The sequence below is a fragment of the Cygnus atratus genome, chromosome 2 (assembly GCF_013377495.2).
Source record: "Cygnus atratus isolate AKBS03 ecotype Queensland, Australia chromosome 2, CAtr_DNAZoo_HiC_assembly, whole genome shotgun sequence".
NCBI classification, from domain to species: domain Eukaryota; kingdom Metazoa; phylum Chordata; class Aves; order Anseriformes; family Anatidae; genus Cygnus; species Cygnus atratus.
Genome location: NC_066363.1, coordinates 67978230 through 68050318, shown reverse-complemented (window position 1 = coordinate 68050318; position 72089 = coordinate 67978230). Strand labels below are relative to the sequence as shown.

General features: G+C 40.6%; 1 protein-coding gene across 2 annotated transcripts; it reads left to right on the top strand.

Annotated features, from left to right (window-relative positions):
- Nucleotides 1–29541: 29541 nt before the first annotated feature.
- PDCD6IP (programmed cell death 6 interacting protein) lies at nucleotides 29542–59051 on the top strand. 2 transcript variants are annotated; one of them, XM_035560255.2, is made up of 18 exons: nucleotides 29542–29905; nucleotides 35805–35859; nucleotides 37619–37688; nucleotides 39255–39382; nucleotides 39930–40083; nucleotides 42820–42920; nucleotides 45398–45514; nucleotides 47471–47693; nucleotides 48460–48583; nucleotides 49286–49463; nucleotides 49930–50041; nucleotides 50825–50994; nucleotides 51805–52053; nucleotides 53403–53537; nucleotides 54423–54517; nucleotides 56897–57029; nucleotides 57381–57574; nucleotides 58350–59051. In XM_035560255.2, the coding sequence occupies exons 1-18, from the start codon at nucleotides 29700–29702 to the stop codon at nucleotides 58516–58518; spliced, it is 2613 nt and encodes an 870-aa protein (XP_035416148.1). In that variant the 5' UTR covers nucleotides 29542–29699; the 3' UTR covers nucleotides 58519–59051. The 2 variants fall into 2 exon arrangements, with proteins under 2 accessions (XP_035416148.1, XP_050564838.1); XM_050708881.1 differs by having other exon boundaries at nucleotides 29579–29905; nucleotides 45383–45514.
- Nucleotides 59052–72089: the final 13038 nt, after the last annotated feature.

The window sequence follows — 72089 nt, the reverse complement described above, 5'->3', positions numbered from 1 at the left end:
CCAAACTAAATTGGTGCTACAGTGGTCCCACTTGCTTGCTTCTCACAAATCCCATTTTCAGGAATTTTGCACATCTGCTCTGTCCCATGCGCTGACATCTGCATGACCTCACACAATAGAGATCTACATCCACGAGCACAGCAGAAGGCGAGACTACAAGCAGCCCTTTGCTGATTTTGGTGTGACCTAGCAAATTTGGGATCCCTTCCCTGATTGGTCCCTAGGCATTGAAATAATAAAGACGAAGGCATTGAAATAGTAGATACATTTAAAACAGAAATGTATGTGTTATACTTTGAGCCTATTATAGTTTCACCAAAAGATTATCAGTTCCTCAACTTGTTTTCACAGCTGGATTTCCCCCTGCACATATAAAGAACTATAATTTTGGATGCAGCTGAATAGTTCTTGTCTTACGTTTGCAATGCCATTTTCTAAGAAAGGCTGTGAAATTTTTGCATATATTTATGAATTCCTTTTATTGAAAATGTGACCCATGACACTGATAGAAATATAAAAACAAACAGCAAAAAATGTGTCTGTATTGTCATATTTCTTTCAGTGCATTAGAAATCTGATTCTGCGGTATTGTCAGTTTAAAGAGTAACTTTCTTGCTGTGAGTTTCAAAAGTAACTGCCGATCTAATAAGATTAGCTAAACAGAAAATAAGTGAATAGATTGTACTGGCCTCTTAGAATATCGAGAGCTGTAAACAGTTTCAGTCCACCAGATGAACTTTGCAGAAAAACAGGAAAAACAACAAAATGCCCCCCCCCCCCCAAAAAAAAAAAAAATTAAAAATCACCTTTCGTTGTAGTCCAAGTTAATGTCAGTCTCCTAAGATAGAAAATCCTGAGCAAAAAAAATAGTGGTGGAAAGCTCATGGCAGTAGCTTCTCTGAATTTCTCTTGATTCAAAGCAAATAAACTGATTATATAATCTAATAATCTGTGAATGGCACTAAAGCTGAGGGGAAGGGTTAAGTATAATAAGGTACACACTTGGGATGTTGAAACTATTTTGTCAGCCCAAAGATGACATTGCACAGCTATGTTAAGGGAAAAAAGCCATGTTGGGATATGCAGCTTTTGTTTTTTTTCCATTTCACGTCACAAGAACTTTTTCAGAAAACACAGGAGGAAATAATTTTTACAGCATTTCTGTAAAATCAGAAGATTAAACTACTGTATTTCATCCTGACAGCACTCATGCCTTTATATACTGGATGGACATTGGTATAACACTAGAAAAATGGTAGACGTTTTACTGCTGAGTTGTTCTGGTACAATCATGACATTTTCCTTTGAAACCCAACCACTGAACAGATTTTTTTAATTTTTTTTTGGTGGGTGGGGGGAACAAAAAACGTTGGTTCATTTCTTTCTCTGCAAACTGACAGTATTTTCATATTGCAAATAGAGCTTCTGGATATGCATTTTTTTTTTTTTGGCAAGGCACGAGTAGCACTCTAACTCTGCATCTAGAGCAGACCTCCAAGTTGGACAAAGGACACGGTTTTGTTGTTCAATGTTCTCACAAAGTCCTAGTGGGCTTTATACCCAGGGATGTGGCTAGGCTCCAAGAAGGCGGCATTTTTTTCATTCAAGCCAAAGATTTTTTAAAGCCTCTTATTTGCAGTTAAGGGGATTGCTTCCTTTGGAATGCAATCTTCTTTTTGATATGCAAGCATGTGAGGGTAAATCCACTGCTCTGGTGTGCTTGTAACAATGCGTAATATTTTGTAGAGCAATTAAGCCTCGTAATTGAATGCAGAATAAAAATTTCCTTCAGTCTTCTGAGTATGACTGGCTAGCAACATGAGCAATTACACCAGGAGCTGAGGTAAACGACACTAATTCACTGAGGTACATTTCCAACCTGAATTGCACACCAAACCTGTTTCTGTGTCCCCACTCCATATAAGCAAGCTGCACAATTATTGTATGTAACATCCTGTTCTGAAAAGGGCAAGAATTATTCAGAGAAATAGGCTGGGGAGGAAGAACACTGTGTTCTTCATTCCTATGGCTGATAAGAAAGTGTGTCTCATAGTCTGTTTCTGCCCTTTCTTTTCCCAGCAGTAGCTTCAACAGGCAGGGACCTCGTGCAAGCCAAGCTACTTCCACGCACTGACATCTTTTGAAAAATCATTCCTATACAGAAGATGTAGTCCCATCAGTGAAAGAACCATAAAAATCCATTGAAAATCCCTGTGATTTAAAGGTCTCTGTCAAAAATAGGAAGCACAGGCCGTAATAATAAAAATAGAGTAAATTTAAATATGAGTCATTCAGAAAGTTCCCATAAATTGCAGTTGACGTGGCCTCAGTTTGCACTGAAGAAGTGTATGAGAAAGTTGTCCTTACATTCCTGGCAGATTCCTCAGCAGCTGTGACAGAGCTTCTGCACCATGTTCCAGCCCCGGGGAGCTTGAGGTTGGCATTGAGATTGGGTCTTGGATGGACTCCTTCCATCGTATGCTCCCTTCTCTTAGTGGATATATTCCAGAGCAACCACATGTTTTTACCTGTGCATAGGTCCGAGATCATTTCATCAGGGTTTTTCTTAGTGCTCTCAGGAGGTAAAACAGTGCCATATTGTGCATTTTGAAGCATGAATATGTCATTTTTTTTCTGTCCATGATGTACAGGTATTTATTTCACACCTTTTCTTACATTAATTTTAAAATGATGATGTGTTACTTTTAAAGGTGAATTTATCACTGTTGATAACTTTTAAGAATCATTTGAATTCCCCCTCCAAGGTGAAGAATATCAGAATAATAAAGGAATAAATGTCTTCTGAATACCATTCAATTAATGCACTATGGAAAGTTCTTCTGGTGATGCCATATCTGTAGCAAGCTAGTTAAAGTATTAAAGCCCATTTTTGTCACAAGGCCTTAATGATGAAATCAGCTGTATCTGTGCTAAAACTGTATTCAGTGCCTTCTAACGTTTGCTACATTTTGGCCTGTGCCACAGATGTTTTTGAAATTACACATTTAGTATAGATCATTTTCATTTGCCTGTTTATGAAAGAGTCAGAAGTTGCAACTAGTAGTCTCGTATATTTCTTATATATCCTAAGTGAATTTGATTGCAGAAATAGGAGGTGAGGGCGTGCAGACTGATGCCTGATTACTGGATTACTCAAAGGCATTAATTTGTTCCTTATTGTCAAATATGTTTTAACATGTAGTTGCTGCAATTACATAATTCATCCTGATAAATCTTTTATGATTCATTTGCTAATTTTCTTGATATGTGTGATACAGAGAAGGAAGAATAAATTAAAAGATACAGGTAATGAAAAAAATAGTAACATAGATCAAGATAATAGTGTCAGAGTTAACTTGTAAGTGGCCATTTCTCTTTTATCACGTCAGTCTGTGATATCTTCTGTAATTACCCAAAGTACTGCTACATAACTCAGTGTCCTGTATGTCCTTTCTGTGCAGTGGCAGAGATATTCGTCTCTAGTGGTAGGGATACCTAGCTGTTGTTCGTCAAGAGTTGTTTGTCAACATGCCTGTGTTGTGTCTAATACATTTGTGTAATGTTGCTGTATAGTAGTTGCTGGAAAAAAATGTGATGCAATAGCTCATCACAGTAGTCCATCAATATAAAATTATCTATCTTGTTAAGCTAAAGAAATTAATTAAACTTTTAGTTAAAATACTTACAAGAGCTTTTCCAAATAGATGCAATTACCTTAATACTGAAATATTACTGTTTTGACAGCAATATGAAAGAACTGGAAAGGGATCCAAAGCACTTTATTTATCTGACCTGAAAAGTGAAAAGTAGCCAGCACACAGTGTACTGCACAGCAGTATCAAGGGACGTATGTAGTTAGGTATATTTTGGCCTTGGACTGGCAAAATCTCTATTCCTGCAAAACAAGTCGTGGCATTTTTATTATCTACATGAAACTTGCAAGACAGCAAATGTGCAAAACAATATGAAAAAAATAGTGTGTTGTCACTCATCCTGGTGACACCAACACGGCTACAGACTGTGCTCACATTTACACAAAGCAACCACTTCTCACTGCATGGGAATTAGAAGAGAAAGGGAAAAAAAAAAAAGTTGTCTGCTTTGGCTTTCTTCTCACCCTACTCCCCCCATTTTTTTTCCATCATGCAAGCCCTGCTATAAATAGAACCAGATTCAGCAATCATTTATTACCTGAGTAATTCCTACTTTACAAGGATTGATCAAGAGAGGTTTTGTTACATAAGTAGAGTCTGCAGCGTTCATCCTCAATAAGAGAAAGTTTTCCTTACATACAGATAGTTTAATGAATGCCTAAAGTTTCACGCATATAGCTTGTTTGTCTATTTGTTTGCCATAAGGAATTGTGTACATTTACATTTTGGAACGAATGTGAGATAGATGAATTTTTTGGCAGTTGCATAATTTTAATAGGCTCTTTCTTTAGTAGGTTGAAAAATCTTGTCTGGTTGCTGGAGAGCTCCCTCTAGTGGTGACTTTCCTAGGAGATCTTAGCAAGCATTCCTGGCCAGAGGCACGTAGTTGAAACTTTACCTACCCTATCTGTTACTGATAATGCTGTGCAGAAAAAGGAAGAAGCCACGATAGCAGTTGCTAGAAATATTTTTTGTTTGGCTGTTCACCCTTCTCACATAGAAACCTATTAGGTTTGCATGGATGCAAATATAAGTTGGTATTTTGGGGGGATATCTGTAAATGAGCCTGCATAAGAAAAATTTTAAGCACTCATCTGTGTTCTAGAAAAAAAATGTTCATTTGCTCTGACCAAATGCATGATATGAAGGATCTATGCAATAGAAGGGTGTGTTTTTACTAAATCACTTTACAGTTCAGAACTCAGGTTGTCTCCCACACTGCAGGGGTACAAATGGCTTGAAAAAAGAAGTCCAGAACATCCTCCCTTCCCCCAAGTCCCTACCTTTTGTTCCTCACCTGTGAAAAGATACGGTCCTGCAGCATCAGGGACTGAAGCAGCAGACACAAATCCTGCGAACCTCTTTTGCAATGTGGTGCAGTCACTGGAACAGTCTCTTTATGTCTCCTAGGAGAGAGGCTGAGTCACAGTTTTTGGTACCTCTGCATCAAGGGAGTGTGGAGGTTGCTTCTAAGCATACAGCCGGTGCACTGATTTCCTGTGGTTGAAGTTAAAAGGCTGAAGATAGCTTGTCCAGATCTTCCAAGCTAAAGTGAATCATACTGTTTTAGAATGAAAATTAAAATGAGGTAATAGCCATAAAGTGCAGCTATAAAATAACAGTGCCATGAATCAGGTAAAATAGTCGGAAAAGTAAGGTGGGTTACAGGGGAAAATAGTAAGGTTGGTTTTGTGTTTATATGTGTCTTGTGCGTTCTGAAATAGACTGTTTAAATATAGTTGGACTCATAGAGCTGCAATGATCAGATGAACAGATAGCTTGCTTCATCAATTAAATAAAGTATTTAGTCTTAATAAAGTATTTAGTCATATATCATCAGAAACAGGTAACAGAATACTTGAATCCAAGCAACTCAGGTTCAGGCAATTTGTGAAAACTAGGGTCGGATTCAGATCTTATGGTGCTGACCAATATCAGGATTTGGGCTTGTTATATTGCTGATCTTTTTTAGAAGAGGTTGAGGTACTGCTGTGGTATGTACTTATGTGACCTTTTAATGAAAATATGTGCAAATATTTATTAATTGAAATAACAAAAATGAGTAAGAGTAATATAATTGTCAGAACTTAAATGATACGTTTTTACGTATACATACAAATTACCTTAAAAACAACCTGTTTCAAACAACTGTTAAAAACAACTTCTGACTTTTCTTTGAAATTTTCTGAATCTATGTAGATCCTCAATTTGCTTTCCAGTAAATTCTACTGCCACTAATTTATTTCATGTTTGCAGATGCCTTTTGACACCTGTGTATAAGGAATTTGATATTCATTTACCTTAATCCATAAAGTTGCAGTTCTGAGATTCATAAAACAACATTTAGATGCCAATTTAGCTGTATTTTAATAATAAGTTTAGGTATTTTACCATTCCTATATTCTAGAAGGGAAATGATAAAAGAAGTGAAGATACAGATTTGATACATAGGCACTCTGAGCAAACAAGATTTCTTAAAGTCAGATTATGAATAAGATTTCTGTTCCTCTTTTAGAGCCTCTATCTTTCCAATGAGAAAACTCACTTGTCCTCATTCCAGGGCTGGGGAATTATTTCATTATAGACAAATCAAGAAAAATATATGATATTACTTTTTGTGTAAAATCCCAAGTAATATCATACAAAATTCATGGCAGCAGAAGTAGACTCTTTTTAATCTGCTTTAATTGAGTAACCATAATGTCTGTGATGCCTCAATGAAAAATTAATTTTTGTTCTCTTTTTAATATTTTATGATTCATAGTACAAACATTCTTGTATTCACTGCCAGTGTTTAAACACAATAACCGGATTATTTAGAAGTAAATTCCCATGGAAATAAAAATTTCTGTATACAAATATTTCTGCATGCCAATGTATCCTGTATGCTCTGGATTTTCCAGAACACGTGCCCATTGCATAAGTGAGCATGGGTGTATCAGTTGTCAGAATGTCATCAGATACACCTGTCTCCAGCACACTGCATGTCCACCTTTGCAGCAGACGCCTAAATCTTCCAGTCTATTCATTCTCACTGATGTCATGCCAAGCACTCGAAAAGAACTGAGGCTGTATGAAAATGGGAGTGATTAGCCAACCACCATCTACAACCAGACTTAACCCAGTTTAGATACCTGCTTGTTTTAAACACATTGGCTGATTTTAAACTAGTTTACATGGCAGACTACAGCCCAATCTTTCAGGAAGGAAAAGACTGCAGAGCCTAAGCTAAAACAATAGCAATTTGGAGACAGTGGCCAGTTTTGTGTAATAAACCATTTTTTAATTCTCCATTTTAATTTTAATTCTCCATTTTTAGGTCTCAATAACATACCAAGCATCCTCATACCAAGCAGATGTTCCTCTAGGTTCACCACTGGCAAAGCTACGCAGGTCCATGCGACGGAGCAGGGCAAGCAAATCAGATTCCGCAACAGCACCCAGGGAAAGCCACAGCCAGACAAGTCTGTAGTCACAAAGCAGGTCTGAGGTCAAGCCAGTTGGCTGGCGCAGGTACACAACTGGGGTGAGAGCACAGCTGGGGGTGAGAGCTGGAACTGAAATGCAACTTTCAAGAGAACGGGGGAAGAAGCCCTCAGCATGGCTCCTCACAGGTGTCTAACCCTAAGGTGACACAGCTACATCCCATCAGCATTGGCCTCCAGCACCAGCAGTCAGACCCCTGTGGATTTAGTGGCAAATTTGAAGTCTTTGGTTCTTTGGCCGTAATTAAAATAAGCTAATTTCTTTCCCCAATATATACTTTCTCTCTCTCTTTTTTTTTTCTTGAGTGTAAAAATACATGCTTCTTCATGTGTACAAGAATGGCAGTGTTGCTTTGTCTTAAATGCTTTAAGTTCCTGGTGTTGATACAAGTATGAGCACTTGTATCCCACTTCAGTCCCAGAGCTATGTGGTAGAGGAGGAGCAAGAGCAGTAGAACCAGTCCACCCGAACTACTGATTTAATTTTGAGATGGACCTGAATGACAACATCTAAAATTTCAACATAGAGTTTTCCACCCACAGTTCACTTTTGTTCATCTCTCTGGTTTTGTTTTGGACCATTTTCACAGAATCACAGAATCGTCTAGGTTGGAAGAGACCTCCAAGATCATCTAGTCCAACCTCTGTCCTAACACTAACAAGTCCTCCACTAAACCATATCACTAAGCTCTACATCTAAACTTCTTCTAAAGACCTCCAGGGATGGCGACTCAACCACTTCCCTTGGCAGCCCATTCCAATGCCTAACAACCCTTTCACTAAAGAAGTTCTTCCTAATATCCAACCTAAACCTCCCCTGGTGCAACTTTAGCCCATTCCCCCTCGTCCTGTCACCAGGCACGTGGGAGAATAGACCGGCCCCTATCTCCCCACAGCCTCCTTTAAGGTACCTATAGAGAGCGATAAGGTCACCCCTGAGCCTCCTCTTCTCCAGGCTGAACAACCCCAGCTCCCTCAGCCGCTCCTCATAAGACTTGTTCTCCAGACCCCTCACCAGCTTTGTTGCCCTTCTCTGGACTCTCTCGAGCACCTCCATGTCCTTCTTGTAGCAAGGGGCCCAAAGCTGAACACAGTACTCGAGGTGCGGCCTCACCAGAGCCGAGTACAGGGGGACCATCACCTCCCTAGACCTGCTGGCCACACTGCTTCTTATACAAGCCAGGATGCTCTTGGCCTTCTTGGCCACCTGAGCACACTGCTGGCTCATATTCAGCTGACTGTCAACCAGTACTCCCAGGTCCTTCTCAGCCAGGCAGCTTTCCAACCACTCATCTCCCAGCCTGTAGCTCTGCTTGGGGTTGTTGCACCCCAGGTGCAGGACCCGGCACTTGGCCTTGTTGAACTTCATACAGCTGGCCTCAGCCCATCGGTCCAGCCTATCCAATCCTCCTGCAGAGCCTTCCTACCCTCAAACAGATCGACACACGCACCTAACTTGGTGTCCTCTGCAAACTTACTGAGGGTGCACTCGATCCCCTCATCCAGATCATCAATAAAGATATTAAAGAGGACTGGCCCTAATACTGAGCCCTGGGGGACTCCACTAGTAACCGGCCTCCAACTGGATTTGACTCCATTCACCACAACTCTTTGGGCCCGGCTATCCAGCCAGTTTTTAACCCAACGAAGCATACACCAGTCCAAGCCATGAGCAGCCAGTTTCTTAAGGAGAATGTTGTGGGAAATGGTGTCAAAAGCCTTACTGAAGGCAAGGCAGACCACATCCACAGCCTTTCCCTCATCCACTAAGCACGTCACTTTGTCACAGAAGGAGATCAGGTTCATCAAGCAGGACCTGCCCTTCATAAACCCATGCTGACTGGGCCTGATCGCCTGGTTGCCCTGCAAGTGCCACGTGATGACACTCAAGATAATCTGCTCCATGAGCTTCCCTGGCACTGAGGTCAAACTAACAGGCCTATAGTTTCCCAGGTCTACCCTCCGGCCCTTCTTGTAGATGGGCGTCACATTTGCTAGCCGCCAGTCGACTGGGACCTCTCCCAATAGCCAGGACTGCTGATAAATGATGGAAAGCGTCTTGGCCAGCTCCTCTGCCAGTTCTCTCAGTACCCTCGGGTGGATCCCATCCGGCCCCATCGACTTGCGTACATCCAAGTGCTGTAGCAGGTTGCCAACCTCGTGGATAGTGAGGGCCACATTCTGCTCCCCATCCCTTTCCACCAGCTCAGGGTACCGGGTATCCAGAGAACAACTGGTTTTGCCACTAAAGACTGAGGCAAAGAAGGCATTAAGCACCTCAACCTTTTCCTCATCTTTTATAACTAAGTTTCCCCCCACATCCAGTAAAGGATGGAGATTCTCCTTAGTCCTCCTTTTTGTGTTGATGTATTTGTAAAAACATTTTTTGTTATCTTTAACGGCAGTAGCCAGATTGAGCTCCAGATGAGCTTTGGCCTTTCTAATTTTGTCCCTGCACAGCCTTAAAACATCCTTATACATCAAAAAACAACATTATACAACATCTTTATAGTCCTCCTGAGTGGCCCGCCCTCTTTTCCAAAGCTCACAACCCCTCTTTTTTTTCCTAAGCTCTAGCCACAGCTCCCTGTTCAGCCAGGCCGGTCTTCTTCCGCACCTGCTTGTCTTTGGGCACGTGGGGACAGACCGCTCCTGAGCCATTAAGATTTCCTTCTTGAAGACTGCCCAGCCTTCCCGGACTCCTCTGCCCTTCAGAACCCCCTCCCAAGGGACTCTGCCAACCAGTGTCCTGAACAGCTCAAAGTCTGCCCTCCAGAAGTCCAAGACAGTGGTTTTACTGGTCCCCTTCCTGACTTCGCCAAGAATAGAGAACTCTACCATTTCGTGGTCACTCTGCCCAAGACAGCTCCCGACCACCACATCTCCCACCAGTCCGTCACTGTTTGTGAACAGAAGGTCTAGCGGGGCACCTCCCCTGGTAGGCTCACTAACCAGCTGCATCAGGAAGCTATCTTCCACGCTCTCCAGAAACCTCCTAGACTGCTTTCTCTGGGCTGTGTTGTGCTTCCAGGATACGTCTGGGAAGTTGAAGTCCCCCATGAGAACAAGTGCTGGTGATTTCGCAACTTCTGCCAGCTGCCTGTAGAACTCCTCATCCGTCTCCTCATCCTGGTTCGGCAGTCTATAATAGACCCCCACCAGGATGCTTGCCTTGTTGGCCTTCCCGCTGATCCTAACCCACAGGGACTCAACCTTATCATTCCCAGCCTCAAGTTCCACAACATCAAAACACTCTATATTAGAGAGCCACACCACCACCCCTTCTGTGCTGCCTGTCCCTTCTGAAGAGCCTATAGCCAGTCATTGCAGCACTCCAGTCACGGGAGTGGTCCCACCACGTTTCCGTGATGGCAACCAAGCTTGCCTGCTGCACGATGGCTTCCAGCTCCTCTGGTTTGTTGCTCACGCTGTGTGCATTAGTGTAGATGCACTTCAGTTGGGCCATTGCCTTCTCCCCCGGCCCTGACACTGTTCCCCCTGGCACACCTCTAACGAGCCTTCTTTCATCCCTGTCCCCCTTCTTACCTAGTTTAGGGCCCTCTCAATGAGCCCTGCCAGCTCCTGGGCTAGGATCCGTTTTCCCCTTGGGGATAGGTGGGACCCATCTGCAGTTATCAGGCCAGGTGCCGAGTAAAGTGCCCCATGGTCAAAAAACAAGATGTCTGTGTTGGCATCAGCCTCTGAGCCACATGTTAATCAGGTGGGCTTTCCGTGTCCTCTCTGTACCCCTCCCTGCCACTGTAGGGATAGACAAAAACACCACCTGTACTCCCGCTCCATCCACTAACTGTCCCAGTCCCCTAAAGTCCCATTTGACAGCCTTCAGGCTTCTCTCTTCAATATTATCACTGCCAGCCTGGACTATCAACAGAGGATAGTAGTCAGAGGGGCAAACCAGGTTGGGAAGCTTTCTGGCTATGTCCCTGACCCTGGCCCCAGGGAGGCAGCAGACTTCCCTACGGGTAGGGTCAGGCCAACAAATAGGGCCCTCTGTTCCCCTGAGAAGGGAGTCGCCTACAACAATTACCCTTCTGTCTTTCTTGGTGGAGGCAGTCTTGAGCCATGGAGTCCACTTCCTCACCCTACGCATCCTCCTGGGTAGACTTTCTACCTCATCCTCACCCACCGGTCTCTCAAGCTCCAGGGCCTAAAATCTGTTGTGTAAACGCACCTGGGAAGTTGGGGCCGGTAGGGGGGGACGTCGTCTGCGAGGTCAAGCAGGGACCTTTCTCCATTCCTCCTCAATTCCTAGGTCCCCTCCCTCTGCCCAACAGCGATAGGGCAGGGGGTCCACCCCCATTTGGGGAGTCTTACCCCGGTACCTCTCCTTCAGGCCCTGGAGGGAGGTGCTCCACCAGTCTATCTCCCACTCACACTCCCTGATAGCCCTCAACCTATCCACCTCCTCCTTGAGTTCTGCCACCAGGCGGACCAGGTCATCCACCTGCTCGCACCTCACACACACAGTCTCTCTGCCTCCCTCAGATGGCAGCAACAGGCTCAGGCACTCCCCGCATCCAGAGACCTGAACTGCCGCATTTTTGAGCAGGCAGGCAGTCTGGGTGGTTTTTCCAGAGAGCACTCTGCCTAGTGTAGACCATTGCAGCCTAGCTAGCGGTCGACAGCTGTTAGAGAAGTTGTTCGTATGGGCGGGGGGTAACGCTCTCCCCTCCCTGCTCGCCCTGCCTGCGCGAACTGCCTCACCACCCCCTTCTGATGCGCCACGCTCCTGATCGCTCACGCTCCCTAGGGGCTGCTTTTGAACGGCCGGGGAGGGGGCGCTGCTGGCTCCGCCTACGCCTCGTCAGCCTCCCTCGCGAGGGCTGCCGGGTCCTGGAGGCTCCCTGGAGTGGCATCGGTGTCGCAAAAAAAGCCCTGCCTGTGCAGATTACCCGCTACGCATACGCGTCTGCTCCGGAGCCGATCGCCTCGGCAAGAAGTGTTTTAAGTGTAAGGAGCAGCTTCATGACTTGAGCTGTAGACTTGGGCTGAAATTCAGAGATCCAGAAAATCCTGCTGTGATGAGGCTTAGTGTCAGTCCTTACCTAAGCACAACTTCCCTTGATTGCAGCGAGTGTTACTTAAGAATGAATTTCAGAAGTATGCCCGAAAATAGGAATGAAGAACATCTTGGCAATAGCTACAGTTCCCCTTATTTATTTAAGCAATCCTAGGGTATGATGACATTTTCAGAACTAGCATCCAGTTATATGTATTTTTGGAAAAAAAATCAAGATATTCTTCAACAGAGGATAAGAATGTGTTACTCTCCCAGTCCGATTTGCCTAAAGTATGTATGATGAAAGGAAACCACTTCTGGATTATCCATTTTATTTCTTCAAGCAAACACTTCAGTCAATCAGATCTTTCTATCTGAGAAGGTTTTTACTGAAGCTGCAACATTCCTGGCATTTTGCAGCACTACCTGCTTTTCTCTGGGATCCTAGGAGTTTCACAAGGACCATGCTCTCTGGATTTCAATGGGTCAGACTACAAGGGTGACATTTTCCCTCTTTGGTACAATGTAATTGATATCTTGATGCTGCTTCCAGAAACGTTAACTTGAGCCTAGAGAATGAAACAGATATGTTGGCTATGCCTACACTGTGTTCGAGGTTATTCTGTCTATGTTCATGCTGCAGAGTGCTTCCAGACTATTATAGGGATGTCCACACATAAGGATATGCTATAGCTATGTCAAAAAAAGAAAACACGTCTTTGGGTTTTGAAAGCATTTCTGGAGTATTTATGCAACCTCATGCATTTAAAGATGTGAGAGCATGCAAAACAGAAGCTGCCTCCAAGGCACCATTTCTGGAAACATGGTATTTGTGTGGTTTCGTGACCATGTTCCTGGTCAGGCCCAAAAGCAAATATTTTTCAAGAAAAAAATACTTTTGCTGTCCTTACTAGCATAAGCTATACCCAAATAGAGGCTATCACAGTCAGCTCTAGAGAACAATGCTGCATTGATTTGGTCCCCTGTTCTTCTTCAGAAACCACCCAAAACCTAAATTATGCTTCCCACTGTCCGGTTTTAGAGTATCTTGCAGATACTTAGAAATCCGGCACCTATCAGCCAGCTGGCCACCCATGTGTGTATTAAACAAAGCACCCAGGCACACTGTGCTACTACTGCAGGCTCTGTGGCAGCATCTTGCTAGGCAGTGCTTGGCATCCCAGGGTTTGGTAGTCAGTCAGCTGGCATTGCTGGAGGAAGGTCTGCAGCCATGGGTGAAAGCCAAAGCGAGAGCACAGGTATAGCTGCTGTAGTTGTGCTTGTCTGCCACCAGCATGGCTTTTTGCTTGTTATCGTAGGCACAAGGCAGACTCTGCAGCCAGTGGTCACCAGGCACTTAGACATTCTGGAGCTGGCACGTGATATGAGGTCCTCTCTTGTGTCTCGTGGACAGTGTGGTCAGCACAGCAAATGAGGGGGAACACCCTATCTGTGTGGCAGAAAATGTTAAGAAGCACATCACGGGTGAAGGTATGTGCTGGTGGTGCAGGCTGTGGCATGGTCGTGTTGCCATACATTGTCCCAGCAGCAGTGCTCTCAAGACCAGATTGGCCCAGATCTCCTGGCTGTGCATACTGGTGGGTGCTGCCAGAAGGATGCTCTGCTGGCTTCACTGGGTTACTCTCTCAATGCCTCGGGGTGTGCAGAAACAGTGGACTGTGGGGAGTCAGGGCTTCTGGCAGTGCACAGTGTGATTACATGATGCAGCTGAGACCACAGAACCTGTACCACAAAATATAGCTGCAAGTAGACTCCACACCTTCCCTGCCAAGACATGTTCATTGCATTTAAATCCCAGAACAGAATTATTGCAGAAAGTTTTCCTGAGCTGTAATTTTTTCCAGAACTCCATGTAAACAAATATTTAATCCAAACAATATTTTTGCATGAAGAGGCACCCCCCATCAAAAGATAACACAGACAGTATCACACAGAACTATGCAGTGGCTATGTAATCCTTGCCTGAATACAGACTGTCTTTTTTGACTTCAAAACGTGTCTGTAATCTCTCTTTACCAGCATATGGATCTCAGTAGGTGTTTTGCCTAAAGAGTTGTACAACTGTGGGCCTTCTGAGAGTAATCAAATCAAAACTCATCATATGGTTTCAGCATAAAACTGTTACTGATAGTTTAAGTATCTTCTAGATTTAGTTAAGTTTAACTGCCATTACTCAGTCTTACTTAATGTACCACCATTGTAGTTTAATTGCAGATTGACTTTCTTTCCATAACCACTAACTAGCAGTTGGTTTTAAGAGTCCCGTTTTTCTCCCACACTGATAAAAGTCCATTATACAATAAAATCTGGCTTAATTTCAAATGACTTCTGGTCACTGCATTTTATTTCACGTCAGTCGTCATAAGTACAGAGTTGATCCTGCAACAAAGAGAAAATCAGATATTAAATTAATACACCATAGCTTTATACAGTGTAATCTCTTTACTCTGAGGTGAATTTTGTCACCATGGCATTTGCAGTTGGTAGTAGATTCATAATAGACACTACCACTCTCAGGAAATAAATCAAAAGCCTGGCATGAGTATTATTACTTTTATCTTTACCTTGTGGCTAGAAAAAATGAGCTTCTTGTCACTTTTATTAGTATGCCCTATTTATTTAGGCAGTGCTGAGGGTGGAAACAACATTTACATGGTAATGGTCTTTAAAAACTTTTTCATTCCCTCCTATCATTGATTTTTTAAGATAGAAGGGGAAAAGTGCGTTTTGTTCATGGATTGCACAATGTGGCATTAAAGCTACCTCTGTGCTGTAACCCTCCATATACTATGCTGAGATACAAAATAAGTTGGCTTGAGGCTGTGCTTGTACAGGTTTCTAGTTTGGGAACTAGTTCCGGTGGGGCTACGTCAGGAATCTGCACGGTGTGTTAGATAAGTAACCTTGGACCTTCTCTGCCTATCTTCATCTGCTGGCTCTTTGCCACTGTGTGTTGTTTCAGACATTTTTTGTTTGTTTGTTTGTTTGTTTTTTTCATGTACAGTACTTCAAGCAGCAGCCTTGTGTCCCATGACTGAGTCTTCTCTTCAGAACAGTAAGAGAAACACAGGAAAACTGAGACAATGTCAGGCAGGTTAGATCCTCTCAGGTATAAGAAATATGTAATTATCTCCATTCTGAAGTTGCCACAGGCCTGTTTGGTCCCTGGAAACATTCCAGCTACCCTGAGTTGCCCTAACTTGTACCATAATTGCTGTTTCCCATAGGCCTTTTCAGCACTATGCATGAGAAGTACTGAAGGACATCTTGGCCACACCTCAGACTGCTTTCATGCTGGCTTACTCACTGGAAGGTCCTTAGCAAATACTGCCAGCCTAGTCATTTCATTAGTTAGGAAAACCTCTTGTGGTACATGTGTTCTCAGGAATGTGAAGAGAAGTAAAAGGGGAGAGACAGTGACAGCCATAGTATATCAATGAAATCTACTCAAACAGAAGTCCCTGGTTCTTTTCCTGGGCCTGGAATGAGAGTTCTTCCAGCAAATCGCTTCTGTCCTATATTTAAGACAGGTCTATTAGTGTGTAATCGCTTCAATTATTGCCTAGTTTAACTAGCATTTACAAAGTGTTCCTAAATCTTTGCAGAGACCCCTGCAAATACCTATAGTAATATAATAGGTATTACAGAAATACAAGCACACCCTCAATGTCCCTCATTGAACAAGTAGAAGCTGTAGAAAAATTGAAGTTGACTTAATTGGGACACCTTGAATGTGATGCTTTTTCACAACCAGTATTCTGAGTCATTACCTCAGCTTGCAATAATTGCCCAACAGTCCTCCATTCTTTGCAGCATTCCCTTTGCCATTTCCTAAAGTGACAACATTCCTAATTCCTCTGTTTCTCTGCATGTAATCTGGCTAATGTGCTATTCTCAGACATGATTTATTATTATGTGTGAGTACATGAGGAAACAGGAGGGGAAGCAAGTTGGACCAAACTTTGTGTTTGCTGGTGATGAGATACAGTGTTGGCATGCTGCCCTAGCCCCAGAGTGTAAATTACTGGGTACAACTGCAGCACTTTTGAAAAGAAGCCTGAAGGCTTCCCCTTCAGTTTTTATTTTTCCTCTTAACAAACAGTACATCACAAGTAAAATTTCCCCTCTCTCTCACTGAGCTGCTTTTTTAGACACAATGTGTATGTATTTAGACCTTATGTGAGTTCTGTACAAACAGGCATGGTTACCATTGAATCGCTGTACACATTTCTGGGCAATAAAAGAGAATATTTACATAATTAGCATATAAGCACTAGGTGTGTTGAATGAAAATCATATTGAATCATCTACATAGTAAAGAAAAAAATTATTCAGCTGTTTCATCCCTGAAAATAGGTACCTCATTAATGACTGATAAATTACCATGCCAAACAGGTAATACTGGTGAGATTGAACTGGAAAAAAATGACAGTCATGAGATAAAGCAAAACATGCCATGGGAAGATGAACTGATCTGCTACGATGACTCACATTCAGCTAACCAATCTGAGTGTAGTCTTTGAACTCTGTTAAAAGTGGAAGACGCAGATGCTAGAAATAAATGCAGACATAGAGGTAGAGACAGAATATACAAAAACACAAGCCTGAAAGTAGACAGATGCATGCATATCTGGTGTTACCGGAGTTACAGAAATGTGAAGGATTCTGCTGGTAAATAAGCTGTTAGTCTGCACTTTTTACTTTAAGACACCGTGAAATTCACTTGCTGTCCCAGAGTGACTCCAAGGACAATTTTATGTCAGTTATGCCTAGTCATTGTCAAACGCCTAGTTAAGTAGCTTCTAGGTAGTGCCGGCTGATTGCAAAAGTGACTGCTGATAAACCTGTCATGCCTGCATGAAGAATGGATAGTAATTAAACATTCATTTAGACATAATATTTGAAGCAGGAATATACTATCTTGTATTTCTTGAAATATCTTATTTGTGCATGTCAACATCTCTGTATCTGGAAGTAGAGGAAACAGTGTTAAGCTGCCAGGCTTACTAGTTTGAAAGGAATGCTACATCATAGTTTATACCAATCAGCATGAATGAAAGAAATGTTGCATACACAAATCAAATGAATATCTGTCTGATTTCACAGAGAAAAATATTACAGTTAAGAAAATTGATTTTTTTTTTCCTCTAAAAGCGACTCATTACACACATTTCAGTTTGCCCACATGCCATTAAGAACTTCCAGGAACATCAGAGAGAATGCCAGACGAACCTGGGAATTCAAGAGGTGAGCACTAGGGATAATCTCCTGAGCTTTGCAGAGCATAATTTGCATGCTGAATTCCTTGCAGTAACATTTTACCTGCTGGTATTAATCAAGGTATGTCCAGATACATCATGCCAGGATGAATCATATATGTGACAACCAGTGGACTAGAATCTGCCCTAATGTATGTAACTTCTGCAAAAGTGTTGTTGGCTGAAGTGCAGTCCCCTAACACAAGCTGGCTCATCCAGTGTCTCAAACTCTCTCCTTTAATATCTGAGTCAGACTCCGTGATGTCCTGCGGTTGTCCTACCATGATTAAAAGCAACTCTAGTCACATTTATCTACTTTTATGAAAAAAAAATAGATTTAGAAAAAGACATGTACTATAAAAATGCCCTTGATCAAACCATCCTCCCCTTCCCTTTTTCCATGCAATTCAAGCACGCTGCTAATGCTGCATTTTGCTGCCTGCCTGCACCACAAACGTCCATGTACAGCCAGTAGAACAATCAAATAGATTAAACCACATTTTTTGCATCTTACTTTTTGAAGTCTGCGCCAGTCTGAGCTTGGATTTCCTTTCTCCTTTGAACATTGCAAAGCAAGCATTTTTAGGAGGAATACTCTGGCAGTGTTGTTGGCAAATCCTGTTGCCATTTCTTCATCCCCAGATTTTTGTGGCTGAACGAAACTTTGCAAAAGAGCTGTCTGTGCTGGCTTTTGTTACATTATGTAACAGAAACCTTGTTCTGATTCATTACCTTCGGAATGTGTAAGATAAGATGATATTATGGCAAGTTTAACAGCAGGATACAACGATCTTTGCTGCTTTCAGAAGTGGATTCCCTATATTGTTATTAGTGGTGGCTCTTTGTAAGACTGGCAGTGTGGGTGTTAATGAGATGTCTTTAACTGGGAAAAGGCACAAACCCCACCCTGGATGGGCCATGGAACAGCCATGCTCTCAGGGTCTTCTGTGTTTTGTTTGATCTTTCCCCTTTTTTCAAGGTCTGTTGTGGAGTTGTTTCCACCAAATTGGGCCCACATTCCTGTTCTTCCTCTACTGCGTTCCTCGTTCTTCGTCGTTCGTCGTTCGTTGTTTGTCGGGAGCAGTTCATTCAACTCACACACTAGATGGAGAAACCTTGATATTTGCAGCTTTAAAATCAGGTTCTTTCTTTTCTCTTTGCATCCTTACCACCCCCTTTGGACATAGAATTAGGCCTTGGTTCCTGCTGCTGTCTCTGAATACTGCCCCAGCAGTATGGCAAGCTCTATCCTCTGACTGTGAGCTCCTTTCTGCATAACAGATTTCATCCACACAGTGCCAATGGCAATGTGCATGGGCAGGGACACAGAGGACAGGTCCATAGGAGCATGCTCAAAAATAGGTCTGGTTTTGGATTTAACACCACACTTGTAAAACCGTGCAACTTTACTGAGCAGGCAGAGCACAGCCTCACGTTGCTTGTCCCAATGCGTAGGTGGCGAATAACGCAGAGACAGGGGAGGAGCTGCACTACACATTTGGCCTGTCATGGTGGCCGGTGCAGTAGCAGAGGCAGATGCACCCAGCTAGAGGACAGACGCTTCCTGCCTCACACATGAGTGACAGGCCTGTCTCCACTGGGGGAACAACGGTGATTATGGTCTTCTCAAAATAGAAGGCTGCCTTGTGCAGTGAGGGACTTGTCGATATTTGGACTGTGACTTACTACAGCCTCTTCCCTACTTGAAGTGCTGCAAATATAATCCTTCGCTGTCTGTACAGAGGGTTAGTGTACAGCTTAGCGGTGTGAACCTCCCACTTGCCATAAAAAGAGACCTTACAACCAAATTTCAGCAGTGCTTTTTGGGTGAACTTCAAGTGAAGGTATTTCTGTCAAGATCTTATTTACCATCTCGCTTGCTCCACGTAGCAAGATGTGATCTCTCTACGGTAGCACACATGATGCTGTATAATGACTGACTACCTAATTACCTATGTCCATTCCAGACCTATTTCAAGCTATGTGAAGTGATTTCTAATTGAATATTTTATAAGATGTTTCAGCATAAGAAATACTCCAAATAGAAAATACTATTAAAATAAATGCTAAGTGAAAGATGACTTATAAAGGATCTTCCTCAATTAAGCAGATGTAATTTCTTTCATATCTTCAATGTAATAAACGTCCTAGTCTTCAAATTAAGCACAAAGTTTTAAATTTTGTCTGAATACATACATTCTGATGTATTCAGAATTTTTTTTTTTATAAAATGTTAAATAAAATGCTTTAAATAAAGAAAGCAATATTTTACTGTGAATGAAACAAAGTTGTTGCTTTAGGTACACCCTGTATTGCAGTAATTAAGAGATTGAAGGTTACCCAGCTATCTGTCATCTATTTTCTTACTTCACATTATTGACTTAATTTTTAATTGAAAAATTAAAAAGATTTAAGTGAAAGCTTTCTGGCTTTCAGATCTTAAGCAGCAGCTTAATTGGCCAAGTTTGTAAGAACAATTTGTAAAATCAAAAACTCGTCTCTATTCTGGCATGAATTAAAAAAGCACATATTTAATTCTATTTTGTTTCTTATTTTAAAATTGGAAGCAGTAAAACCACAGCACAGTTAGGAATGTAACACATGTATTGGAAGACCTTCTGTTTTGAGGTCATTAATCCTTTATTCTTTTAACTTTTAATTAAAGATGTGATAACATAAGAATGCTATCCATCTCCTGTTGGGGCTTCTGAAATCCTATGACAGTTGAAGGAAATGTTCATAGCAAGAATAAGTGCAATGTAATGCAAAATTTAGCCCATTATCACAAAAAACAGACATTCGATTTTTCACCTGCTTCTAAAGCAATATGACATGCACCTTGTTTTACATTCCTAGGGGTAAAAATTATTTTAAAATATGTAATTTACATATGCAAATTAATTCAAATTTAACAGTTTACTGAGTAACATCAACACTTCAATGCTGAACAAAGATAGAACAAATATTTTTCCTTCTTTCAACAAACTTTCAGAGGAAGGCCGTGGACATTTTTCAAACCACACACCATGAACACCACACCAAAGTGTTGGCTATAGAGTTTTCAGGCCAAAGTCTAAGTCAAATATTCATTAATGTCTTCGGATTTTTCAGAAAATTATATGCAGGGTTGGACTCAGTAAATGGCTGTGCATATGTCCAGCATCAAATCACAATGATATTGCCTCTCCTTATGCATATGCCCCTCAAGGTAAGTATCTTCACAAACACAGATATACTGACTTGTATCAGTGCATCTATAGCAGTGTACATTTATGCTTTGCCTGGTATCGAGATAATTTCCTATGCAAACATTTCATCTTTTTAAGTAGAAAGTGTGTATCTGGAGGCAGAGTGTGACTTTACCTTAGTATAAAGTATATAGGACTATGGCGATATAAGTAAACAGCAGTTTTATTCAATGCATTGCAAGAAGCATTTTATGCTTATATCAGCATGTCTTGTGCTAATCCTGACCTTCAGCATGTGAGATGTTTTAATAGCCTCTCAAATATTTAGTAATGAATGTTGCTGCTGTCTTCTACAAGCTGTTCTGCTTTGTAAATCTTCTAAAACCACAGTGATATGAATAGTGTAAGCAGGAAAAAATAATCATGTTTTAAAAATCTTATAGGATTATAAATCTTTTGAGTGGAACATAATTTTACCACAAATTTTTAATAGGATATAAAACTTAGCAATGATTTTGGTGCTTATTATGAGGACCCAATACCACATAACATGATGTAGGACAGTTAAAAACTATTTCTTCTTGTTAATGTGGTGTATTTGACTAACAAACACAAGTGCAATTGTTATGTGATCGGTAATATGGCATATTTCTGAAGCCTGCTAAGACTTAAGGAAAATTCTATGTAAGCTGCACTCTAATTGGCCTAGTAGCTAATATTTTTGTAACCGCTTATGGAAAACACTGTATTAATGCTGGTTGGATTCCCTGCTTGCTCCACTCTAGACCATCTACAATGTATCATGTAAAATCATTTACCTAGGTCAGCAATTTCCAGGCCTTGCATAACCTCTCTGTCTTTCATATCTGATCTAAGTTAATATTACTTCACCTCTATCTTCAGCCTTCTCTGATGCCCACTTTTGCTCCTTCTTGCCATTTATTTCATCCACTAGCTTCTTTTCCTTGCCACCAGCTACACATTTGATGCTCTTCTTATTCTGTCTCATTGTGCCAGCACTCTCTCTTCAAGTAAAAGACATACTTATTATCTTTATTTAGTTTGTGCTTGAAATGCAACTTTGTTGAAATCACCATGATACAACACTGTTTAGCCTAAGTGAGAGCACTGACAGTACTGATTTAGACCTGTTTTCCCTGTCCTCCATTCTCTCACTTCTTCCTGACCTGTATCACACTTGGAATTTAGACTGAAGATGTGTTTTTCTTATTCAGTGCTGGAACAGCAGGAGGGCGGTATTTAGAGTGTTCTTGTGAACGTGGCTCTGCAAGCACAACGACGAGCATGGACTCTGCCTGACAGTTTCTATCAGTTTATCTTCTGTTTCAGGTCTCTCCTCACCTCTGAGAAATATAAAACCCTAATAAATCAAAATTCAGGAAAAATGGGACTGATCCTCTACATTTTGACATGAAAGGTAAAGGAGTGTGGAATTTGAAGGAAAGGGTAGGAATGTTTCCATGTCCTTCTGATTATGGAGAAATTTCACTGACAGATCTTGAGTGTGGTGGAAAAATTATTAAGATTTGAGAGGTCTGACTAAGAAATTTATCCTTTCAAAAGGAACATTCCCTTCAACCAAAAGCTAGCAGTCTGTGTCTGTCTCCCAGTTCTGAGCTCAGACATCAGCGGGTGCAACCTGCGCAGGCCCCAACACAGTGTTAGCACTGTGGCAGTTAGTAAGGCACTTGAGGAGCCCATGCCTCCCAGGAGAGGGTACATGGTTAGGTGTGCTTTGATAACATATGAATGATTGTCCGAAGCCCATTTTTCTCCAGAACACACAACTGGATTTATTAACAGCAGCCTGGTTTTCCTCACCTCTTCCCCATCTTCCAAGCAGTGTGTAAGTCTGGTCTCTGCAGCCACCATGCAGAGAGCAGGGGCAGAGGACGATGCTGCCCAGATGCACTCTCCCCGCAGTCATGGTTAATAAAGCTGGTGCCTGACCTCTCTTACATTGCACTTGTGTCAGGAGAATTTTACATTTGCTTTTAAACAGGCAGCAGGACTAGATGGGTTATTTGGATCCAGTCAGAGCCTTTTCTGCAACTTCTTTTCTTCTTCTGAACTTCTTTCATACAACATCTTTTCTGCATTCCCCCATTTTGGCAAGATCATCACTCTTGAAACTCATAGTCCAAAGATAATGATGATAAAATTTCAGGATTACCTTTTGTCACCAGAAGATTATGAATATCAAAATGGGGAGGAACCTGAATGATAAAGTGGCATGATCAGAATCTACAGAATAAAATCCTGCCTCAGTGAAATACCTGTACACAGAATTTGTTAACAGAAAGCAAGCATATAATAGTGAAGGGATTAACAACACGGACTCCCGATGGCTCTTGAACAGGAGACCTTTATTGCAACTTTTCTCCACTACATACACTTTCCTCATAGCCCCATACGCTGTTCATGCACCCGTATCTGTTATACAATTGGTCAGAGAGCCTTAGGCATGCACCTCAAGACAGCCAGCAATTGGCCACTGTGCAAAGCTCATCTTTAACACTGCAGCCAAGTTGTTTATCTCGACCTTGCTCAAGTTCTTGTTTCTACCACTTACTTCCTCATTATCTCTAGTTCAGGGACATGTCAAACAACGCGAGGCTACCTGTGAATTCCTTCCCCTCAATTCCCCTTTTTTATTTTCAACCACCCGAACGCTTTTTATAGATTTTCCTATCAAGCTGTTGTGGTTTAGCCCGGCTGGCAGCCAAACACCACACAGCCGTTCGCTCACCCTCCCCCCTCCCTCTCTGGGATGGGGGAGAGAAACGGGAAAGTGAAGCCTGTGAGTTGAGATAAAGACAGTTTATTAAGACAGGAAAAATAATAACAATAATAATAATAATAATAATAGTATTAATAGTAATAATGTGTACGAAATAAGTGATGCACAATGCAATTGCTCACCACCCGTTGACCGATGCCCAGCCTATCCCCGAGCAGCCGGCCCCCCACCCCGGCTAGCCACCCCTATATATTGTTCAGCATGAGGTCAGATGGTATGGAATACCCCTTTGGCCAGTTTGGGTCAGCTGTCCTGGGTCTGTCCCCTCCCAGCTCCTGCTGCACCCCCAGCCTGCTCGCTAGCAGGACAGAGCGAGAAGCTGAAAAGTCCTTGGCTTGGTGTAAGCACTGCTCTGCAACAATTAAAACATCAGCATGTTATCAGCGCTCTTCTCATTCTAATCCAAAACATAGCACCCTGCCAGCTACTAGGAGGAAAATTAACTCTGTCCTACCTGAAACCAGGACACAAGCACAGCAGACATTGCAATAAGCAAGGTACAATAAACAACAGAGTGAAAATCACAAGCAGAATTACAATTGCCATCTTGACTAATTCCCTTAACCAACCAGTGATAACCTAGGTCGCTTAACCACATATCAAGTCCTAACGAGCTTGTTTTTAACTTCCCTGTGGTAGTATGGTCCAATGATATCGGTCCACAGGCTCCTCCCTATCTTCGGCACCAAAAAGGCAAAATGAGGAGCATCGTCAAGATGCAAAGGAATTGTGAAAAAACAATCTTTCAAGTCCATAACAATGATGTCCCAATTACAGGGTATTATTGTAGGTGAGGGTAATCCTGGCTGCAAGGACCCCATGTCCTCGATCACTGCATTGATTTGTTGCAAATCACGTAGTAGTCTCCATTTCTCACTCTTCTTCTTGATGACAAACACTGGTGAATTCCATGGGCTGTTTGTCGGAACAATATGTCCTTGTTGGAGTTGTTCTTGAAGCAACTCCTGCAGCACCGTGACCTTATCTCTTGTGAGTGGCCATTGATCCACCCATACTGGTGATTCCCTTTTCCATGTGAGACAGAGTGTCGGTTGCTCATCAATGGCCGCTACCGAAAATTTTCAGGGGAGGAGATGGTGAATTTACATTGTCCCATCACATCTCGCCCCATCAGGCTGATGAGGATATTAGTAATGTAAGGGCGTACTGTGCACGTAGTACCTTCTTGTTTTTTTATAGTAAGCATCGTGGCACTCTGAAAGGTGCTTGACATTCCTCCCACTCCAACCAATCCGCCTGTGGGAGTTGTCATGGGCCAAGCAGAGGGCCAATCTTTAATGGCAATGACGGTAACGTCCGCTCCAGTGTCTACTAGCACCTTGCATTGACTGGAGTGTGGGTGCTCAGAGTTATTCCAAAGGGTAACAGTAAGTGCTGGCCGATGTTGGGCTATGTCACGGCCCAAAATACCTTGGAGAATCCAGTTGATCTGAATCCTGCTGCTCCCTTGATAGCATCCACAGTCTTTGGTACTACTGCTCAGAAAATAATCAGTTGAGCAATTCTAGTTCCCTTTGGTATTGACAATGGTGGAGATGGTGTCCAAGCCATAGCTTGGATTTGTCCATTATGGTCGGCATCAATTATCCCCGGCAAAACAAACAATCCGGTCAAAGTTGTACTTGATCGTCCTAGCAGCAATGCACTACAGCCATTCCCAATTGGTCCTCTGATGTTCGATGGAATTTTATGAACGTGAGCACCCCACAAGGTGGGGAGGTTACTGCGGAGACATCCACTCCGGCACTCCCTCTGGTTTTGGCAGAGAGGGTGTCCACGGTGGTGGCGGTGTCGGCGGGGGTGCAGATAGCGCTGGACCCTCCGTTAGCATTACGTTTGGAGCCCTCCCTTGTGGGAGGCTCCTCCTTTGACCGGGAGGCAGGTGTGCTGGTATCATCGTGCAGCCCCGCCCCGCGCTCCTCTTCCTGTTTCCCTGCCGCGGCGGCAGAGGCTGTCCTTCCGCGTTGTATTTAGAGCGGCATTGGCTCGCCCAATGGCGTCCTTTCCCACATCTGGGACATAAAGTGGGCGGAACTGCTGGCGAGCCGCCCCCTCGCCCACGCTGGGGGCATGCGGAGATTAGGTGGCTCGGGTTTCCACACAGATAGCGTTATTTTCTGACCCTTGGGGTCCTGACCGATGGTTAGTGCCGCTGCAAAAGCAGACGCCAGCGATTCGGTATGGTGTTCGATAGAGCCCACTCGGTTACACGCCTCTATCATCTGAACTATTGTTGTATTCACAGGCAGAGCCTGTAGCACCTTTTTACAGTCGGTATTTGCGTTTTCTACCGCTAGCTTTTGTAGCAAGGCCTCTTTTGCTTCCCGATTGTCAATCTGCTTATCTAGTGCATTGCAAAGCCGGTCTATAAACTGCATGTATGGCTCAGACACCCCTTGCTGGACCTTTGTAAAGGGCTGTGTGGGCTTTCTGGTCTCTGGGATTCTTAATATTGCCTGGAGGACTACAGTTGCAGTTAGCAAAGAGGATGTTTGGATCTAGATGCGCCTGAACATGTGGATCCCCTATCGGGTCTGCTTCTGTTCCCAAGTCTCTCAGGTTTGCTTTCTCTGGTGGTATGCAGTCACTGCTTTTTATTTCACCCGCCTGCGTAGTGTGAGCGGCTGCTGTCTGTACCCTTTTTTCCGCTTGCCATCATCTCAGTGTCTCAGTCACTAAGCACCAGGTTGTCATCACCTCAGCAGCTGTTGTAACTCCCCACAAGGCAGCGTCCCATATAGTTGTTCCCACGTTTTCCCAAGTGTTTACATCAAACACCACTGAAACTGTTGACAGAGCCCCATTCTTTTGTAAGAACTTCAGCAATAGTTTCACTTTATATGGGTCATATTTCACTCTTTTTTTCCAGGAGTTGAGTCAATAACTTAACTATCGCCTCCTCCTTGGCCGATAGATTAGCTCCCATAGTTAATGCCGCAGCTGCTCACCTGCTTCTTGATGTGAAGTCCTGGGATTAAAGCTGCGGTCCTGCCACCAGCTTGAGTCGTTCGGCTGGGGTCCCTCCTGACGCTTCTCTCAGTGTCGCTCTCTCCCGATGACGTTGGGGTCACCATTTGGAGGGATTAATGGCACGGACTCCTGATGGCTCTTGAACAGGAGACCTTTATTGCAACTTTTCTCCACTACATACACTTTCCTCATAGCCCCATACGCTGTTCATGCACCCGTATCTGTTATACAATTGGTCAGAGAGCCTTAGGCATGCACCTCAAGACAGCCAGCAATTGGCCACTGTGCAAAGCTCATCTTTAACACTGCAGCCAAGTTGTTTATCTCGACCTTGCTCAAGTTCTTGTTTCTACCACTTACTTCCTCATTATCTCTAGTTCAGGGACATGTCAAACAACACAAGGCTACTTGCAAATTCCTTCCCCTCATAATAGGATACCAGAATTCAGTGAAAACTTTTCTGTCCAAAAATCCTAGACCAAATATATGAAGCATGCAGAAAAGCCAGTTGCGTAATGAAAGCAAATTTGGCTTTTAGAAATACTTTTTGCAAAACTGCAGTGCCTACGTATACACAGTGGTTGTTCAGGAAAAAAAGAGGAAAACTGGGGACACCTAATCATCTGTCTACACCAAAATTAAATATATCAGTGACCTTGGTAGTGCTTAAATATGGCTAACTTGTTTATGCTGCATTATTTCAAACATTTTAGGGGAAAGCCGTTTTAAACTGGTTCCTTTAGACACTAGCATAAATCTGTTGAAGAAGAAAGTATGGTCTGTTGTTTAAAGCACAGGACTCTGAGTCAGAAGATGTAGATTATGCACCCTGCACTGCTAAATACCAAAAATGTGGCTTCTTCACACTAAATTGGGAAATAGTACTTAACTGGCCAGAGGTAACAAGGAGACAAGTCATTAAAGCTTATAATGATTGTAATAATCAGAACAAGAGCATTAGGGGACTACTGACAAGAAATCCATGGGAAAGAAGCAAATTACCTGTATGTTTGGAATTCTGGTAACTTACTCAGAAACAAAGTGAAATTTCTGTGCTGTGTTGGTGGATGGTTTAGGAATGCAAAATATCAGTGGTTGAATGTGTTAAGCAACATCATCTAAAGGTCACCGGGGCTCCAAAGTAAAACTATGATCTCATGGCTGCAATTTTTGCCCTTCCCTGTTCACACCCTTCCCGTGTTTCTGACTGTTTATACTGGGAAGTATTAATGGCCTCTGTCTCCCATGTATAGGCAGCTGTGCATCATGTAATGCTGTGTAGGTTAACTATATCCCATAAGGTGTTGATAAGGTGTTGATGCTGGAAACAGGGAGGCAACAGCCCGTCTGACTCTATCTTGAGGCTGATCAGGATCTGAGCTTGTGAGGGTGGAGGTGTTCTCTGGGACTGGAAAATGCTGCCAGGGCAAGTCTGACACAGGCTCAGAGATTAAATGCTTAGAAGTGCATGCAGGGCAATAAAACCTGGGGGAAAAAAAGCAGTGAGGAAGTCACATACCAAGATATGACTAAGGTGGGACAGTTTACTTTCTGTATTCATTGTATGATAACATTCCTTTTTTTTTTTTTTTTTAATGTAAAATCAAGTTTACTACTATGTGTTTTGGATTCAGCTATGAGAAATTGATTGAGGCGTTTACTCTGTGTGGGGCACCAACACATATATATATAAATATACACCACATATAACATATGTTAACATACATACTGATTTTTTTTTTGGTGAATGCAGTAAAGGTTTGCAGCAGAAGCAAGGTGGCAAGGTTGTAAATACCTGGCTCACCACTTGGGCCCATGCAAGCAGCAGCAGGAAGATAACTCCATCTCCTCCTTCCCTGTGTCAGTGACCTGCAGCTCTGGATTGCGTACAGCAGCTGCTAATGCTGGAGGAGCTGCCCGTCCCAGTGGCAACAGCAGCAGCTAGGGCATACTTCCCAGGCTCTACCCTCTTCCTCTGACATTCATCAGATAACAAAGGAGGTTGCCTTCCTTTGCCTAGTTCATCTCCAAATAGGAAACAATCACTGACTTTATAGCAGAACTCGTGATCAGTTTGTAGTAAAATGTGAGATGCAGAGCAAAACCTTTAACCCCATTTAAAAAATACTTTTATCACTCCCTTTTATGGTATCATCACTCATGGCTTAAGCAGTAAGAAAATAGCAGACTCACAACGTTAGCTGTCTGAAACAAGAAATGGGGAACAAGAAAAAAGATCAAACATTCCTTTTCAGCCGTCATTCGAGCAAGCCTCATGGTCTGCCTGCTTTGCGTATTTGAGCCACACAGGGCTGATTCAGCAGAAAGCGAGCACAATGTGCATGACATATCCTCAGCCACGGAGACATGTGAAAATGCCCTTTAGCACCAGGAGAGAGATTTCACGGAACTGCTGACAGTTTGAGGTGGGAAGGGGCTTCTGGAGGCCACCCGGTCCAAGCTCCCTGCTCAAGCAGGAACACCTGGAGCTGCTTGCCCAGGACCATGTCCAAGAGGCTTTTGAAGATCTTCAAGGAAGAGGCTCCATAACCTCTCTGGGCAGCCTGTGCCAATGCTCTGTCACCTGCACAGTGAAGAAGTGTTTCCTGATGTTCAGAGGAACCTCCTTTGTTCCAGTTTGTGCCCATTGCCTCTTCTCCTGGCACTGGGCACCACTGACAAGAGCCTGGCTCCATCCTCTTTGCACCCTCCTTTCAAGTATTTACAGATATTGATGAGATCCCCTTGGAGGTATTTATAGACATGTATGAGAGCCCCCTGAGCCTTCTTTCCCCCAGACAGAGCAGCCCCTTCTCTCAGCCTCCCCTCACAGCAGAGGTGCTCCCGTCCCTTCCCCACCTCCACCACCCTTTTGACAAGTGCTTCCAGCGCCCTTTGATGAATTATTTTTTTTTTAATGAGTGATCTCACGACCCTTTTGGAGCGATTCCAGCACTCCCTACAGAGAACTAATGTGCTAATTTATTTAAAAAGACAGTTTTCAGCGCGAGTTGTACGCAGAACCCTATCCCTCCCCTCATCGCGGCGGCGGCTGATACCGCGGGGGTGGGGAAGATACGCGGGGGAAGGGGGGGAGGGAAAAGGGCTGCGTACGTGCGTGCGTGCCCACGCTGCGTCGGGAGCGCGCGCGGCGGCCCCGGAAGTGCGGGACGGCGCAGCAGCAGCAGCAGGAGCCGCCTTGGGCCGCGCTCCGCTCCCCTCCCCTCAGCTTCCCCCCCCCGCCTCCCCGAGCCACCCGGCCATGACGAACTTCATCTCGGTGCAGCTGAAGAAGGCCTCGGAGGTGGACTTGGCCAAGCCGCTGTGCAAGTTCATCCAGCAGAGCTACCCGGGCGGCGACGCCCAGGCCGAGCACTGCCGTGCCGCCGAGGAGCTCAGTAAGCTCCGCAAGAGCGCGCTGGGCCGCCCGCTCGACAAGCACGATGCCTGCCTCGACACCCTCCTCAGGTACGGCACGGCACGACCCGCCTCGGCGAGGCCGCCCGCGGGCCTCGGGGCCCGACTGGGAGAGTGGGAGGGGTGGGGGGGGAGGAGGAGGAGGAAGAGAAGGCTGCCACACCGACTTCCCCTTTCGAGTGCTTCCAGCGTACCGGTGACCCTTGGTTCTATGTAGAAGTCAAGGGGCTGGCCGCTCTTCTTTCAGCCTCCCCTGCCGTCACGCCTTCTTTGCACCGTGACACTGTGCACCGGCAGTGTGATGTTTTTGCATGGTCACGTTGGTATTTTCCGCTAAACTTTGCGTGGTGAAGGGAGGCTGGGTGGTGCCTCCCTCCTGCAGGGACTGCCAGAGGTTAGGTGAGCAGAAGGTGAGGCTGAGCCTTCTGCTTGTTGAACTGTGCCAAGGCTGCTGCTGTGGGACTAACTGCCCCGTTATCTACAAAACTATTCCTTCTTTCCCGTCTCTGGAACATTAACGATTTGTAGTCTTGATTTACTGTGTTAATCCTGTTCTTTTTCTCTGTGCGGGAAACATTTCAAGCCCGTCATAGCTCAAATCACTGTGATTAACCTAGTGAATGAACCACCAGTACAGACTTCACTTTGCAAAGTTGGAATCAAAGATTTGCAGTACCAAAATAAGAGTTTTTACATGGTGGCATTAAGGTTTTTTTTTTTTTCAGAAAAATAAAAGTAGATGGGTTTCTTAGGGTGGAGAGAAATGCCAACCATAAACTTGACACACTTCTGTAACATTATCACGAACAAGTACAAACACGTTTGATGTTTGCCACTAGAATTTGATTAATAATTATTTTAAAGTTAGGAGGAATGGAAAAGAAATCAGTGACGCTGAAGAAAAGACTTGTAATACACATTACTCCTTTTTATTTTTTTGAGGGCTTATCAAGCCCTCACTGGGTGTTTGGACTATAAAAGCTGTGACCGTGCTGATCATGTTTTACAGTATCTCTGTAGTTTCCTGTTCTATTCCAGTTTATTACTGTGCGTGCTTTTGAAGGTATTACTGTGTATGCCTTTTGAAGGTCAGGGAAATAATGAGAATCTATGAGCTGAAAGATTGATTCAGCCAGCCAAGTTGGAACGCTTAATTTTATCTTCTCTTGAATGCTGGAATTGAGCTCCCTTTCCTGATGATGCCAGTCAGGTTTATGATTAGCTTCTAGCAGAAATCCTTGTTTGGCCCACCTAATTCATATGATCTCACAATAACAACTTTATACAGCTGAAAGGAGAAAGTTCTGCCCAATCTCTTCAGTTCTGGTCCTCTTAGTCCATTTCTGGAAACCAAAAGATGTATGTGGCTTTCTAATGTCAGTGAGTTCAGTGTGAGGTCAGATCAACATCAGAGCAGGAGGAAAAGAGGGTCGAAGGAGTGTGGCTGAAAGTCACAGGGCTGAGTGGGACCTCCCTCTTTTGGTGTCAGTAGGTCATTAAATTAATTCAGGTCATAGTATGCAACTTCACTGTAGGTTTTCTCTCTAAATAATGAAGGGAAACTGCTTGCAATGGTGTAAGTAACCACTTTTCAAGTCAGTTCCATATGCAGAGACCTGTACTCTCTGCAGGTGGCTTCGACTTGCCCAGGTGCTGTTGGCAGTAGTCAGAAGTTGAATGTGGCCTCTCGCTGGTGCCACAGGTGGGAAAGGCCATGGCTGCTGCTTCACACGGAAAGCATAAAACACCTGCATTTAAAGTGATGTGGTTTGAGATTGTTCCCTCTACAGTGGAAGTGAGATACAGTGGTCTGAACTTAGTCATTAATTCTCATTTTACAGTTAAACATATTTTTTTACTTCAGTCTCATTCATGGGAACAATAGAATAGGCATAAAATGTACTTAAGTGAGGGAGAAAACTATCAGATAGGTTTTCATTTCTCTCTAATGAAAAGTTATGGTTTGTCCCTGTCCGACTGTTTATATTAATTACAGTTGTTGGAAAATAAATTCTTATTCTGTAAAAATACTCTGATTACGTTTTCTGTTCATGTTCTGTAAAGTGAGGGCACCTGCTGACAAGTTTGAATAGAAGCATCCAGCTGAGCTTGTGACTGCAGTAGCACAAGCTTCAGATTGCCTTGTGGTTCCTCTGAAAATTCATTTCCCTTTCCAACTTTCAGTATTTTCCTATTGCTATTTGGGTTGTACTAAGTCTTGTGTTTCGCTAACAACTTTAGCAAGATTTGCGTTTAAGTTGGATTTTTACACTTGGTATATTTAAATCTGGTTTGTTAGTGAAGTAAGGTTGGAAGAGTTGATTTAAAATGTGAATACTCTTTGCGTACATTTACTACTTTGTGGCTTTTTATAGACCATAATACCTAGTGGAGCACAGTAGACAACTGTTAAGAAAAGAGGGCTTAATCTTCTGCTAATTAGTCTAGGGATGCCCACTGTTTTGCAGTCTTTCAGAAGTCTTGCTTTGATGAGTAGTTACTGCAGAACTTTTAGGGAAGAAAAGTACTCAGTTGCAGCTCCACTATCTGGGCAAACACCGAGCAGTAAAACTTCGAATGTGTGAGACAGGCTGTTGTTTGGCTGATCAGTGCAAATGCTTCTTGGAGAAGTACTTGAGATACCCTGACAGAAGGGGGAAAATGTAATTCGGGAAAAAAACCCTGCTCGCTTCCAAGCTTTCTTTGTTTTGTGAGAATTTGGCTGCTCTGAAGGTGACTAGGTAAGCTTGGTACGCGTTTCTCCTTAAATTCTGTCATACTAAATTTGATTTAGTGTTTTTTTTTTTCCTTAGCCTAATTATAGCTTCAAGGGATTTCTTGCTTCCTCCCCCAATACTGAAAATAACCAGGACTCCATTTCCCTCTTCTGGAGTGGTGCTGTGGTGGTATGAGTTTAATTGGTCTAATAAGAAGTGTGTGGCTTTATTTTGAGTGGTCAAATTCTCTGGGGACTGAAATTCGCAGCTCTGGTTCCCAGCTACAAGTTCAGGACTTCAGTTCTTATCTAGGAGAGTGAAGACAGATCTTGGTCTCTTTTATCTTCTTTTGAAGGTTTTTTTTTTTTGTGATTCTTCAAAGGAGGAAGAGGATTTCAGGCTCTTAATGCATGAAGCATATACTTCAACGAAATTCTAGTTTAGATCTTGACTTCCAACTCATTTGGCTGCTGTAACTCATTTTTGTCAGCATTTGGGAGCATGTAATGCCTGTTTTAGTGAAAGAGTTCTTAGTTAAAGAACCAGATCTGTGTTGCTGACATCTGTTCTCCTTTTTGTTGCTGTAGTTGGAACTCAGGCAGTTGATATGTTTGTGTGACTTTCTGTAGTTCACCACGTTAGCAGAGCCAAACACACAATGCTTGTTGTATTGTGCAGCAACTTCTGTTCTTTGTGTCTTGATACTTCGAAATTACTGTAAATTTTAAGTAACACCTTTGTTACTGACTCATGCAGCAGATGTGGCCTTTCCTTTAATATTTTTGTCTTTGCTAGCTTTGTTTTTATCGTTAATATCTGAGTTTACCATTATATTAACATTTACTTACTGCTAAAGGACAGTGAATGACTTTAATTGATTTTTTTGGTCTGAAGAATTTTAAAGAAATCTTAGTCTTGAATGGAATTTCAGGTTCTTTAGTATAAAGAAACAACATTGTATACTTGAAATAATAAAATTGTAATTTAGGAAGTTCTGTGTTCTTTGTAAACAAAAATCTCCATGTTGTTGGCATTCATAGGTAGTAAATGGGGCAGTGTGCATTGGTAGGAACATATACCTGTTTATTTTCTTTGGGGTCCTGCCGCCATACAAAGCATAGTCTGTTGGCAACATGCTAACTTCCCAAGGCCATTTAGCAAGCTTTGCGTCTTGATGTTGCCCTAATGGCAGTTGGGGACAGAGTAATTGTGGAATGTGGAAGGACAGCTTGGCTTTGTTGGTGTCTTCTGGTTGGCAAATTAAATTGGGTAACAGGAGGAGATTAAATAGGAAGTCCCATTTTCTGTGTAATACTAAATGGAAAAGCCTGTCTAGACAGCAGACAATGAAGAAGGTGTTCAAGTACATCAGTTGAAGTGGTATTCTGTGCTGGTATTTATTGAAGTGATTGTTTGTACTGTTTGTGTTAGTTTGTATCAGTGAAATTTATTAGGAACTGTGTGTGTGTGGAGGGGTTGTGTGACAAATCAGACCAAACTTAAACTGATGAGAGCGTAACAATGCAAAATTGAACTTGACCTACAAAAGGGAGGCAGTTTTGTATGACTTTTGTATATCAGGCCTGGGGTGTAAGGTCACTTAAAGAAAATTGTACTTGTTAGTATTCAAAATGAAGCAGTAGTTAAATGTGCTTTCAAAGTATGACCATCTAATGAAAGATGAAGAAAACAGACAAAAATAAAAATCTTTTTATGAAAATAAGCAGATGTTTTTGAAAACAGTACCTTTCATGTGCTAACTTCATAAGTAATTACCTTAGTTCTTACCTTTAACTTGGTCACATAGTATAAATTTATCAGACTTCCTGCTACTATTTTAGTTCTTTTGGGAAAACAACTTTGATTTATAGAGTAGGAGTACGTGTCTCAGTGAGGCATATTTGAAGTCTTACTTCATAATGGCTGCCCTTGTAGTAGCAATCTCATTGCTGCAGTGTGGTAAGGTAGAATACAGTTTTATAGATTTGTGTAGACAATAGAAAAATTGCCACAAGCTTTAAAATCCATGTTAAGTGTCTTTAAAAAGCCTTAAATTGCAGTGCCTCATCTGAAGCCATAAACATGTACATCTTCAGATGTAATTTACTGAAGAAAATGCTAACACTATTTTTATTGTGTATTAAAAATGCTTCCTGAATTTTTAAACGAATGTTCCTTGCATGTGGGACATAGACCTTGTACATCTGCTTCATGTTTGTCAACAGTGGCTAATATTTAATAAAGTAATCTGAGGAAACAGGAACAATGTTAACTGTTTCACAGGTTGTGAAACTTGCTGCTACTAGGTGTCTTGGATATTGGGAATATAAAATCTTTTTTAAAGAAACAGAACTTGACCAATGGGCATACAGCCGACATTATGTATGGCAGTTGTTGCAGGAGGCATATAGGAAACAGGCTTCATATGTTAAGTGTTTTCATTTGGCAGTTTAGTGGGTGTCTGTTCTGCATGTAGCCTATCATGTTTAATAAGTGGTGTAGGTCTAGTGCATAATGTGGGAGAACTTTGAACTGCTAATTATTGCTTGGATAGATTGTGTGGGGGACTGTGCTGTACTTGCTCTCTTTTTCTGACACTTACCTAAACATCTTTCACCCAGTAGACAAAATACTGATGCAGGGAAACTTCTGGTTTTAATTCAGTGACTGCTATAATATGCTGTAATGCAAACTAAACTTGGAACTCGAAAAATTTTATCAAGGATTAAGCTCTTCAATTGATATGTTGCAAGGCAAATATCATCTATTTCAAATACATTGAACTTTAAACAGGTGTCAAATTGTAGGAGACTAGATTATAATATTCAGATCAAGGGACCATAGAGTAGCCTGTTAAATGTACTTTAGACATTAAGTCATGCTCCAAAGATGATGTACTCCTCTATGTTTAGGTATGCAGGGACTCCTTTCCATAACATTTTTCTTATCTATTGTTTGTTAGAAGGTGACAGCTTATTCCGTTATACTCTTCTTCTACTTTGGATTGTGACAGGGTTCCCACATTGTCATTCCCTTTGAACTTTTTCATCCGCTGAAAAGATCCCTCTAGACAGGATTTCTGTCTGTCCTGCAGATCCTTCATAGCTATGAGTGAACCCCATAATTAATTGGGTGGTGGTGGGGAGGTTGTTGTACCCTCTTCTTTACTTGCCAGTGTAAGAAACAAAACTCTTAATTTGATTTAGCTCATGGATCTCTTCCTTTTTTTGTAGATATTATGATCAGCTGTGTTCAATTGAACCAAAGTTTCCATTCTCTGAAAATCAGGTAAGATGATGTGTCAAACCATTAAACTGAATTGTGATCATGGCAACTAGGATATGACTGCCAAGCCTGTACCTAATCCACAAAACAGTACTTCTCTCAGGCAAGACATTTAAACTATGAGCCTTGTTTTCCCAACCTCTGTTGATTTTCAGTCTGTACTCACAAATAGTCTACACTGAAATTTCACCTCTAGTGGTCAGGATTGCCTTCATATTAAAGATTCAGAAAAGTTCTGCTGTTGGCTGGTGGTTATCGTGGTCTAAATTAGATAGTGTGCTTTGCCAAAATATTCCTCTTCCAACTCCTTTCCTTTTCCCAAGAAGTCTATTTCAGACTATGTTATAAATGCTTTTTTAAAAACATAATTTATATGGGAAAAGCTTTAGTTAGTAAGGGATGGAATATGATGTTTGTTTTTTGAGGTAGAACAGATGTTTCATTCATAGCAATAACAGTAAACCCACTGGTTTACTACTATTTTTCTGCCTCTGCATCTATAAATTACGTAGTTTCTCTATAGATGTGTTAATTGTTTTTTCTTCCCCTAACACATTCTTTAGAATTCTATGGTTTTGAGGATGAATTCAGCTTAAGAAAATTTCTTTCCTCAAGTGGAGACTGAAATAAATCTTCAGGCTCCTATATTTTTTTGGGGGGCGGGGGGGGGATGTAGATTTTCTTTGGAGGCATTTACAAGTAGGACAGAATTTCAATTTCTTTGGCAGATGATATTTGAATGGCAAGGTTATAATTTAAACATTTCTTTCAGACTTAGGGGATTACAAGGGAGTGGTTTTGATGCAATTCAAACTGATTTGAGTTTTCTGTGTAGCTGCCTTCACTTGTTTGTGAAGTAAAGCCCACCTACACTTTGGTTTTAATGTGCAAATGTTTTGATGTGGTGCTCTGCTAACTCTGAGATGTGGAGAACTGGGAAACTTTAGGAACAAGATTTGCAGATCTGTAAACTGTTCTATCAAATTGAAGTAGTCAGTGGAAGCAGGAATGAACAGTTGGGACTAGAAATTCCTGAACAGGCATTTCTTCTGGAGGAAAATATTACTGAACAGTACTGTGTGCTCTCAAGTTATTCTCCGAGGGCATTTTAAAATGAGGGATTTTGTTATCTTTCCTGGGCTGATACCTGTGGCCTACAACCAGTTTTATCAGCTGAATCAAATTGCGGAACTTCAAAGCAGGTTCTGTGAAGTATTTGCATTGTCTGTGGAATGTATGCTAGAAGTGTAATATAAAACACTTTTTACCTGCTTTCTCTTCCCTGAGTGCATTTCCTGGCAATGCTGCTATTGAATTCACTCTTAATATCATGTTATAAATATTGTATTAAAAAGAAGTTCCAAGTATGCTAGTAGTTTGGTACAGTGGAAACTGCCTGGTTGGGTAGTTTCCTTTAACTGTGACCACCATACCTGTCTGTCAGACTTCATGTGAGAAGAATATCTTAGTTTGGAAATAAATTTGTCCCTCACTCAGAGGAGGAATGGAGCTGAAGGTCTATTTTGAGAATTTATCTTGCTTGCTTTAAAAAAAGATTTGAAAAGAATTAACAGGAAGGAAAAAAATATAATTTTTTAAGTAACTCTTGATGATTTTCTGACACTTCAATGTTGGTAATGTCACAGGTGAATTAAATGTTTTATATTGTTAGAATTAAAAAGGATTAGTATGTAAATTTGGGATGTTTTCTGAAGACTCCATTGTTTATTTTAGAAATAAAGATGTTTTTCACGACTTTCAGGTCTGTGTAACGTTTACGTGGAAAGATGCTTTTGATAAAGGATCGCTTTTTGGAGGCTCTGTCAAACTGGGTATGTAATCACACTGAGAATGCAAGAGTTAATGATAAAATTTGAGAGTATTTTTTTATAGCTGAAAGGTTAATAGTCTTTCTAGTATTATCAGTATAACTTTCCACGAGTCCAGCTACGTTACTAAGAGATAAATCACTTCTGTTCCTTGGACACCCCCAGCTGACTTTAGTGAAACCGATTCAAGATGACATTGTTTCAAAGGTAGGCTTTTGGTAAGCCATCTCTTAATTGCTTTATATGAGTCAGATCCTCTTGAAAAGTGCAATGTTTAAGTGAAGCAAGTCCCCTCCAGAAGAAGAGCGTTTATCTGGCTTCAGTAACATAATTGGATGTCACATGATCTTCAAGAGACTAGAAGGACCTGCCAGCCAATGCACTGAAATGATTCTTCTATTAATTTATAAAATGTTTTCAAACAGATTTGAACACTTAAAAAAATAAATTATATTTGTTTTCTGCAAATGTAAGGAGTTAGAGTCTGTTTCATTTTACTTGCATAGGGACAATTCTGCACTGCAATTTTTGGGTCATAAAATGGATTTGGAACACTTGCCAATGCAGAAACTAAGACTAAATGCTTTTGAATTAAGTGTAAAGCTGTCCAGTTATCATCATTCTCTAATGTTTCTATTTATACCTAAGTGTTCATCATGGCTGATGTTGCAAGATGACCACTGCAATTTTGAAGCTGTAGACAAAGCCTGAAAAATCTGTTGCAATACTTTTTTTTAAAAAAAAAAGTTTTTTGTATCCTGCATATAGTTTTCTGTTAGCAACTACTGAAAATCTATGCAACTTCCATGTTCTGAATACAGGTGCTACAGCCATGCTTGGGTGAACTATATGCAGAACAATATACCACATCCCTATATGTAAGCAAATGCTGCACATATTTCCTTGCTCTATTTTCTTAACTCTTCTAGAAAGTTCTTCTGGATAATCATAAAATGGTTTGGGTTGGAAGGGACCTTAAAGCCCATCCAGCCCATCACAGATGCTGTGACTGCTTGAAAAGTGACCCAGTTCACATCATGGCATGTAATCTGAAATACGTTGGCTTAAGTTAATAGGTAGAACTATAAACAGATGAGTCTGAGGAAAAGCAATATTGCTAAACAGCTGTTCTCACTGTAGTAAATCACACTTGAAAAGCAGTCCAAAGTATAAAATAATTCTAGATATAAAGTATTTTTGCACTTCAGAAACTTTGAAATCATATTTCTTTGTTTTAGTCTTTTGAATGATGTGTAACCTCTACAAGATGTTTTTTTTTTTTTTTTCAGAAAAAAATTGGAAAAGACACTTCAAAAGAGATTTTCAGATTATTTCGTGTACTGTGTAGATCTTTATACTATGGTCTTTATAGTTCCTCACTTAGAAACATTTAGTGGAAGTATTAAACAAGGCTCTGTTCAGCCTTCAGACTAAAGAGGACTTCAACTTTAAAACTTCATTATGATTTGCTTTATTTTTTGGTTTGAAACTGTGGTTTCCTCTGCAGGATGCTAAAGTACTGAGGATTATTTTCTTAACAGTGTGGGTAACTGTCTCTCTTGATTGCAGCTCTGGCGAGTTTGGGGTATGAGAAGACTTGTGTTTTGTTCAACTGTGGAGCATTGGCAAGCCAGATTGCAGCAGAACAGAATCTAGATAATGATGAGGGACTGAAAGCTGCAGCCAAACACTATCAGGTACAGAGGCCCCCTGCTTATGCTTTTGAATTCTATTATTCATCTTAGAACATCAATTTTATAGCTGCATGTGTTGTTTTTCCCTTAATTACAAAGGTAGGTTGACGAATTGCCTGGTGTTGGCTTGTGCATATTTGCTAGTTTTGAAGGATTTAATTGCATAACAGCTCCCCTCTGCCCCTTCCCCCCAGGAGCGTTGGTAACTAACAACATTCAGCTTAAGATTTAGTGACTTTGGCTATAATATTCTTAACAAGTTTTACAGCAATAATCTCTTGTATTCTTCGTGGTAAAATGCAATACATTTTTCCCATTCTTACACGATTAGCCATAGCCAGAATGCTTTTACTTGTAGTCTGCCTTGATAAATGTGTCAGTGCAAGTTAACTTCAAGAACAAGAAATTGCAAGGAATTTTTTTGGTAGCTAAACAGTAAATGGGATACTGAACAAGTTCTATTTTTTGAAATTATTTTATGTATTATATTTGCAAAGGTAAAAATCCGTTTGAGAATGTGAAGGATAATATATTGTTTTCTTTTGTTTAGTTTGCAAGTGGTGCTTTCCAACACATTAAAGACACTGTTCTGTCAGCATTGAATCGAGAACCTACAGTGGACATCTCTCCAGACACAGTTGGAACTCTCAGTCTTATTATGTTGGCTCAAGCCCAAGAAGTGTTTTTTTTGAAAGCAACAAGAGGTATACTTTAATGGTTGGGTTAAATATTTAAGTGCTCATTGCAACTTCCATAAAAATTTAAAAGCATATTATGTTACTAAGAGCTGGTAAATGGCATTTCAAATGTTTTTATTTTTCCCATTACGGATTTCCACACCATGCCCACCTGCAAATGCAGGTCATTAAACACAAACTACAGATGTCATTTTAGAATTTGTCTAAGGTTCATTTGACAGTGCATTTGTTCCATTTGTTTTTCCTTTCTTCTTGTGTTCAAAACAATTAGCCTTGCTTTACAAAGGATTTTGTTGGTTTACATATTTTTCCTTGTTGAAAACTGAAATCATCATCTAAAAGAACCAAGAGCACTAGAAATAGTGCACAGGAGCTTTACCACTACTCCCCTCGTATACATGGGGAATGATTTCATGAGAATTTAGAGAAATGACTGTACGGGGAAGCAAAGGACATTTCCTAGGAGCTTAGTGGAATTAAATTGTTCCATTGCCCCTCATATTTAAGAGGGGAACTCTTTGACCTTGTTTAACTTTGAGAATGCCCAGTTTGTCTCTGAAAGTGAAATTCTGCAGGTAGAACAAAAATTGGGTCCCTAACCGTTAAAGGCTGATTATGAAATACTCATTCAGCAGCAGCGTATTTTCATGCAGTTATTGAAGAACATATGCTTCCAGGAACTTTCCTGTGGAACAGGACCATCTTCAGTACTAGATTTTCTTGCTTTTCTGCACCCCTCTCTTGCAACAAGCTGTACATCTAGAACTTAAAGGTGTCCAAAAGTAAAACTAAGGACCTAAAGGTCAGATGTGATGCTCACACCTCCTACCCCTGCTCTCCACCCTATTGTTTGCAGTACAGTGGAGGAAGGCAATGTTTATCTTACCTTGTATGCTTCTTCACAGGGAAGATTTCTCAAAAGCCTCATAGCCGTACTGTCTTAATCTTAAAAGAATCTTAACCAGAAATTAATGTCCTTCAGCTAAATGATAAACCATGATTATGTTCTTTATTAGGCTGTTTAGCAGTATTTTGGTCTCTGGATATTTGAACATTGCTTTTACATAAGTCCACGACTTGGTCTCAAAACTCAAATTCAGTTTCTTGCTGCACTGACGATTTGCATTACATGCAATTTTTCTGTTTTTTTTGTCTAGCATGAGACAGTCTGTTTAGCAGCCTTACCCAGCTGATCTTGTTGGTTCTGGTGGAACTGAGTTTATTCACAAATTGAAAGCAAAATTGTTTGACTAAAAACAAATTGGTCTGCAAAGTCAAACTTCATTGCAGAACTACAGATTAGTTCCAGAGTTTCTGAAGAACTTAACGTTTTAAGTGTCTTGAAGTCCGAATGTTTGCTCTTCCATCTCTAGGCTTGCATAGTAGCTTTGATATTTTAAGGATATGTGAGTGAAAACAAAAGCCTCTAATGGTGAAGGATCTATTCCAAACTGTTTACATGGACAAATGAATCTCTAATGTTTCTGTTGTTAATGTGGCTAATGTACTAATATTTTTTTTCCTGTTTAAGCTGAGGCTCTGTGAAAGAATATGTAACTAGCACACACTCACACACTAGATGGGGCTACAAGGATGTTCTATTTAGGTGTTTTGTTTTTATTAAATATTTAGTGTACTGGAGAGAAACACTTTAACAAAAAAGTTAGTTGCCAATTCCTTTCTCTCCATATGTCTGAATCGTGTTCCACGGTGAAAAGATCTGTTTGGCATATCTTAAGTACATTTCTATCATAGAACATAGATACATCATAGCTCATATCTGCAGTGTTGTAGATGTGTGTGGGGGCTGGAATGAGCAGCCCACTTGGGATTTGATTTTACTGAGTAAGTATGCCCTGCAGGCTTCTTAATCCCCCCTTCCATACATCCTACTAATGCCTATCAGTCTGGCAGTATATAAAAATCACCTGAATCAGGGAATGCTCGTTTGTAAGAGCAGCTATTTAGATGGCCAACACTTGCATTGATTGCCTGCCTTGTCTGTGGAGGCTGAATTGCTGGGGTAGGCCAGAGGCCATTATGAATGGAGATGAAAATAGATAATATGTTCCCATTTTAACAGTTCTAGCTTTAGGAACAGGGTGAGAACAAGAGGCAGGGAATGCTGCTGAGGATGTGGCTCTGCTGTGAAGTAGTGGGTGCCAGTTGGAGGAACTGTGGTTACTGATGTTTAAGAATGCTTTCTATATTTGCTGTAAGTTGACTTCAGTATGGGCTGCTATGGAAAGGACCGGTCTCTTTTCTCTTCTGCTGCACTTCAAGTTTTTGAGTCTTGACATTGAGTTTGATTAGGGAACAGATCCTGCTGAAAATTGAATATATTTTTTCTGGCTATATTTTGGCTAAATTCTTTGTGAGTGACTGCACAAATGCATGTGCTGGCACAAGGAAAGGTCTGAGAAGGAGCTGCCAAAGCTAGAGTGGAACTGTGTCTGTTACTGGCAGCCTGTCCTTGGTACGAGGTGAGGCATCACTCTTAATCCTGCATAAATGCTAGCAGCTTCTGAAAGATTTCTCTTAGGACTGACTGAACTTGCAGCTTCCTGACTGAAGTGAAAAAATCGGGAAGCTGCAGCTGGATATCGAGAGAAGAACGGGATCCCACCCTTGTAAAATTATACCCTTGCAATACAGTTGCTGCTTAAAAATAAACAGGTAAATTATGTCATCTTCAAAAACTGATGATGATCATAATCGTTGTTTTTTCTTCTCCAACCCCAGATAAAATGAAAGACGGTATCATAGCTAAACTAGCTAATCAAGCTGCAGATTATTATGGCGATGCTTACAAACAATGTCAATATAAAGATACTCTGCCCAAGGTTAGTAACCCTCATAGAAATAACATGGGATCTGCTGTTGTTCACAACATGCTTGATGACGAACATGTAAAATGTTATCCTCAAGAAAAGTTGACTGTCGTTGCTACATTTATGTTGTATTTGAACCTGTACCTTAAAAAACAGTGAAGAATCTAGGAGGAAAAATACTGTTTTTTAAGCAATTAAAAAAAAAAGTGATGTGTTTACTTGTGACACGTTTGCTTAAAGGGATCTTGGGATAGTTGATGTGTTTAGGGATGCCTTCTTAATACACTAAATACACTTCTTAATACACTAAATCTGTTTTTCAAACTAACACTTCCTAATGGGGCTTAATCAGCTTCTAGTGTCCAAGTTTTCATTTGAAATTTGTTGTCTTTGGTGACAGGATGAATATGGTATCATTGATCACCTATCTGTTAATGTAAAATATGGCTGAAAGTGTCTCCTCTGTCTGCTTCCCTACCATCTCCTCTTCTTCCACCCCAAAACAATTTTGATATTTGTAAGTTATCTCTGTTTAGGCTTGACTGTGTGAGTGGCTTTGATTTTTGGCAGATACAGGAAGATTTTTTTCCATACTTTGAATATATACTAAATAACCGGTACTTTAAGAATGAGCAAGTGAAGAAGGCTTTACGCATGATATTCATCATAAGACAGTAGAAATCATAAGACAGTGGAAATTCTTTTGTGCAGTGTGAGTTACTTTAAATTTGGATAAAATGTACTTATTTTTTGATATTGACTCTTGACAGTTATATCAAGCAAAGTAGGAGATTGGTTTACACAGTGCTTTTTGGCTGAATATCTGTGGGAAGCATCCCACACTGCTGATGTTCAATTATTTCTTGTTCATTGATAGTTTCAGAACTCTAAAATAACCATTCCAGCTTTTAGTGGTTGGTCTTGTTACAAATGTGAAATATACTAGATTTACTAAAACAAAGCAAAAAAATAATGCCTTCCCTACTAGAAAACTTAGTGGAAATATTTTGACTAGGGATAAATGAAAAAGGTCAAGGTCTGGTCCTTCAAGTTGATGTATGTTCTTAGCCGGATAAGTCTCTTTAGTAAATACTTTGGCAATTATTTTCTCTGGAAAAAAATCAGGTCATTTTTTTCTTTTGTTGTACTGTAAAATAGAATCTTGATAGCCACACAAACTGTAAGTGCTACTGTACTAAAGTAAAAGTAGTACGTATTTTTATTTTTAAGCAATAAATCCCACAGAAATGCCTTTGCTGTAGGCCAGACAGTGATTTTTTTAACATATATTTTGGGAAAAAATAAAGCCTAATTTAACTTTAAATAGATATTTTACCTGGCTGCAACTTTGGGTTCTTTTGTGTGTGCATGTATTTCCTCTTGTACGTTCACTGGCATTTTACAGATTGGGCCAATTTCTTGCTTAGGTACTGTGGTTGTAATTGAATTCTGAGGGGTGATGAGATTGAATGAAGTTATTGCTTTGTCTTTTGTGCTCGTGAATCTCTCTAAACAATAGATCTGCTGCCTGTTCCAGTTGTACAGTAATTTGTGAATTGATTATTTGAAATAACATAATAAGGTTTGCTGTTTCTGTGAGTTAACATCAGCTCTGAGAGCCCTTACCTGTTTAGTTAGGAGTGTGAAATAGAAGGTGACTTGATGTGTCAGTCTCCAGTTGCAACCAGCCTCCCTGGCTGCTTCTCTTTAAAATTAGTCCTCTTTTCATTTCTGGTGGAGGCAGTGAGGTTGCACAAATGTGAAGAAGCAGTTATGTACTGAGTTCTTTAAAACATCACTCTGCTTTTCCAGTGCTCCTTGATTTAAGAAATAAAACAGTAAGGCCAAATCCTTGATCAAAGACCATGTCTAATGCTGTGGGGAGCAGTATAATGTTTTCTTCATGTCTTGGTTGGTACTTCTGTGAAGATAAGTGCATTTATATAAAAGTCTAAAAGTGACTTTTTAATGGCTTACATCTCAATATTTTTGGTCCTTTTATTTGTTATTTGTTTTCATGATTCTGGAGTTATTTTCTTGATAGCCTTCTGCTGTTACAAGTGTAATTGCTTCGTTAAATAAAAAATACCTGTTTTCTTCCCTCCCCTTTCTCCCTTCTTTTAAGAACACTGTCTTGGCTTTGTCTTGGGGGTGTTTGGGTATGTTCTGGTAACTATCCTTTCTAACATGTGCATGCGTTTCTAATCTTTGGAGTAAATGTTGTGACTCCATGGCTTGAATTTAAATTGTAGTTCATCTAATATAATAGCCATTAAGAGTTTTGCAGCAACGGATTTTTTAAAAAAAATCTGGATTCAATCCATGCTAAGTCGCATGTTCTCTGACATTTACCTCTAATATTTTAACCTATCTAAACCATTAATTGGGTGATTCTAATTTCCTTTTCTTCCTTTTTCTTCCTGCATCCCATGTTGTCTGTGGTGATTTATGTGGTTGGACTTTCCCCTGGTCAGTATTTTTATTTCCAGGAGGTGTTTCCTGTTCTGGCTGCAAAGCACTGCATTATGCAGGCCAATGCAGAATACCATCAATCTATCCTGGCGAAACAGCAGAAGAAATTTGGTGAAGAGATTGGGAGGTTACAGGTGTGTAAAATGTATACTTGTTTTCTAGTATTTTTTGGAAGAAAAAATTAAGTCATGTTTATCAAGTGAATCAAATTACTAGCAGCTGCCAAGATAAATGTCTCTGCACTTTAATGATTTTTGGACAGTTTGATACTGCTTGACACATTAAGTCTGTGTTTTTGTATTTACATACGCTTATCTCAGAATAGTTGACATGACAGATTTGCTAATAAATGTTCCTAAGTAATTTTATTAAAATAAATGAAAATTTTCTTATTCTGTACTTAAATCCTTTCCTGTAACCCCAATTTAAATCTTCATTATTTTTGAAAAGCACAAGGGAAGTTTTGAGATGTAGGATTATCACGTTGACATTTTAAAAGTTACTGTTAGGCATTTATTGCTTGCTTCTGGATGGAGCTTGATTTTTTTTTTGCATGTTCGTGTAACAATTAAGTGCCTATATGAACTTCTAATAGCAAATACTATGACTGTTACTGGGTAATGGATGAAGATATATACCTGTTGTTTACTCTTGAGTTTTAAATCTGTCTAGCAGAGCTCTTTCTCTAGGATATCACTGTAATGGACTATTAATGCCTTTTTATGTTCAGCCCACATAATCCTCTGTTATAGGAAGTATCCCTTCATGCTGAGTAGTTAAGATTTTTTTAGTAAATTCTGAAGAGAAATATGTCATTGTCTATTTTAGCACTGTCATGAATGGCGTGTAGTCAGAAGTTAGTCCTCTCTTTTTATTTGAATACATTTAGTAAAGTAAAACTTAAATCCTGTTCTCCGTAGTTATCACAGTGCTGCTTCCATAATTAAAGTAGACGAGAGATCTAGTATCCTTCCTGATGAGCTGCTCTGAGAAATTCAGGTGAAATAAAGTAATACTTTTTATTTTCCTAGATCCAACTAGATCAAATCCAACTAGATCAAAGATGGATTAGTCAGGGGGTGGGGTAAGAACAATTGTTGTAGGCTTCCAAATTAAAGTATGTATGACACACTCCTGTATCTTCTCCTGTCACACTGTTTCTTGCAAATGCTAATTAGACTTATAGTATTGAGGGGGGAAGGAGGGAGAAAAGAACAGAACTGCTGTTGAGTGCTTTTTGGCACAATGGAAAGTAGAAAAAATGTCAGCAAACTTCAAATATATTTCTAATATCTCTTAGGTTCCACTTCTCAATCCTCAGAACCTTGAGTTCTTGAACTGGTGTGAGTTTACATAAATTTTGACTAAAATTGCCTCTTACATGTTTTGTTTTTATGTATTTGGAACACAAATGTGATCAGGATGAAACAGATACAATCTAAGGATGGTGTTGTCCTGCATCACTCTGAAAATAAATTGGATGTAGGAAAGCCAGATACATCAGGGTTGTATGTAGATGCAGCAAATGGGAGTGAAAAAACATCGGACCTTGTATTTTATTTTAATGTGCAGTAGGATTTCAACAACACTTTTCTGCAGCTTTTGAGTTTGAGATTAGGTGTTGGTAGCAGGTGTGAAAACCAGGACTCTGTTCTTGCCTCTTCTGTGCATGTGAGCAAGCGAGCAAGATTTGAACCTTATCTGCAAAAACGAGCTGTTGGTTTCATAAATGAATATGAAAATGACATGACTTTTTTTGAGAATGGGTTTTCGTGGTGTTACTGCCTCTAACCTATGTTTGCTTCTTTTTTGTTTTGGGGACTCATAGTGAAACTATTGTGGGATATTAACTTGCCCTTGCCCACTATCTTTTTTTCCACAAAACTATTATAATTAGTAAATTATTTTTTCAATTTTGATACCCAAAAATATATCTTCCCCATCATTTATGGAAAAGAAGAATATCAACCAAATGCTTTGGAAGTAAAGTCACTTGGCTAACTGGGATACTCATCTGTTTTCCTAAATAAATATAATGGAGAGAGAGAGAAAACACTGTTTTAATTTTAACTGTGTTTTTTATTTTCTAGCATGCAGCAGACTTGGTTAAAACAGTGGTATCTCGTTATGATGAATACATAAATGTTAAAGATTTGGTTGACAAAATCAACCGTGCACTTACAGCTGCCAAAAAAGACAATGACTTCATTTATCATGACCGTGTTCCTGACCTGAAAGACTTGGAGCCCATTGGAAAAGCTAGCCTTGTGAAGTCTACTCCAGTTGTTGTTCCCCTCAGTCAGAAATTCATGGGTAAGCAAAGTGTGTGAAGCTTGGCGTAATTGCTATCTTGTGAAACGCACATGGTTACCAGTGCTCCTCTGTGCCATGAAAATGCAAATGTTTACTTCTGAATCTATGAAGTTTACCACAGTTTTGAAAGTGTCATTTTTTCTAATTTGTTGTTTTACTGCTTGATGACCAACATACTAGGAGATTAAACCACAGGTTGAAAGTCATTATCTGCAATGCTATCTTTAAGATATTCTCAGATTTTTCTCAGCTGCTGTTCTTCTATATTAAACCAATCTTTCTTAACTTCAGAAAGAACACTAATGTAGGGGATAAGTATCAAATCATATAATCTTCACTAATCTAGTTGCTGGCCTTCGTAAAGCTCCAAAATATCAGTTCGTTGTCTGAACAGGAAAGTTCTGAAAAATAATCTGCTCTTGTCTTTCTCCTTTTTTTTCCTTTTAAAAAGAGCCTTAAGGAAGATATGACTTGTAGTCATACAGATGTTCTCAATGTAATGCTTTTAAATTACTTCAACTCAATTTCTGCCTCAGATGGAAATCTAAATATATTAGGTAAAGACCTGTAGAAATATCCACTACATTAAACTAGAGAACTGTAGAAATAGATTTATTTTTAACACATCCTGGGGAGCAGAGGAGAAGTATCTTACACTGTGTAGATCGGTCTCTGTATTGTAACCTGTACTAAAGAGCCATGAAGATGTTTGTATCCTTTTGCTTTCACAGTGCAATTGCAGTAATTTATGCTCCTTCCCTTGTAGACCTGTTTGAGAAGATGGTTCCATTGCAAGTTCAGCAATCTGTGAGTGTTTATAACCAGAGAAAGGCAGATCTAGTAAACAGGCTAATAGCCCAGATGAGAGAAGCCACAACTTTGGCAAATGGGTAAGTATGGCTTCTTGTTAACTTTATCAAGTTGAGTTATGGAACAGCCTCTCAATACTAGTTCCCTTGCAGCCTGTCAGCATCCAGATTACAGTAAAGTTTTTTATTCCTGTGTAGTAGGCTGGCAAATTTGAGGTCTATAGTGGTGTTTAGAACTACTTGAATGCATCTGAAGAAGAAACGGTATTTCATTTTCTTCAGCCTTTCATCAGTTTTTTAGGAATCTGACATTTGCTCAGAAAGAGTTCCACTACCATTAATCTACAGGGATTTTCATGTTTCAGTGGTCAGCTTGATTGAACCAGTGATCCACTACGCTACATGGTATTTTTCCCCCAAGATTTTGTTCTTTAATAATAATAAAATCTTACCGACCTGAAAGATAGGAACGTAACTCAAGGCAGTTGGTTATTTATTTATCAGATAGTCATTACTGAAAATGTTTGCCACTTTTGTAAGAGCTAGAAGACTAGGATTTGTTTAGCTTTTAAGAGCTTTGAAACTTGCTTTTGGAGAGGTGTACTCTAGGAATAAGTTTAACGTATTCAGTTTGACCTTTCTGTCCAAGTGTATGTTGTACAATGCGTCCATTCTGATAATGGACTGTGTGATCATTTATTTGGATAGCAATATTATTACAGGGTATATTACAGGTATCTAACACATCACACAAGTTGCTGTATAACATGTTGACTTTTTCAGTGTGTTGGCTTCCCTCAATCTTCCGGCTGCTATTGAAGATATTTCTGGTGATACTGTTCCTCAGTCCATTTTGAACAAGTCCAAGTCTGTGATTGAACAGGGAGGAATTCAGACTGTTGATCAGCTGATCAAAGATTTGCCTGAGCTGCTACAAAGGAACAAAGAAATCTTAGATGAAGTAAGCTCAGCAACTGCTAACACTCAAGACATTCTTGGGGAAAAAAAAACCACACTACCACTCAACTTGTTTTCTCTAAGTGGCAATAGAAAAAGTGCACGGTTATACAAAATGCTTGCGACTTTAATAGCGTTTTAAAACCGCAGTGCTTGTAATAGCACTAAAAATACTGCTTGTAATAGTACTTTAAAAACATGCTGTTTAAGTGTTTAGTCCACACATGCCAAAACCAGGCTGTCACATATGAATGTTCACTTATGAGTATTTTCTTTTTTAAGATTAAGTTGGGGGAGGCAGGGAAACATTCTGTACAGATTTTAATCATTTGTCTTCTATATCTTTTATTTGCCGAATTAAATTTATACAAGATATTTGTGTCAGTGGTATTTTCTACACTAGCTATATACTATAGCTATTTCATGTTTACAAGGGGTTATAATGCATGTAACACTTTTAACTCTTGCAGTCCCTACGTTTGTTAGATGAAGAAGAAACTACAGATAATGAACTCCGAACAAAATTCAAAGAACGCTGGCAGCGAACACCATCCATTGAACTCTATAAGCCTTTAAGGGCAGGTAAAGTTAATATTTCTTGGCTTGGATCTTAGGAATGTTCTAAAAATGTTCATTTTCATTGTGTAAATTGAAGTAGTGTTCAGTGTTGTGATACTGTCTTTAAAGATACAAATCACAGTTTAGGAGAGGGTGTGGTAAAACGTCTTTGTTGCAATCTGTGCTATTACTGGGAGTTGAGGGTTGTTACAATAGTGGAGAGTTTCCTGCTTTTGCACCCATGGAGTGCATGTGAATGCTAAAGTTTCAGAGATGGTATATAATGAAAGATAGCTGCCCTCCTAAGAACTTCGTTTCAATTACCACTTACGTGGGTCTTTTAGTTTAGTGCGTCTTTGTGAGTTAACATCTTTTTTTTTTGTATTTCCTAAGGTGTTCTTTTGTCATTGATTTTTCTTTTTTCCAATGGTTAGTTAAATTACTTACGATCATCACCATATCAGGCTTTCTGTGTACTTAATATTTTTTTATTTTGTTATTTTTTTTTAGTTTTGAAGCTAGCGAGGGACTGGTACCAGTGTCTTAGTAAAGTGAAGGCACAGGCTTTAAAATCTGAGTGGCTCAAACTAGTGTGTATTAATATGCTGTCATATGCCTCTCTGGATAATAGAGATGCTTTGCTTAAGCACTGCTTGTATAGGAAACTTATGGTGTTAAGACTTAACACAAACATTTAATGTGCTGGTCCATAAAAATGTATGAAGACTTGCTGAAGAACATTGAAAACCGGTCTGGTGTGAGACGGGTTTTGAAATGTTAACGCCTATTTTCTCTTCCCACCACCAGAGGGAGCCAATTTCCATTGTATCTTGAATAAAGCTGTGCAAGCAGATGGGCAAGTTAGAGAATGCTATCAGTCCCACCGGGATACAATTGCACTTCTGTGTAAGCCAGAGGCAGAGCTCAATGCAGCTATTCCTTCTGCTAACCCAGCAAAAACATTACAAGGAAGTGAGGTAAAGCATGGAAATTATTCTCCATTTTGGATAGAAGGGCTACTCATCTAACAAAGTACACTCAAGTTGACTGATGTGGAGGCTGATTCTTAACTGCTATTGTTTCTATCCCAATAGATGCAGGGGGGTGACTAGAACTTCCAAAAAACTTGCTTTCTTGTTCTGTTTAAAGTCTGCTAGAGTATATTTTATGTGTAATGTAAGCAAGTTCAGTTGCTAAGTACAGCAAGACTGGGTAGCAAACAACTGTAAAAGGAGCAGTATTTGATTAATACTTTGTATAGGGTGGTAGAAAGTAGTGCTCAGGCTCTTGGGGCAATTAGATTTAAAAAAATAAAAATAAATGTTTTCCAGTATTTTAAAATATTAGGCAATTACACCAGTTTGCTTTCTGAGGAAGTCCTGGCTCATATTGTAACTTCTCTCATAGGAATTGGTTTGAAGTAAATGTATTTGATTTCCATGTTTACAGTATTATGAGATGCCTGATCTTTTTTTTGAAAACAAAACAAAAAAACAAACAAAACAAAAAACAACAACATTGTATTTGTAGTAATTCAGTGTTATTAGTGGAAGCAGATATTGTAGAGGAGAATATAGCTTGAGGAATGCTTGAAGGTCTTTGCTACTTTGCATTTTGTCTTTAGTCATGAATCCTTAAAATATGTCATCTTTAACATTTGTAAACAGAAGTGCATGCAGTATTATTGCTAGTATCTGTGAGGAGTGCAAGATAGAAACTAATAATGGATTTTTTTACTTTTGCAGTAATTCTTCAGAACTCATTAACTTGACAATTTTATTACCTAGGTCGTTAATGTCTTAAGAACTTTGCTGGCTGGTTTGGATGAAGTTAAAAAGGAGAGAGAACAACTGGAAGATGACATGAAAGCTGTAAATTTTGACATGACGAGCAAATTCCTGGCTGCACTTGCACAAGATGGTGCTATAAATGAGGAGGCTATCTCTGTGACTGAGTTGGACAGAGTTTATGGAAGTTACACACAGAAAGTGCAGGAGTCCTTGAAAAAGCAGGAAGAACTTCTCAAAAACATTCAGGTACAACAACCTGTCTGTATGTTGTCTTTGCTCTCAAACTAACTAGCAGCAATTCCTCAACATTTCCAGTGCAGTAGAAATCTACAGCTTTTTTTTCTGTAGATATGCTTTCTACTCCATTTTGCTTATGACTGTCATAGAACAATTGATACTCCTTTATTCTTCTGATCACAGAAAAATACAGGGTTTTGGTTTAGTATTCACTGGAAAGAAATGTAGATTTCTAGCAGACTCTGCCAGAGCTCCAGTGTCAGTTCTCTTGGCCCAATTCTGCAGATGGTTTTGCCCTTGAAGAAACTTAACTGTGCATAAGAAGTTTTGGTTTGGTTTAATCTTTTTTCCTCCTCCTGTCATCCCATCTTGATAGTTATTTGTGGGATAACAAGCGACCTGTCTTTGTCTGTTAGACATTTTCTGTCTCTGAAGAACGTTTTGGTTTATTTCTTATTGTTATTTACAGTGTGCTCGACTTCCAGCATCTGTAATGCTTGAAGTAAAAATTATTGAAAATTTCTTATACTGTGACTTATCTCAGTCTTAATTTGTCAGTAACACTAGGGACAGGTACCCGAAACGCCTGGCAAAAGAGTAGGTCCTAGTGCTTAGACAAATAAGAATAATTGTTTGAGTGATGACGGGGCCTATTTGTGTGCAGGGTTACTTGTGACTTCTGACTACAACTTGCACTTAATTTTTCCCTTTCTGAAGAGTTATTGTTTCTAAATGACAATATGGACACTGCTTCTATCCAGGATTTTATATTCATACGTTTCTTAACATATATCCATCAAGATTTTAGAAGTATTTTACTTTGCTGTTTGAGTGTCCTGGAATACAAGTTTGATTGCTGCTTCTGGCAGCTGAAATAGTCTGTTTTTTTCCTAAAGAAATGAGATGCAAGTGAGCCTCTTGGCAAGCTATTAAGAGGACAGAAGCAGAAAACTGACAATGTCAACCAAATTTGAGGTAGAGCTTCTAAAAAAAATTGTAACTTTTGAGATGATTTTATGAATATCAGTGGAGTATAGTGCAGCAGAGAGCCTAATTAGTATATTCTCTGAAGGAATCTCTACAGTAGAACTAAAGAATTAGGTGGAGGTCAACAAAAGAGAACAGATAATTAGTTGATACCTCCTGACTGTCAATTAATACACGTTTAATTCTGAAATAGCCACTGCACTTGGCAGTTAACAAGTATCAGGAAGTACAGTGTGTGGCTGGAAGGTGATAAAGGTGTTGGGAAAAGGGGGTAAAAGCCACGAGTAAAATCAAGAACAGGAGATACAGAATCTTACATGGAACCAGGCTGCATTATTATCACTGCTCATTTTTCCCTTCTTCCTTTTAAGAATGCACATCAAGATTTTTCAAAGATGAAACAGTCAAACAATGAATCTAATTTAAGAGAAGAAGTTTTGAAGAACTTAGCTGTGGCAAATGACAAATTTGTGGAACTTGTAGCCAATTTAAAAGAAGGCACAAAGGTACAGTAATTCTTAACGAATTGGAAGAACGTTTTATTTACACAGTGAGATGTGAATCTAAAGTCATAATAAACGTCATAGTCAATGCTAGATAGGAGGTACATTTTTGAAGATTGTACTGCTGAAGTGAGGACAGTGAGTTGCTTGGATTTTGATTGTTTTGACAGCTGTGAAACACTGTTCCTCTCTGAAAATCAAGCTTTTCTGAGTGATTTATATTAAAATCAGAACAGGTATTGATTACAGCTGAGTAACTAATGCTGAAGTACCCAGAAAAGCCATTTTATCTGAAGAATTCTTTCATTTGTTCTCTCATAATAATTAATCAGTTTATCAAATCTGTGTTTTATATACTGCTACTGCATACATGAGGAAAGATGAGGAGGGTTTTATTTAACTTGCTTTTTTGATCTGGGCTTCTGGAATGTGTCTTATTATTGCTTCAGTACTAAATGCTTTTACTGATTTATTGAATTGGTAGTCCGCTAGAGGAAAAAAAGAAAACAAAACTTTGAAATGTCAATGAAAATTGAATGCATGGAACTGACTGAAGGCAGTAAAATAATTACAAAAAAATAAAAATCCGTATAGTTCCTCACTAAGTGACCAAGTTTTGTTCTGTTTTTAAATAGACTTTCCAGTCTTGAACTATGTATGTAGTTTTTAATCTTATAAATATGTGCAGTTGTAAAATATTAGAGGTAAGGACAAGAGCTGACTAGTATCTGCTTTGGAAAAGAATACAAAGGCACTAGCAAATTTTACTGGAATGGCAGGTTCTGGGCAATGTAGTAATGTAATGCCTATAACTGGGTCAGTATGTAGAAATACACTAGCATGGAGTCTGAAAGTATTGATTGAGCATGTTAATTTTTTCTTTACTAGTTTTACAATGAGCTGACAGAAATCCTTCTGAAATTCCAAAACAAATGCAGTGACATCGTCTTTGCTCGCAAGACTGAAAGAGATGAACTGCTCAAGTAAGATTTAAATACTTTAAGCATTGTAGAAATTAAGTATTTATCAGAAGGTAATCCTTGGACAAATTTTTTATGGTACTTGATGACACAAGAAAGGAAGAATGTGTTGACTATTTCCTCTTTGCCTTGTGTGTTAACCCTACTCTCCCTTCCCTTGAAAACCTACAAAAATAATAGATGTAAATAGTGAATGCTACTTAGAAGTCTGTTCTCCTGTTCCCATATACAGTTTAGCATGAACATGTTTCATCTTACCATGATATTTTACTCTACTGCATTTTTTGGTGTGCGTCTGGTGGTAATTTTATTTTATTCTTTTGTTTGAGGAGCTTTTGATTTCTGTACCTTGCCCTTGCTGTCAGCTTGGTTTGAGAAGTTATCTAAGTGCTTCAGCATATAATTGCCTTCTGTGTCCCCCAGTGTGGTGGAGGGAAAAACACTGGTCTCTGCTCTGTAGTCTGATCTGGTCTGTTATGTTATTATTTAGATTATGTGGGTTGCCTGTGCTACTGAAGAAAGGGAAGTAGTTTTTATCCTTCCTTTGAAGGGAACAGTTGTTGCTGTTGTCCCTTGCATGTGATCAAGTTAGTGTAGTATGCGTCAAATGTAATTTTTATGCACTTGGTGTAAGAAGAAAGGATAACTGAAAAGGCTCACATTTTCCAATTTTCAGCTTTCTTCAGCAAAGCGCATAGCCTTTAATAAAAAGGGCTAGTTTTTAGTAAAATTGGTGAAACTGCAGCTGTTCTGTGCATGTACCTTGTTGTGAATGCTCAGCCCTCAAATTTTACCTTTTCTAACCTCATCGTTTTTGGAATTGCTTTATATCACTTGGTTATTGTGTATATAAATACTCGGCAACCATATACAACCCCTTCCGCCTCTTTTTTTTCCCCTCCCTTCCTACATACATGAAGTTTGGAAGCTGTAAGCTGCTGAACTGAGGCTTAGGTCTGAATATTTCACGTCTCTAATATGTTAGAATTCAGTGTTAAAGATGTAGGTTTAGTGTTGATATAACATTCAGCTGAATCTTGCAATGATACTCTCTTTTACTTCCTCATGTGTTAAGTGTTCGCTGACATGAAACTCTCAAGGTTTGCAGAAATGATCGGATTTGGGATATTTGTAGTATGTCTACCAAATGTATTTCTCAGTATGCTCAGCCTACAGTTTTTGAGTGACTGAAATGGTATGTGTTGTGCACTGTGCCCTACCTGCCCTTCTGCTCCATTAAAATCAAAATACTGGCTGTGGTTTCTGTCTTGACATAGCAAAAATGAATTTGGTGAACTGGTATCTCATGTAGCGCTGGAGACCTTGTTTCATGACTGCCCATTGGATGACCAGTTTTAATAGTGTTTTAAGCTCTACATTTGATGTGCTTGGTTGCTGGCTGGCCAAAATAGACTTCATTCTGAAAGCCACCAATCTTTGCAGCTTAGTTTTAAGAAGAAAATTGCTAATTCCTTCCCTTAGTTATTTTTCTAAGACGGTAGGTATTGTTTTTGATAGTTTCAGGATAATAACAGCATTGAATAGTTATTCCACTGTCTGCAACAAGTAGTTTGATATACGTGTATGTAACAGTGAGAGAAGACAATATTTCCAGCTTTTTCTCACCATTCCTTTTTCCTAGTGATACAGCAGGGATAACTGCAAAGACAGTTTTCTTGGAGCTCTTGTTTGTCTCTTCTCTTTTTTCCTAACAGTAAAGTTGCTAGTTTTGTTCTTCTCTGGAGCTCACCTTTGCATGCTATATAATAGGAGCCTGTAGTTTGTTGCTAACTAGACTGTATGCCTTTGTCAGTCTCCCTTGTCTTCCGTTTCAGAATACCAGGTATGAAGTTCCAGCTGTTATATGTTGCTATGTATCTCGTCTACTATATTTTTATGCGAAGTTTTTTGAAACTTTAACTGCTTCCTGAAGTGTTTTGGAGGAATCTGCCGAATCTCAAATTATAAATCTTTTGCATCGAGAAATATACTCCATCCATCTGAATATGTAACTTAGAACTGCTTCCTCAGAATTTTCATGACAAGCTGACTGTAGAATCTGTTCACCATTTAATGGAAGCTAACACATGACACCAAAGCCTCCTTGTATCTTACCAAAGTAATATCCAAGAGTAGTGATCTATATCTAGTATTGAGCTGGAACATAAAGATGTTATTAGAAAAATAAATGTAACATTTAATCAAAGATTGGCTGGAGGATTTTCTATAATGAAAGTGATTTATACTCTAAATCGTTTGAGCTAGCTCACTGATTATGCTTTAAATATTAAATTTAGTTTGTCACTTTTTCTTAATATAGCTTGCTGAATTGTATAACAATTTGTAAATAAAGCTGTATGTTTGCTTGTCTGTTTTTAATAGGGATTTGCAGCAAAGCATTGCTAGGGAGCCCAGTGCACCCTCTATTCCTCTGCCTACATATCAGACCACACCGGCTGGAGGAAGTAAGCCTGCTGCATCATCAACTCCCACTCCAGCACCCAGAACCATGGTGGTAAGTAAATGCTACAGAATTGGTGGGTTGGAAATAGAAGGTTCATACTCTGGAACTCTGATCTATACCTTGTTTATATAATTCCTTAATGTATTGGTGTATTTAGAAAAGTGTAGAAGTGAAATAGAGGGAGAAGTCTCAAAACTTTATGGAGAGTTAGTGGTTTTCATAATTGTATATCTGAAATGGAAAGTTCATTGCTTTCCAGATGCTATGCATTATTATCTATATAAGGGGAATATAGAATCTCTTTTTAAAAAAAAAAAAAAAAAAAGTAAATCATATAACCATAGCTTTTAATTCTGTGACTTCCTGAAAGAAGCTCCAACTTAATTCACTGTCTTTTGTTAGGGTGCTAAACCACAGCCACCAGCACGGCCGCCACCACCGGTGATTTCTGCGGCAAGCAGTTCTCCTTCTGCATCAGCACCATCTGGACCAGCTGCAGCTCCTGCTGTTGCTCCTGCTCCAGGAGTCGGTGCATCAAGCACTGCACCATCACAGGCACAGGGACCTCCTTACCCAACTTATCCAGGTTTCCCAGGGTATGCTATTGGAGTACTTACGCTGTTGTGTTATCCCATAATCTAAAAGCACTCATTTCTTACTTGTGACATATTTAAATCGTTTTTGTATCATTGAACATATGTTTAGTGTTCTTGAGGCGTGGTGATTACTTAGTTTTAATTATGTAATTCCTGTTGGAATCATTTGCTGACAGTATTTGTGGGGGGGTTCATTTTGGTTGCAGGGTTTTTCCTTTTTTTTCCATTTCCCCTTTTAAAAGGAGGAGATAAGACTGCAGTTCCTTAACAATGGTTTGTGGACTGTTGCCATCCCTTGCATAATTAGTTGGTGTTTATCTCCTAAGTGTTGGCATATCATTTTTTAGATCCTGGTATCTTGCTAAAGATGCTAAAGTATATTGAACTAATTGCATTTGAGTAGTGTACTTTCTTCTGATGCTTTTTCGTTTTTTTGGAGTCGGGACAAGGATTTGGAGGCAGCTGCTATCTTTTTCAGTAGCAGGCTATGAAAATGTTAATATATGTACAATGATGTTAAGCATAAGAGAATCAGTTTGCAACAGTTCTTCTAGTTCTAGCAAGTTACTTTGCTCTACCTTCGGTCTCCATTTATGTTCCATGCATTATACTTTGTTTGGTCTTTAAAAGTTGCCACACTTTCTGTTGCACAGAGTAGTATGAAAAGAAAGCGTTTGCAGTGATTGCATTTTTTTTGTCTATCGATGAGTTAAATTACTTGCAAACTAGCGTCATCAGTGTTTGGCAACTAAAGCATGCTTTTTTCTTCACACAGGTATTGCCAGATGCCGATGCCAGTAGGCTATAATCCATACATGTATGGCCAGTATAATCTGCCATATGTGCCATCACCTGTCTTTCAGAACCCTGGACAACCACCATATCCAACACCTCAACAACCTGGATACCCTTTTCCTCAACAGCCTTATTACCCTCAGCAATAATAGATCTGCACAGAAGCTCTGCTTGTTAAAAATTTGGGAGAAAATTGCAATAAGGATACTAAAACTTCAGCTTCAGTTAATGTACGATACTGAACTGTAGGCAGTCTATAACTCTTGTTCATTGTTAACTGCTCAAAAATATCTAGATCAGTTTTTGGTTACATGAAACGCTCAAAGATCTGTGGCAGCAGTACAGACTGTAGAGTAATGCCAGAACTAGAACCTAATTCAGTGGTTTGAAATTGTACACTACATGTTGGCTAGACCAAAATGTTTCTTTGCAAAAATCCTATAAAAATGGATTAGATGAGAAAAATGGAACAGTGCTTGCACTGGGTGTTATATATTCTATGGAACTACATAGCATTTCCTTCTGTACTCTTACTGGTTTGTATCTTTTGAGTTTAATTAAAATAAGCTATTTTGTCTAATAATCAAGGCCTTGTAAATCATCAGTAAAAAATAAATTACGTAAGAATGGTTTAAACACTTGGCATTTTCATTACCATTAAATTGTATTTTGTGTGTTTTTAGACTCTTTCATTTGTCCCTTGATTTACACTTGGCTGTAATGCCAAAATAACGTCTCAAATGCTTAGCCTTACAACTGAATTTACATCTCTTCTCCTTGAACCTCTATTTTTTTTTGAGTCTATAACTAACCATTTTGATACTGGTAGATGAAGTCTTGTGAGTAGAATCCTGTACCTTTTGAAGTGTATTGGACTAAAAAAATTTCTTTATCACTTTAAAAGAACAGTTACTCTGATCTCAAAACTTTTTAAAAGAAGAGAGATCGAGATCCCTTTTAGAGGACCGGTGGTTGGTTGGTTTAACCCATGTTTTTCAAAGAAGTTAATCAAAAATGTGTAATTGATTAACATAGGGCAGCTGTTAATTGTTGGAGTTTTTCAAATTGTTCTTATGATATTTTTTCCCTAGTAAAGAGCTCAAAACTTTGTGCATTCCCTCAGGGAGCTTATTATCTGTGGAGAGACTTTTTTTTTATGGTAGAAAAAATTACCTTGTAAATTAAAGCACACTGAATATTTACTTTTGGATCCATTTTCTTAAGGGACTACCTTGCATTATGTTTTGCATTAAGATAGTGAAGAATATAAACTTGTGGCTAATGGCTTCTACCAAATATTTGCTAAACTTTTCATATTTTTTTAAATATGCTGTGTAGTGGGGGAGTCACTCCTCCTGTAGCCCTTAGTTTGGTGGGACAGTTAATTTCTTGAGTGCTTCATACAAGATGTTCTGGCCATATAGAATAGCTATCACAATACCTATGTTAAATGTCACTACTTTTGTTTTTCTTTGTTTTTTTTTGTTCTTTTTAAGTGCCTGATTAAAATAGCAAGATATACTTTAGTGTAGGAGGTTTAGAGGGTGCCAGTTACTGTAGCATCTGGGTGTGAACCTTACTGGATCTTGAATACTCTTCCGCTTAAAGAAAGCGACATACGTATCCATGTGAGCTTCTTTCTTTGTCTCAAGTTTTTGCTATGTGATCACTCCAATTACTTTGTGAAGGCTACTCATCTTTAATGCTCCGTGTCCCCCACAGAAAATGTAAATAGAAAAGTAAACATCTCTCAGAACATGAGTATCTAATTCTAAACAGATTTACCAGCTCTGTAGAAGCTCAATCATGTAGGGGAGAAGGATGGAATAGGTGAATCGAACACCATAGATGCAACAGTGCACAAAGAAATGTGCTTTGCATTTCTTTATAACCACGGCTGAATGGGGTGGCACAGGGACATCTCCAATGTTTTTCATAATAATAATACTTAAGAGGCAAGCAAGGACAATGAGAAAAGCCTAGGAAGGGAACTGTTTTGAATCAACAATCAGAATCTGATTTTACTCTTAATTGGAAAAAATAGCAGTTTTCCACTAATATCACTGTCGATGTGAGCAAGTGCAAGTTTAACTCAGCCATTTTAGTTCTATATTTCTAGTACACTATTGCCTGTAGATTGTTCCGTGTTCCGTTTGCACCTTAGTTGCATTTGAGCTATTGTTTAAGTTTTGTTTCTAGTGCCTCAATTTATAGAACTTATTTCAGTGTTGTATAAAAATGTAACTTGTTCAGCATAAGGGTTCCTAGAACTGAAATTTTAAGGCTTCCTAGATTTGAAATCATTGTTAAAACATTTTTCCGATTGTTAGTTTGTTTTAGTTTGCTATTAGTTGAATATGTATAGAAATCTGTGCATTACTTTCCGCTTTCACATGACCATTTTTTTCTAAAAACAAAAATCCAGAGACATGTATGTATCTGCTTTTAAGCACGCAGCTGTCATGACTTCAGTTGAAATGTTATCTTGTTCTTCTGTAGTTTATTAAAAAAAAAAATCAGTTAGAAAACCTGATTTCATGGCTTCTCTCTTGAGTACTATGGCTTCAGACAAGTCTTTACTTTGCAAAGGATGGAAATAAATTACGGGTCCCCAAGTTAGTTTCTGCTGTGGTGAATGCACTTAGCATATCAGCTACTGTGTGAAATAGTGTCCTGTGTCCTGCACCTGTAAAGCAGGGGCTTTACAGTACAGCAGCTCTTCTGTAATAACAGCTGTACTTAAATCTTTGTAGTGGTACTGATTTTCAAGGTTGATTGAAAATATTTCCCTTTGGTTATATGAGGAGGAAATGGTAATGCCCTTCTGCCTTCAGATTAAAGTATGTTTTCATTGTCTTCCATTAGGCTGGGTTTCATATGATTTGTAGCAGCATGTTTTTACTGGGCAAAGGTGTTAACTTCACCCTTACAAGCCTTTAACTTACTCCAGCAGATAGGTGGCCCACATGAATGCTCCAAGAACATTTTTATTTTTTAAGAGACTATAATATCTATATTGTAGTTGCTATATGGAGACAAAAGTTTACTTTATGCTCTTCAGAGGTTTTGAAGTTGAACATTTGTATAAAAGCTTTCAAAACAATTCATCTGAAAAGCAAGTCTTACAAAGCAAACTAATAATGGATCATCAGTGAAATACCAAACTATTGGAGGTTTAGTAGGTCTTTCCTCATTTTTTTAATGTGCTTTCAGGTCATATGAAAATACTCATTTCCTGACCACCAATTTCTATGTTACCACCCTATGCTGGTTCTTTCGCTATAGTCTAGAGTAGGATGTAGGAATTACTCTGACTGCTTTCAGGGCTGATCCGCGGGATTTAGCCTGAATTATGTTGAAAATAGTCCATTGCTACTTCAGGGTACCCTGAGGCCAATATTTGGGCCTGGATATTCTGAAATAACATTACAAATTGCTAGGTAGCTGAAAATTGGAGGGAAAACCAAAAACACCTCTTTGGGAAGCAAATGTTTTTTCTATTAGCTGAGTCATATACTTGTTGGATATTAAAATGTACATGGTTCTGAAGTGACTTAAAACTCATCACCTGTTCTCTGGCATGTATTTATCTTAATAGAACACTGAAATAGTGTTAGTGATGGAACACAGCAAATTGAATTTTAAGTTTTGGTTCTGTTACTATTAAATGAAGTTATTTGAATTTTCAGAACTTTACTCTGTTTAAATTTTTTTTGAAAATTCTAGCTTTTGAAAAATGAGTTATGGCAGAGCAACACTGAGAGGTTCTTGTGTAGTCATTCGGGGGGGACATGGGAGGATTTGGGATAATTTTTTTTGTCACTTCTGGATAGCATTAGACACCTGCTAGCTTTTTAGATTTAGTAATGACCATTGAAAGTTGTATTTAAAGTGGTCAGGGTTTATTATTTTTACCATGTTTTCATTGTTTGTCACTATAGTTTAAATACTGCTAGATCACAGAATTTATTTGAATATTATTTTCACCAAAACACTTAGTCTTATACTCTTATTCTCTGACAAATAATGAAAAATGGTCAAAATTTTTGTTTTGGACTCAAGTTTTGGACTTAAATTTGGAACTGTTACCTTCATTAGCAAGTATTTGCTGTTAATTCCTAATGATAGCTTTGGCCTTGCATCTAATTCCCCTATATTGGGTATAATAACCATTGATGGTAACAACAGTTATCTCAGTTGTACCTTTTGAAAAATAAAATAGTGTTTCTAAATCTCGGCGAAAGCCGGCCATCAGTTTTATTAACTAGGATGTAGGGAAAAGTTTCTGCAGTCAAGTGTGAAAGGGAAGAGGCTTTACTGTTGTGAAATCAGTACCAGGCCATAATTATCACAAGACAACTGCTATGAGCTCTTTCAGCTCTCTCACCTTAAACCAGTTCAACCATCTCATATGGCGGTACTGACTGAATTTGCACTCTTAAATACACATTTATTTTCCTCTCAATACATCTCGGATTGAGATGTGAAGGTGGTAAGGTGATTTCCAGAATCAGAAAAGGAATATGTAACTTAGCACCAACACAGATGTAAATCCAGCAAAGACACTGCGTCTTCCAATGTTCAAAGACACAACTGTTTTCCAACGTTGTTATATGGCCATGTTGAAATATTTTTTTTCTTGTTGCACTAAAGTCAACAAAACTTTGCAGTGCAATTCCAATCCCCAAATATAACTAAGAAATCAAGCGAGGCTGGCAATTTCTTACCGCTAGGTGGCATTATATGGAAAGGCATCAGATGATCCAATGCATACTGCACTGCTGTTAAATCCTTCTCTCGATGGAATCATCAGTTTTGTGTGGAAAATTTTGAACAGCATTGTTAAGGCTCAAGATGAAATGATACAGGCTTATGGAAGAAAAAGTTTTGTTATGCTATAAAAAGATTGTTCTGAAGATATCAGAGAAAGCTAAACAGCACCTGTAGGAAGACAGTTTACTGAATTTAGAGTTTTTTTTTCTTCTTTCTCATTTTTGGCTATGCTAAGCACGTGGTATTTGACCCTCGGGTTGCCAGTGGTGATAACAGTGGAGCCACCCAGTTTTCCCTAAAAGGACATGCCCCTTATTCTCAATTAAGGGGTAGAAGGACAGTAAGGTGTTTGATGTACTGATGGCAATGGCCTCCATCATCAGTTAATAATCTTGATGCATAGAGTAGTATAAAAAATTTCCCCAAATCTCTAAAGAGGAGGTGATAAAGGACATGTATAATCTCCTTTCCCCCTCTAGACAAGAGCCACCACTTGGATAACTGCTTATGCTGGAAGGTACCCAAAGCAAAGTGTGCTGCAAGTGCCCATACTACTGGCTGTGCACTGGTTTGTGCAGTGTTGCAGAGCTGCCAGAAGCCTCAACATCACAGTTACAGCAAAGGAAGAGCATGTGGTCAGGGTGAACTTAGATTGTACCACTCTGGGCTTTTTATCTCCTGCGGCTTCACTTTGTGTGATCTATCAAACCCTGTGGAGAGGAGCATGATGAGATGAGCTGGAAGCTCAGGGTAATAGAAGTTGAAACCTGTGCCTTTGCGTACTATTCCCTTGAGTTGTACTTGCTGTGTTTTGGGATCAGGAGAGGGCGATATTCCTACCACATCATATATCAGTGTGGCAAAAATGGGCTGGCAGTTGACTTTAGCTGTTACTGAATGTTATTTATGCACAGGTTATAAAACCCATCAGAAGGCACAAAGCTGCTATTGCAAAGGGGCTAATCCTGAATTTCTGCTAAAACCACCATGGGAGCAAATAAAGTTTTTTTCAACCTGTAGCACATCAGTTAATACAGTTGTAGTGGTTTTATGTGGCTAACCTTAGGCACAGATTTTTTTTTTTTTCCAATCCTGTTTGAGGTAAGGCTGATGGGGCTTTGTGACAGATATCCTATGTGATAAGCTAGCCACTGAAGCTTTTGAATAAATGTCAGTGCTCCAGCCAGCAGGTGTCTCATTCAGCCAGGTTCCTCTGCCTGTCTATATACTCAGTAGTACCTGGTACAGGAGAACTGCTTGGCATCCTGTACATTAACATCATGCATGAGGGAGACCAAATACAGAGATTTTTCTGTGGGGATGACCTTGAATTCAGACTGAGAACTGTGCGATAAGAGCAAGAGAAAAATAGGGCTCTGCGGAAAAGAATCTGACGTGCATCTCTGCTGATGCTTTGCGCTGCAGCAAGCAGAGAAATGGCTGCCAGTTCTTGCAGAGAGCTGATTAGAGATTAGGAAGTGTAGCAGAAGAGGACAAAGGCAGGGGCTATATGCTTGCAAGCCCTTGCAGCCTACTAGGGTGCAGTCTTGTATAACTTTATTCTTGCAATTGGATAACAACAGTAACGGAGGGGCATACAATCTCTGAATATAAAGTTATGCTAAGGATTTTGTATCTTTCTGAAATGAGAAACATGGTGACAGATGCTTGGTGTTTCTTCCTAATTTAGACTGATAACCCAACCTGTCCTTTTTCTTGCATGCATTACCATGAGAGGCAGTGTTGTAGCTCATTTCTTCAAAATGAGATGAAGTTGGTTGACTGGTTCATCTTCTTTCTCTGAAGTGTTCAGGTGGCAGGGCAAGATACCCCCAAAATATGGACAAACAGGGAAAACAGACTTTGGTTGTTTTGTTGGCACCCTGAGCCTTCAAGCAGAACTCTTGCATTTTACAAGTTTCTGAACAGGAACCTTGATTTCCAAACACAAGAACCAATTTCCCATGGATCTATGCTGTGTGGCACAGAGTGGCTGATGTCCAAGCAAGGATGACATTTGCTACTGAAGCTCCTGCAGATGCAGCAGTTAAGAGGTGGCCTGGCTCTCCTTCTCCTCTCAGGCAGGCCATCTATTTAGACCTCTTTGTCTGGGAAACCACAAGATCACTTCTCCCTTACCTAGATGCTCTCATAAATCTGGTTGCATCTGATTCTCCTTGGAACCTCAACTTTGCTGGTGAATTTGTTCAAAGTTGAAGGAGGCCAGAAGAAGAATACATATATGAACATATACATGTGTGAATCTACTTGCTGCCTTGCAGGACAGCATCATCACACAAGTGCTGTTTCCATGGAAACAAGGCTAAAAATACTGAATAATGGAAATTAGAGACTCATCTAACAAGTATTTTCTATCCTGAACAAGGTTATCATCATCTATATACTGTGATGCCTGTGTTTTTGTGGGTTTCTGAAAGAGACTGGATTTTATTTTTGTTTTATTGGCACTCCCTTCTGCTCTCACACACAGAAAAGGCCCCTCAGCACTAGCCCTGCTCTAACTTCTTCTGAAGAAAAATGCTGCATTGCATCACTACGTGCTGTGGAAGCACCTTGATGAGATCAGAAATTCACACTAAGCATTCTTCCCCAACTCAGTCACTTTGCAGCCATGTCCCTGGGGCACTGCAAGAGGTGTCCCAAAGCAGGCTGCATGCTGGTGGCTCTTGGTCTTTGGATCAGGGGCAAGCACCTGCTTTGCTCCAGCATTGGGGGTGTTGGAAAGGCCTATTAGGCACTGACCCATCCATGCCCATCAGCTCTCCCAGATGGGCATTTGGGGCAGCTGGGCTCTGAGCCCGTGGTCTAAGACATGCTGGGAACTGTCTGCATGTGCCCTGTGCCCTGCCCCAAGCGAGCTGCGTGGGCCAAAGCCTTGAAAAACCTACAAAAGTGCTCTTGCTATTTGCATAAAAGCAAGACTCTGCACAGAAAATCTTACATTTTATTTCATAAACATAGGCATCTGCAGCTAATTAAAGTAGCAGCATATAATTATACCCTTTCTTATTAGTAGATACAGAGTCTGACAGTTGCTTAGATACAAAATAAGCAACTACAGATTGTCTTCTGCACTTTAACAAGCAGAGAGAGATAGAACAATATAATTGTAAACTTATTCTGCATTATCTTCAGTAAATGTGCCTGAGAAAAATGTTTAATCTCATTGGTAGCTTGTAATTTTAGCTGTAAGGTTCTTCAGCTACCTCTATGCTTTACTCAATAAAGTACTAACCAAAAACGTCTGATGGAGAGAGGAGCATATCTCCTTGGGGAAAACATCAGGCAGGAGGAACAATAGTGCAGCTAGCAGCCACCATTTTGCAGGGACCCCATTTTCTGGCTTTTTGTTTCCGTGAAGGTAATTTTCTTTTTACTGATTAAAAAATAAAATTCAGGAGCTATTGCAGTTTTCACTGCAGACCCTGGCAGATAAACAGGAACATAGCTATGCTCTGTGCATGGTTTGTTAATATTTTTTTAAAGGCTGATAATAGGTGCTGCAAAATGAGGTTTTCTTACTTCTTAATGAGTTAAGTTCATAGCCAAAGCAGTCTGGATGCGACAAGATGGCTCTACAGCTTTCCTAACAAAATACCTATTGCTTCTCATCAGAAAACTCATGACGCTATATTGAGAAATCACTTTTCTTGCCCCACTGAATGTCAGCTGCATCCTGAGAGGCACATTTTAGTGCATGACCTTTTCTTTTCTCACATTCTGCTAATAACCCCCAACTTTCCTTGCTCGCAAATCTAAAACTCTGTTGATACACCTACAGTCTCAGTGCTCTTGTTATTAAACTGTAGGGAATGTAATCAGAGCAGTTAATGCCACAATAATCCCCCTGATCCATGTGGTTATCTTTGAAGATATCAGAAATGATGCTGCCTGTAAAAGTGATGATGTATGTTCCGGTTAATTCTGTGCCAGGAAGCCTTCAGGGGAATGCACTGAGCTAACCCTCAGAGTGTTAAATGCTCGAAGCTGCAATGAGATTTCAAATGCTTTTCTTATTGACTATCAAAGAAGTGCAGTATGTCTTGGTAGAAGCTGCTAGTTTATTCCTAAAAACGTTTTTTTTAAAAAAGTTCATTTTGGAAAAGGTTTTTCTTCCCTCTGCAGCATGGAGGTAAGGGACGAGGCTCGCAGGGCTGGGCTGCAGGGGGAGGCTGGTGAATGCAGCAGCAGCCTTCCTCTGGGAGAGCAGCGGCAACTCAGCCCTCCTTCCTTCTCCCTTTGTGGAGAACCTGGGGCTGACGAATAATGATAAGTTTCCCCTTTGCTTTGTTATATCAGCTTTAGCAGCATTTAGGGCGCCGTTCCGCAGAGCTCTGAAGGCAGAGTTGATGCATGGAGAAGCAGCTGTAGCTCGCTCCTCAGAAGAGCAGGCTTGGGCAGGCTGTGAGCTGCTGAGGTACTTGCCACACAGCCCCTCGACTGCACCAGGCGAGGGGAGAATGCAATTTTTCCATCAGCTCCATAATTTCTAAGGTGTTTCTTTAACTGAGGCTCTCTACCACCCTGCATCAGGGGAGAAATGAACAATGAACCTTAATTTCTGGCTTTCCTCATCCTTCCCAAATATGTGATGGTAGCTGCCATCTGGGCTAGCTGCTATTAAATATTTAGCCAGCAAGGTGTCAGGTAGGAGTTCGGGTTCAAGAGAACTTCAGTGGTTGAAGTGCACAAGCAACAGAGCTCCTTGACAGGTGAAGTTAGGCCGTGCTGATTATTTAATTTAATAGGTTTCTTACCATCACAGATAAAGAAAAAGTGAAATGAAAAGGGAAAAGAAAAGAGGTTTCTGAGCATGGTGTAGTAACTGAGTGTAAACACTGTGTCTGCACCCCTTCCTCACTCCAGATGGCCTTTTAGTGTTGGTAAGTTGTTGCTGCTCTCTCTTTTCTCAAGTTTCACCGATTTTAGGTTCTGTGTTACCATTTTGGCAAGCGTGTCTTCCATTAACTGGCACAAATATCCAGTCAGCCTACTTGGCCCTTTCCAAGCTGGCCAAATCAACAGCATGGGCATCGTTGAAATGCAGGTAGAAACACTTTTTGGTTCAAAGTTTTTGTGCTATGGACAGCATTGGGATGCCAACAGAGAAAGGCCAAGAAAACTCTTTCTCTTACTGCACCAGTCCTTGGAGTCCAAATCCCCATCTCCTCCCAGTCTCAATACAAGCCAGCTGGTTTGCTCAGCTCTGTGTGTCTCCTTGCAGCCCTCTGGGAACTGGCACAAAGGAGGACGCACAGATCAAAAGACACCAGTGCAGAGATGTGGGGAAAACATTACAAGAAGCAAAGTACTGCAGTGAAGAACTCTTAACATCTTCTACCATCTCTGTTTTTTCTGCTGGGTTATTTCCCTTTCCTTCCCAGTGTGATATAAATTTTATCATCCCAGTAACATTGATTTCCCAGGTCCAGCCCTCTCTGAAAGACCCCTGACAAGAGGACTGTACTGCAAGCTCCTGTGCTCTCTAATTCACCATCGGGTGTTTCAAATATTTTGATGTTGGCTCAGAAGCTTTACTTCTGCTGTTTTTGTTTCTCAGCATGAACTTTATGGTCCCCAAAGGTAGATTCAGAGTTTAAAGGTAAGTAAAATGCGCTGTCACTGGGTACGCTTCAGGCTCTTCTACATGAAACACAGAAACAGAACAATCTCTTCACTCCCTTCCAAGTGTAACTAAACCCCTAATTCCAGTAGGACAAAGTCATGCAAAAATCAGTAAAATCCTCAGTATAGCCAGCTGAGTTTCAGAATCACAGAATCTTCTAGGTTGGAAGAGACCTCCAAGATCACCTAGTCCAACCTCTGACCTAACACTAACAAGTCCTCCACTAAACCATATCACTAAGTTCTACATCTAAACATATTTTAAAGACCTCCAGGGATGGTGACTCAACCACTTCCCTGGACAGCCCATTCCAATGCCTAGCAACCCCTTCAGTAAAGAAGTTCTTCCTAATATCCAACCTAAACCTCCCCTGACGCAATTTAGCCCATTCCCCTTCATCCTGTCACCAGGCACGTGGGAGAATAGACCAACCCCCACCTCGCTACAGCCTCCTTTAAGGTACCTGTAGAGTGTGATAAGGTTGCCCTTGAGCCTCCTCTTCTCCAGGCTGAACAACCCCAGCTCCCTCAGCCGCTCCTCGTAAGACTTGTTCTCCAGACCCCTCACCAGCTTCGTTGCTCTTCTCTGGACACACTCGAGCACCTCCATGTCCTTCTTGTAGCGAGGGGCCCAAAGCTGAACACAGTACTCGAGGTGCGGCCTCACCACAGCCGAGTACAGGGGGACAATCACTTCCCTAGACCTGCTGGCCACAGTGCTTCTTATATAAGCCAGGATGCTGTTGGCCTTCTTGGCCACCTGAGCACACTGCTGGCTCATATTCAGCTGACTGTCAACCAGTACTCCCAGGTCCTTCTCGGCCAGGCAGCTTTCCAACCACTCATCTCCCAGCCTGTAGTGCTGGTTGGGGTTGTTGTGCCCCTGGTGCAGGACCCGGCACTTGGCCTTGCTGAACTTCATACAGTTGGCCTCAGCCCATCGGTCCAGCCTATCCAGATCCTCCCGCAGAGCCTTCCTTCCCTCAAGCAGATTGACACACGCACCTAACTTGGCGTCATCTGCAAACTTACTGAGGGTGCACTCGATCCCCTCATCCAGATCATTGATAAAGATATTAAAGAGAACTGGCCCTAATACTGAGCCCTGGGGGACTCCACTAGTGACCGGCCTCCAACTGGATTTAACTCCATTCACCACGACTCTTTGGGCCCGGCTACCCAGCCAGTTTCTAACCCAACGAAGCGTATGCCAGTCCAAGCCATGAGCAGCCAGTTTCTTGAGGAGAATGTTGTGGGAAATGGTGTCAAAAGCCTTACTGAAGGCAAGGCAGATCACATCCACAGCCTTTCCCTATTCCACCAAGTGCGTCACTTTGTCACAGAAGGAGATCAGGTTCGTCAAGCAGGACCTGCCCTTCATAAACCCATGCTGACTGGGCCTGATCGCCTGGTTGCCCTGCAAGTTCTGCGTGATGACACTCAAAATAATCTGCTCCATGAGCTTCCCTGGTACCGAAGCCAAGCTAACAGGCCTATAGTTTCCCGGGTCTACCCTCCAGCCCTTCTTGTAGATGGGCGTCACGTTTGCTAGCCGCCAGTCGACTGAAACCTCCCCATAGCCAAGACTGCTCATAAATGATGGAAAGTGGCTTGGCCAGCTCTTCTGCCAGTTCTCTCAGTACCCTCGGGTGGATCCCATCCGGCCCCATTGACTTGCGTACATCCAAGTGCTGTAGTAGGTCGCTAACCATTTCCTTGTGGATAGTGAGGGCCACATTCTGCTCTCCATCCCCTTTCCACCAGCTCAGGGTACTGGGTATCCAGAGAACAACTGGTCTTGCTGCTAAAGACTGAGGCAAAGAAGGCATTAAGCACCTCAGCCTTTTCCTCATCTTTTATAACTAAGTTTCCCCCCACATCCAGTAAAGGATGGAGATTCTCCTTAGTCCTCCTTTTTGTGTTGATGTATTTGTAAAAACATTTTTTGTTATCTTTAACGGCAGTAGCCAGATTGAGCTCCAGATGAGCTTTGGCCTTTCTAATTTTGTCCCTGCACAGCCTTAAAACATCCTTATACATCAAAAAACAACATTATACAACATCTTTATAGTCCTCCTGAGTGGCCCGCCCTCTTTTCCAAAGCTCACAACCCCTCTTTTTTTTCCTAAGCTCTAGCCACAGCTCCCTGTTCAGCCAGGCCGGTCTTCTTCCGCACCTGCTTGTCTTTGGGCACGTGGGGACAGACCGCTCCTGAGCCATTAAGATTTCCTTCTTGAAGACTGCCCAGCCTTCCCGGACTCCTCTGCCCTTCAGAACCCCCTCCCAAGGGACTCTGCCAACCAGTGTCCTGAACAGCTCAGTCTGCCCTCTGGAAGTCCAAGACTGAAGTTTTACTGATCCCCCTCCTGACTTTGCCAAGAATAGAGAACTCTACCATTTCGTGGTCACTCTGCCCAAGACAGCTCCTGACCACCACATCTCCCACCAGTTCTTCACTGTCTGTGAACACAAGGTCAAGCGGGGCGCCTCCCCTGGTAGGCTCACTAACCAGCTGCATCAGGAGACCATGCTCTCCAGAAACAAGTGCTGGTGATTTCGCAACTTCTGCCAGCTGCCTGTAGAACTCCTCATCCATCTCCTCATCCTGGTTCGGCAGTCTATAACAGACCCCCACCAGGATGCTTGCCTTGTTGGCCTTCCCGCTGATCCTAACCCACAGGGACTCAACCTTATCATTCCCAGCCTCAAGTTCCACAACATCAAAACACTCTCTATATTAGAGAGCCACACCACCACCCCTTCTGTGCTGCCTGTCCCTTCTGAAGAGCCTATAGCCAGTCATTGCAGCACTCCAGTCACGGGAGTGGTCCCACCACGTTTCCGTGATGGCAACCAAGTCATAGCTTGCCTGCTGCACGATGGCTTCCAGCTCCTCTGGTTTGTTGCTCACGCTGTGTGCATTAGTGTAGATGCACTTCAGTTGGGCCATTGCCTTCTCCCCCGGCCCTGACACTGTTCCCCCTGGCACACCTCTAACGAGCCTTCTTTCATCCCTGTCCCCCTTCTTACCTAGTTTAGGGCCCTCTCAATGAGCCCTGCCAGCTCCTGGGCTAGGATCCGTTTTCCCCTTGGAGATAGGTGGGACCCATCTGCAGTTATCAGGCCAGGTGCCGAGTAAAGCGCCCCATGGTCAAAAAACAACAAGATTTCTGTGTTGGCACCAGCCTCTGAGCCACATGTTAATCAGGTGGGCTTTCCGTGTCCTCTCTGTACCCCTCCCTGCCACTGTAGGGATAGACAAAAACACCACCTGTACTCCCGCTCCATCCACTAACTGTCC

What these genes read in the sequence shown, in the direction of transcription:
- PDCD6IP (XM_050708881.1), top strand. Translation starts at nt 29,700, where the DNA reads ATGACGAACTTCATCTCGGTGCAGCTGAAGAAGGCCTCGGAGGTGGAC. An exon ending in AAGAGATTGGGAGGTTACAG is followed by an intron (nt 45,515 to 47,470) that starts GTGTGTAAAATG and finishes TTTATTTTCTAG; the next exon opens with CATGCAGCAGACTTGGTTAA. An exon ending in ATTTAAAAGAAGGCACAAAG is followed by an intron (nt 53,538 to 54,422) that starts GTACAGTAATTC and finishes TTTCTTTACTAG; the next exon opens with TTTTACAATGAGCTGACAGA.